The sequence below is a fragment of the Convolutriloba macropyga genome, chromosome 3, assembly GCF_964194025.1.
Source record: "Convolutriloba macropyga chromosome 3, txConMacr16.3, whole genome shotgun sequence".
Classification (NCBI taxonomy): domain Eukaryota; kingdom Metazoa; phylum Xenacoelomorpha; order Acoela; family Convolutidae; genus Convolutriloba; species Convolutriloba macropyga.
This window is the reverse complement of record NC_134470.1, coordinates 31599185-31671273: the sequence shown is the minus strand read 5'-3', so window position 1 is coordinate 31671273 and position 72089 is coordinate 31599185. Positions and strand designations below refer to the sequence as shown.

At 34.9% G+C, this 72089-nt stretch overlaps 4 protein-coding genes across 5 annotated transcripts in view; all 4 read right to left on the bottom strand.

Moving 5' to 3' along the window:
* Positions 1–14073: 14073 nt before the first annotated feature.
* Positions 14074–23611, bottom strand: LOC142337007 (putative UDP-glucosyltransferase YojK). The gene is made up of 6 exons (XM_075386019.1): positions 23303–23611; positions 22701–22944; positions 22183–22348; positions 20332–20578; positions 15744–15968; positions 14074–14810 (listed from the first exon to the last, which is right to left on the bottom strand). The coding sequence occupies exons 1-6, from the start codon at positions 23499–23501 to the stop codon at positions 14236–14238; spliced, it is 1656 nt and encodes a 551-aa protein (XP_075242134.1). The 5' UTR covers positions 23502–23611; the 3' UTR covers positions 14074–14235.
* Positions 23612–34525: 10914 nt separating this feature from the next.
* LOC142337005 (UDP-glucuronosyltransferase 2B14-like) lies at positions 34526–49362 on the bottom strand. 2 transcript variants are annotated; one of them, XM_075386015.1, is made up of 4 exons: positions 49103–49362; positions 48041–48287; positions 38853–39077; positions 34526–35311 (listed from the first exon to the last, which is right to left on the bottom strand). In XM_075386015.1, the coding sequence occupies exons 1-4, from the start codon at positions 49271–49273 to the stop codon at positions 34749–34751; spliced, it is 1206 nt and encodes a 401-aa protein (XP_075242130.1). In that variant the 5' UTR covers positions 49274–49362; the 3' UTR covers positions 34526–34748. The 2 variants fall into 2 exon arrangements, with proteins under 2 accessions (XP_075242130.1, XP_075242132.1); XM_075386017.1 differs by lacking the exon at positions 38853–39077.
* A 2769-nt stretch (positions 49363–52131) lies between these two features.
* Positions 52132–55610, bottom strand: LOC142337006 (uncharacterized). The gene is made up of 3 exons (XM_075386018.1): positions 55276–55610; positions 52918–53076; positions 52132–52281 (listed from the first exon to the last, which is right to left on the bottom strand). Exons 1-3 carry the CDS (start codon positions 55517–55519, stop codon positions 52133–52135), a joined length of 552 nt encoding a protein of 183 aa, XP_075242133.1. The 5' UTR covers positions 55520–55610; the 3' UTR covers position 52132.
* Positions 55611–63155: 7545 nt separating this feature from the next.
* LOC142337004 (UDP-glucuronosyltransferase 2B23-like) overlaps positions 63156–72089 on the bottom strand; it is an 18738-nt gene continuing 9804 nt past the window's right edge. Inside the window, exons 4-6 of the mRNA XM_075386014.1 lie at positions 69671–69917; positions 64671–64895; positions 63156–64041 (exon numbers count right to left, since the gene is read on the bottom strand). Coding sequence (XP_075242129.1) covers positions 63467–64041; positions 64671–64895; positions 69671–69917 — 1047 coding nt within the window. The 3' untranslated portion in view covers positions 63156–63466. The remainder of the gene's footprint in view (positions 64042–64670; positions 64896–69670; positions 69918–72089) is intronic.

Sequence of the window (72089 nt, the reverse complement as noted above, 5' to 3'; positions counted from 1 at the left end):
TTCGCATACGAAAACAGGTTGGTCCAACAAATTTGAAGAGATTGATACCAATACAGGTACATGAGTACCAATCCATGATGTTGTCGCTGTGTTATTGATATCCACTGAATGAACACATATTGCTTCGAAGTCGAAGACGGCTAAATTTTTGAAGAGAGTATCATCTACTGGATAAGCTATTGAGAAGTTGTCCAGCTTCTCAAACAATGTTTCTCGCAAAGAATAAACACCTCGCGGATAGACATTTTTCACTCGTTCTTTACAAGTTTTCAAGTGGCGATTGAAGTTTCCGGAATGGTTGAAAAAGACATCACAGCTGGGACAACAAAACTTCTCGAAGAATTTGTTGATATCATTAACATAACAAATATATGGTTGTTATAACGAAGCAATTTGATGTTTTTATCATATCTTTCAACGCTTCGTCGAAAAAGTTCACCAATAATTTCACCATCTTCAATGTCAAAATCTTAGAGGAAAATATTTTGTTTTATCAGATCTTCAATTATAGGAATTTGATCAAAGGAAACACCTGCAAAATGTTCGGGGTCGCAACCACTTGCAAAAACAAAATTGTGAAATATTTTAGTTGCATTTGGTTCAACATCTATTGATCCGAATAAATGAATTGCAATTGCACGGAATAAACACAAACTATCGTTATACGGTTCATCGTGTCCGTTCGAAACGAGACAATTAACCTCAGGGTTCCTTAACAATGGTTCTGGAAGAGGAGTATCAGTGCAACCCATAGGTATATTTGTAAGAAGCGCTGCAAAAACGGTAACATTTGTGATTACTGTGAATTTCTCGATTTTGTTCTGAAGGACTAATAAGTCGTTTCTATTGCTTAGAAGAAAAGCTTTATCCAGGAGTAAGTTATTTTCATGCGGATAATAATATCGGTAATCGTTTGTCTCTACATTTCGCAAAATAAACCCCAATGCTAGGTTAACTTTTGCAGCACATTTCAAATTTGTGAAAACTTAATCAATTTTTTCATTGATCTTTTTGAGGTCCAAATCTGATAAACTGAAGTTGAAAAATTTTTGTCTACCATGCTCAGAATGCATATCCTCAAGTAAATGTTGACAGGCTGCCAGTTCTTCGTTCAATGACTCGCTATCGTTATCAACTTTCTCCATAATCTGAGGAACACGGTTTGTGCTTGAGGACCCAATTTTTGTGCTGGCTTGATGTGCCTTTTTGCGATGCAGTTGAAGTGAGTAGAAACTTGGGAACTGTTTCTGACAGACAACACACTTGTTAAGTGTTTTAAGAACTTTTGTTCCGTGAGCCTTCGCAATATGGTATGACAATTCTGCAGCATTTTTGTCGCAAAATTACAATTCCTTTTCTTACAGTAAAGCGTCCCCATCATACATGTCTTCCTGTGGCAAGCAATATGAGCCTTTACAACAGATTTTCCACAATTTTCACAGTTGACGGGTAGGTTTTGATCTTTTGCAGGTATTTTGTAATAATTGGGTACGTTTAACTATGGAATGAACAAATAGATGTTTTATTTTTATCGAAAAGTATTGACAACTGAGTCTTAGAATATGAATAAACAAATGTCTCTCAAGTTCTGCAGAAAATCAAAGTGTATACATGAATACATGCAAGCAATAAAGTTGAAATATTTATTTATGTTACTAAAAATAGATTTTAATTCGAGTCGTCAACCAATCGCAGCAAAGTTTGCAGAACTTTGGGAAATTGCGACAGCCTTTATTCATGTACAGAACTTCAACAACCCTGATTAGTTTTCTTAAAGTCTAGACAAAATTTATTAGGTTTGTTTACTTAATATCCCGGTTTGTTTACTTAATGTCTAGACAGAATTTGTTTACAAGCAATAAAAATAACAATGTAAAGAATTTTCGTCTTCGACCTTGAAATTTTGTTTACACCATGTTATCAACTCAAACCCAATAATTCATAGAGGTATATCACTATTTACTCACTCAGTTTAGTCTCTTACAATGGTTGAAGCTATGTACGAAAACAGTCCTGAATACTTCAAAAAATTTCAAAAAAGATTCAAATACACTATTTGCGACACAGATTCAAAACCTCAAGATTCTGGAATAGAAAATTATGCATACGGTTATCAATCGTCTTCGACTGTTATCGATGGTTGTTCGTTTGGTTCCAATCATTGGCATCTCATTTTTGAAGATACAGGTCCCGAAGATAAAATTGTTTTTTCTTCGTATGCTCCTGCGACGATACCTTGCCTTGTGACTTGTTTTAAAATCCTTATTTTGCCTACGGAGAAAAATTTTGTTACTCATGGTGCTATTGTCTCTCGCTTACATGTTGCTGTGGAGTACTTGTCAAAAATTAATCAAGTTTCAACCAACAAAAATAAAAAACAACTTCCTCTGCCTAGCCCTGTGAAAAGACTCTCAACCATTACTACTACCATACGTGCTTCTACTATCCCTGATGTGACTGTAGAAGCACGTATGGTAGTAGTAATGTTTTTGTCAACTAATGCTTGGTGAACATTCTTCTTCTCTCTATCAGATATGGATATAATTTTAAGTGGGCAGGGAATTTTTGTACGTGAGACTTCAGACTATTTAATAAACTTTCAGTTCTGTAAAAATTCTACTGTCTAAAATAGTGCTGTGATAGAACAATTAATTCAATTTCACTCCAAATGTTTAAAAATGCCAACAATTGCAATTCATTTACATCAGGTACAAATGGAAACTTACTGCTATAGAAATAATGAGCAATTTAGATGCAAAATAAACCACACAGTTGCGAGTCTGCTGATTGCAGGGGAGACAGAATATCTCTTCTGTGCTCCATAATATCCATCGTCATATGTAAATCAGTACATTGCTGTAAGCGGGAGAAAATGTCTTTATAGGCAGTCAGAGGAAGTGCTAACGGATCTGCAAAGTATAATACGGGGTGTGCGTAGCGTTTTGCAAGCATCACCCAATGTGAACCAATAGAATCAGCTCGCGATGCATTCACAATTATAAAACTGTTAACTGGTAAATTTAAGGGAGAATTGTCAGCCGCATAAACACCTCGAAATTTAAATTTGAGATGTTTGCACTTTTGAACATGAATATAAATTTGGTCTTCATCCATTAGTAAGCATCCATAGGTAGAACATTTTTGGATACGTTTCTTGCAGAGTCAATGTACACAGTAGACAATTTTTCTCCCAGGAAAAAATTTCAATGTTGTTTGGCAAACCAGTATCAAATATCAGTTCAACCGATAATGATGAGTTTGTTAGTTCGGGATGAATAGAATCGTGCGTCGCCTCTTGCGTGCTAGTTAAGTCAAAGACCATTATAAAGTGATGCGCAAAATCACTTAGGGGTATTCCATGACCGTTTTCAACATAAGCTAGGGCACTCATTGAATTGTAATACAGGCGCTTGTTATCATTTGTTAACATTGGAGTGCCAGCTGTTGCGAACCCGTTTCGATAGACCGTAATTTCACTCGAATCAAACTTTTGATAGTGGTAGCGATTGAAATTGTTAGTTCCAATGAATGCATTGCTCCTGCACAATGCAACAGTCAGCCGCCTTATTGGTTCTTTTGTGAAAATATCTTCATATTTCCAACTGCGTTGACCTGCTGTTGCGAGGAATGTTTTTGTTATTACTTCATTGTAGCGATACATTGCCGGAGTTTTTAGGAGTGTTTTTTCAATGGCTCCTACAACATTGTCTGACACTGTCATCTTTCTAACAAATAAGTTTGCTTCATCGATTTTAAGATTGTAATCTTTTGCCGCTGTCTCACTAATGGTAACAAAATCATCTTGCGATCTTCGGAAAGAAAGTCTTAAGGTAACACCACTTACTAAATGTTTTTCACAGGAAAAGAAATCAACAGCGAGCTTTCCATTTAAAGTAATTTGTTCCGATTCTCTCACAGCTACCTGCCTTGCATCCCTTGAAGCTGCAGCTATACCAGCGGGGTTCGGCTCATACTCGTAACCTTGACACTTTAACCAAGTTTCCTTTGCATCGGCTCCATGTGAAAATTCTGTTTCAATAAAACTTTTATGAGCATAGTGTCCATTAGCTGAGGAAATTTTTATTCCATTTGCAGAAACAGTACAGTCGGCGAACAGTGAATGAAGAACATTGTTGACAAAATATGCAGCATCGGTTGCGGTTGCATCGCCGGCGGTATATCGCAAATCAGTTCCATCAGCATTTTGTATTCGACATTTTACTTCCAAATAAATTTTCTGCAAATCTATGAAATTGTTGCGATCACCTACAACTTCGAATTCGAGCGATGATCCCGAGGGAGAATAAAGTGGTCCAGTTTTTTGCTCAAATGATTGATCGAAGGTGACTAGCAAAGGTGGTTTTTCAAATAAATCCAAGGAACTGCGAGTGGCTTCGGAAGGTATTACAATATTAGTTCGCATTTTTGACTCAAGAGCAAAAATACAGTCGACTTCTTCTTGGCTGTGGTTTTCGAGAAATGTATTTCTTAGTGGAACGTTTTTTTTTAGGTTCGAGGTTTAGTATATTGTTGTCTTCGACGTTTAATAACTTGCCGGCCTCGTGTTATGCGTGAATGGAGAGAACGACCAAATTGTTTTCGGGCTGTTTTTTGCAACCGTGCTTTTCAACGCCTGCTTTGCCAACTTTCGTTTCGTTGCTACTTCAGCCAACTCAGGTGCACCCTGCACTAAAAGTTCTCGGCCAATTCTTTTGGCAGCGGGCCATATAATTCTTCTTGCCAATGGTAAAGCAACTCTTCCAATACCTGCTGCGAGGGCTCCAAAGCCACTTCCTCTTTGACGATTATGACCGGAGAAATGTGGCATTGACTGTGATGCTTGGTTGCTGTAGTAAGCTTCCATTTCACTTGATTTTTTGAAACTTTAGGCCTACTATCACTTTTCCTGTACCATTAAATGGAATAAAATTTCCGGCTTCGTTCCTCAACTCCACTTTAATGTTCTGAATATATTTAGAAAGTATGGGCTTGTAATCGAGAATTGTAAATGTCTTGTGATGAATGGGTGTAACAGTGTTTATGCTGCCGTTTTTTAAACGCCTTTCGGTCTCAATGATTTTAATTACAGGAGCTCTCACGTCTCCAATAATTTGATATTCTATAACGTCTATGTAGACAAATATTAATTGTGAGCCACAGGTTATATCAACTGGAAAATCACTTTGGTGTCTATTGAGAGTTTTGTGTGATTTGTATCCAATATGAATGTATCCATCATGCGAGTTGTCTTTTATACCCTTGAAGCCGAGAACACTTGGAACTTCTTCGTTTTCAAATGAAAAACCCTCATTCGCTCCGAATTGTAAAACCAGTTTATGAGTAATTTTGTCAAAAGTAAAATCAAATTGTCTAAACTGAGTAATTCGACTGAGTTCATCCATTAGTTGGTCCAAGCTACTGTAAATGCCTTTGCGAATTTTTCTGAGGTGTCCACTGCGATTATTTGAGGCGCCGAGTTCCACTCCCGAATTTTTATAAACGACAAACCCGTTTGAATTGACGTTGTTGATGTTTGATGGGAAGGATATTGAAGATAAAGCTACTTGCCATTCTCCATCCAAAATAAGTGGTTGAGATAACTGGTTACGAAATTTTGCCATTGTGTTTTCACCAAAAACTTCCATTGATGCGTTGATATTAGGTCGATTGTGAATTCTTTGGCGGGATTCATTTTTTTCGTCTGCAGTAACTAACACGTTTACTTGGACTAATTCCGGTTCATAAAACTTACCTTCAATTATAACGTTGTTTGCATCTATAAGATTGTACGTTGGTGGACACACGTTAGCAATTTTGAATATCGTAAAAACTTCGTCTGTATAATTTTGTTTATAATCTTTTCTGAATTTTTCGTCGTGCTTTGCAATCCTAACAAGGTCTCCTTTTTCGTATTTTGGTTTGTATTTTGTTGAGTTGATTGCTAATGATATTAAAATTGGTTCATGTTTTTTGAAAACTTTATTAGGTGCTAAATGGGTTACCCGGTTAACACGACTGTTTATATTATTTACATACTGGGGTAAATCTTCAATATATGTCCAAGTCCACTTTTCTTCCAAATATTTTTAAATGATGTTTTTAAGCGATCGAATGTTCCTCTCTGCAAATGCTGACTTGGTTTCGCTTTCTGTTGTATATAAATGAATTCCTTTCTTTTCACAAAATTTTTTGAAATCTCCTTTGAACTCTGATCCCTTGTCTGTCCATACTTTTTCTGGTTGTTTCTTCTTGATCATTTTTTAGAACGCTTCAACAGCATCTTTTGAATATAAAGCTTTCATTGGTTGAACTCGTAAGTAACGTGATAAAACATCCACAGCCACTAACAAATATTTTACACCGTTGTTGTGTTGGGCAACTTTATCCATATACGCAACATCGACAGACCAGATTTCATTTATTCTATATGCAACAGCTTTCAGTCGGGGAAAACTTTTCCTGAATTGTCTGTATTTTGTGTACGGGGCTTTCGACTGAAGATAGCGAACAATTTTGCCTCTGGTGAAACCGCTAACCTCCTTCAAGTTAGCAATGCTACCAAATGCAGCACTGCCTTTAGTGTAAAATTTGTCTAACTGATTAACTTGATAGGAAGTAATTCTCCCAGGGGCTGGTTGGTTTGATTTCTTTTTCTGCCTCTTCAAAGTTTCTCTGGTCTCTGTCAGAAGCTTTTGTTTTCTTTCGCTGGGATTTTGAAGCAACTTCTTTGTCCGACTCATATTCCAAAAATTGCAGTCTCTCTTCAGATGATAAATTTAGAAACTTTTTGGCGTATGTGTTACAAGTCAAATGCGACCCAATATCGAGATGCGTTAATACACGTTGTTCGAAAGATAGTTTGCAAGTGGTTTGCTGTAAATTGTAAAGAAAATTAGCTGCAAGAACTTCTGTATTTGTACCATTAATAAGCAATCTCTTTGATGAGTCCAAGGACACAGAATCTGATTCCTCTATTATGTCCAGTATTGTATTCGCTTTTTCAAACTTTATCCCCTTCAAGATTCTAATATCATTCAGCACTCCTTTTTTGATAGTCGATGTGTTGTCTGTCGTAAATGATTTCGCCATAGACTCGTTTATTGTACTTCTATCATCCACTGAAGCGTCAGTTTGTTGTTCTGTATCCTGTTGCGAGGCAGAAGGAGCTGATGGTGACTTGTTTCTCTGGAGAAGCGATATCTGCTTGGCTGGATTGTGAATATTTTTGTTGCTGAGTAATTGAGAGACATGAGGTTGTTCTCTTGTATACATCTGTTTAGGTATTAACACAAACTCTTCAGTGTGCATTTTGTTCTATATATTCAATGCAGGGTAATGCTATGAGTTGAATGAGATTGTTGCCCGAGGGAGATTGAATTATTTTTAACCGTTCAGTTTTCCCTACTTTCCTGTTTGAAAGTTGACGCAGAGTTTTTCAAATTTTTTTAGTTCTTTTCTATTGACTGGAACAACATCAGAGAGTACGTTCATCACACAATCACTCAGAAACCAAATGAAGTCGCCGTCTTTAAGTAACTCGGATTCAATTTTGGAGTTCTTGTTTGTGCTATTTGCCCATTGCTTGAGCATAAGCAAATGTTTCTTTTTCATTCGTAATTGGTGTAACAACGGCTTCCTCCGAAGGAATGTAAAAAATTGAAGGATTAGGTCCAATAATATGTGACGCAAATTGTAAACCCTGACTGGTTTTTGGATCAAGATCAATAATAAAATGTCCAAAGGGCTCCGCAGCTGCTAGTTTGTATGCTTTTTTTATCAGTTGGAGACAATTCAACTGTTTTCCAAGATATTCAATTTGTTGAATGTCACGAAGCGACTTGAATAATAATATGTGTGTTGTATTCAGATCAATGGTTCTGGACCATTTGCTTTGATGGAACAAATTATGCTTGACGTATATAACATGTAATTTGCGATGACGTCCTGAGGTAGCTATTTTTACAAATTCTTTATCGTTGAAGATTTCTTCACATGAATCATCATAGATAAGCAGACAATGCGATAGATTTTTTGTTATATCAAAGCCTGAGTATTTTAAAAACTCAATCCCTGGTATAACTTGTTGCATATCTTAGAAAAGTGGTTGGAACTATTTGTAAAAATAATAAATTTTCTCAAAACGTGGAAAAAGGGTCGTATCTTTTAGCATTCGAAACAAGAGTTCTGTTTTACCACAACCACTTGGTCCTACAATTGACATGAATACCCTGTCATGTGTAAGAATAATTTTGTTCATAATTTGGGATTAGGTAAAATGTAACCAACTAACCTCGATAAGAGAGCAATCCAGATTGATTTCTCTTCACAGCTTTCTGATAATAGAAAGAGCATAGAAAAGCAAAGAATGATCATTAACACAATGATACTAACTTGAAAAAAAATATTACTTCGGACCTTGGCACTGTTGAATTTAAACAACAACGCCATGGGGGCCTCTCTTTGTTGTTCACATCAAAGACTAAATTACTGATACCGGCGTCAGCCTCGTCTCTTTGATTCATTGGAGAAAAATAATTAATTGAAAAGTGAATTGAAACAAGAATGATACAAAATGTTAAATTTTTGAATTATTCTCTGGGCAACTGTTTCATGTACCAGAACTCAAACAAATTGAAACCTTTAATATGACTTTTTATCTCTAGTTTATAACAAACGGTTGATGAGTCATTTTCCTCGAACTATGGTTGACTGAAGACTTTTTCAATTTCGGGGTGCTTCAAGACATATAACCGCAACTCATTCGGCATCTCATTAAGTGATAGCTCACGTTCTGGTGGTGTTTTTTTCAATCTAAATTGAGGAACTTTTTTGTCCGCCCATTGCTTCCAACGTGGGATTCGCTGCTCTTTGGGGGACTGCATAGGCTTCTGGTTTGTTTTGTTCATAGCCATAATTGAACTGATTCCGATGTTCTCGAGCTCTCTGTTTATTTTTTACGTACAGCTGGAAGTGATAGAAATTATCTATCACGGGCAAGAAAGCCCTAAAGCTGTCTAGTTCGTTGGGAGAAAGAGTAATGGATGCAAAATAACGGTTTGCTGCTGCGCTATAAAGCGAGTTGTAACGCGGTTGTTGTGCTGTGTTTGGTTTATTGTTGAGATAGTTCGCTCGGTTCTGTTGATCACTTGAAAAATTATTCTGTATTGGTGGAGAGGGATCCTAAACTCTGTTGAATATTACAATCGCTTGATCGTCAAGTGGAGTCAAGCAAGTGAATATCTTCAAGTTATCTGACAGATAAGTTGTTAATGTTGCCGTGTCTTCTCTGTACATCACTTTGTGTCCACTCTGAGAATATTCTTGCTTTACGTTCCGCGCAGTGATTTGATAATTGATCGTTTGTTGAACGAAAGTTTGAATGATGATAACAGGAGGGAACTTGTTCTTCTGATATTATCTCTGAGGTTCGGGGACAATTTAGATCCTCCAGATTATAAACAGCTTTTTGTAAAAGCTTACTGAGGAGCTCACACTTTTCAATGCCTTTGGCAAAAAAGTTTTTCCGTGTGAATCGGAAACTGAAACTCAGACAGATTGTTTTCAAATCACAGTAAGGTATATCACCTTCGTCCCAATCAAGACCGTGTAGGTTATTGGTCAGCCAAATAACAGTTTGTCTATCGTGTGCGGGTAAATCAGCGAATTTGAAAGCGGCGGTGTGCGGGTAAAGCGGCGGTTTGAAAAATATTGTATCGTTGTAACTCGAACACAAACTGAGTTCTTTTATAATGAATCCAAGTGACTTGAATTTGAAACCTTCGAGATCGAGCACAATTATATTTGTGGTTTTGCTGCCAAAATTTTCTAGCATTCCAATTCACGAAACAATTGTGAATGAAAAATTTCCACTGATAGAATGAATAATATTCCTGTCAGGTGTCCAAAAAGACAATTGTTTACTGGTGAGTAACGGAAAGCGTAAACATATTCAGGGCCTTTGTTTCGGCAATCTTTAATAAATCCAGCGGCGTCATGCAAAGCAGCATGAAGTTGTAGCACTTTGCTCCGTTTCAATAAAGGATCTAGTCTTGAATTATGAATTCCAATGAAACCACCATAGGGTCTAAATTTAGGTGCTATTTGTCCGTCAACTTCTGGATCTAACAAAGAACAAGCAGCTACGAAATATAATTGTCGATGAGATATGTCTGTATAATTTATGTCACCTCTCAGTGATAAAACTTTCTCATGAATGAGCTTGATGTCTTTTGTTCCTATTGTGTTCATTATTTACTGTTTACTGAACATGAGCGTTTAGAGTTTTTGTTTATAAATCTTTCAATTCTGATTGGTTGTCAACCTGAATCATAAATCAAGCACTTCTATTGGTCAATTTATTTTGGAAAGTGTTGTGACCTTGAACATGTTTGGACATGATCTGATGACTCTCCAATAATTATATTCATTAATGATTTATACATCTACTAACAGGTTAGTTGTTTTACTGTTGTTTTCACCAATTTATGTATGCATTTATGGACATAAGTGATTATGACCAAGTTGTGTACATACTTAGGTGAAAACTTGTTTCTCTTGTACAACTCTGGTTTTTTTTATCATTGTGTATGTATGTATATGTATGTATGTATGGATGTATGTATGTATGTATGTATGTATGTATGTATGTATGTATGTATGTATGTATGTATGTATGTATGTATTTATTTATTTATGTATGTGTGTATGTATGTATGCGATTTTCAACACGAAATCATAAAATTAAGAATTTCGTGTTTTCAACATGGAAATCTTAAGAATTCCTCGATTTTCATCACGGAAATCTTTTGAACTCCGCTATTTTCAATACGAAAATCTTAAATTTTACACTGATTAAACCCTAAAAAACGCAAAAAAACGCAAACCCGTTTTTCGAAAATTTTTACAAGTTCTGAGCCCCCTAAAGGGTAAAAATTTCAATTTTTGAAAAAAATTTTTTGACAACTTTTTTACTCAAAAAACATGTTTCACCCAATTTCACATTGATTAAAGCCGGAAAAACGCAAAAAAATTTTTTAACCCCATTTTTCAAAAAATTTTTGCAAGTGTCGACGCCCATTAGCGGTAAATTCTCAAATATCAAAAACTGCATCTGAATACTTTTGTCATACAATAAACATGTAATCGCAATGCTAGCAATAGCAGTGCTTAATATATATCACTGTTCTAAACAAACAAACAGACCTCGCAGCAAACAATTAGTGATAACAAAAACTGGGTCAAGCTTGAAAACAAATTGAACAAAGTTAAAATCAGCCGAAAGTTAAAAGAGAAGAAAATTTTGAAAAAAAAATCGAGGACTGACTAGGGGTACAACGGGGGGGGGGGGGGGAAGTGACTAGAACCTCAACGCGGGGGGGGGGGACGGACAATTACTGCAGCGTGGCAATCTACAACGGGGTGGGACATTTTGAGGTGGCCATCTACAACGGGGTGGGACAATTTGAAATAATTTTTTCGAACCATTTTTCAAAAAATTTTACAAGTGTTTGTCCACCCTCATATGAGGGACAAAAAAAATTTTTCAAAAATTGCATTTTGGCGAAAAAAATTAGGGGGGACATTTAATTCAGATTTTCAAAATTTTCAAGTGTCCCACCCCGGTGTTGTTGGGCCGAGAAAATCAGGCTTCCAAAAGTGTCCGTCCCCCCCGGTGAGGTTCTAGTCACTTTTTTATACTACTGAAGCCTATGGTTTTTTAAGAGCTCTATTTTTAAACCTCCAATAAAATATCACTTTAGTTTAGTGTTACAATATTTATTGACCAGCTCTGTGCAACGAGCTGTTCTTTCCTCCAGTACTCCAGTAGGATCAGTGGAATCATTGCATAGTACTGATACTGCACAATGCCCAGTTTTAGTCACCTAGTAATTGTCGGATCTTTTCTGCTAGCGCCCCCCCCCCCCTGCTTACTTAGGCACCCCCATTTATAAATATTTAAACATAATATTAAAGCTAAGTAATCTTATACGTGAACATATATGAACAATTTGCATTTACTAAAAGCTAGCACAGCTATGGTTTGAAAGTATTACGTATTCAACCAAAATTTGTTGCATATGACGTAAGCATTCATAAAAATTTCTGTATTAGATCATTTTTGTGTTATCGGCTACAATAAGGGCGTGATTTTTCAAAATTTTTCAGGAAACAATTCTAAAAGTGCCTTCAATTTACTAGACACTCTTTATTCAATGAAATGCAAATATCGCTCTTACAATTTGGGGGGGATGCAAATTTTACGGCTATATAGGGCTGGGGGCGCTAGCAGAAAAGATTCTAATTGTCTACAATATAAAGTTGTAAAAAATTTTCAACTCTTGTAGACTCTGGTTTCCATTCACTGAGTTCCCAGGAAATAGTTTTCTGTGGGTTAGGTTTCATCACAATTTTTGGTTTTCTAATTACATTTGTATCAGAAATGCAAAACGTGAACAATCGGAAAAGCGATATGAACAAAGTGAACAGTTTTATAAGGCACGTCTTTCCCGGGTCCAGGTTTGGCGGTGAATTTTCGTAAGAAATGCGGTGAAATGCGGTGAAAAAAAATTTTTTACCGCGTATTTATTACATCTTTTCGCTGTGAATGCGTTGAATTGCGTTTAATTTTTTATTTTCATCGCGTTCTAAGTATTCCTACAAAAAAGAAGCCTCCGTACAGGGCTCAAACCTCTTACCTCCTGCATGTCTCCAACTTCTTAGTCCACTGCGTCAACTGTTTGTTCTTGTTTCCTATTTCTTGTGAACTTGAACCAGATTCATTTAGTGTTGGAAAGCCAATGTGGTGAATTTTTGTAAGAAATGCAGTGAACTTCGCGGTGAATTTTTGTAAGAAATGCGGTGAAATGCGGTGAATTATTTGATTCACCGCATTCACCGCTTTCACCGCATTTCTTACATTAATTTACCCCGAAAGTCTTTGCGGTGAAATTTTTAAGAAATGCGGTGAAATATTTTTTCATCGCAATCACCGCTTTTCTTAAAAAAAATCACCGCATTTCTTACATAAATTCACCCAAAGACCTCGACCCGGGTTTTAATAGGCACAATCTGATAAGCCTTTATTTCCGTTTACGTATGAACACTCAAATATCACTTACAAAATTGTGCAAGTTTCTCAAAAAATACTGCATGTCAAGACTCAGATGATGGGTTCATTTTCATAATCCGACAATTCTTCTTGTTCTATGAACAGAACTTGTGTTAAAGGAATCATATATTATATTATCCCAGTTTAAGTCTGAAAATCAAAGACGAATGTTCATACTTTGAAATTAGGGTACCTACTTGGACCACAACTTTTTGGTAGCATGAATTACTGTTTTTCTTTCCATTACAAAAATCTGATTTTTGCATGCATCAATTGTCAGGCAAGTTGTCAATGTCACAGACCAAAAGACCCTCTGACGAAGTTGGAAATAATAATAATTGGCAAAGAAACAGTTGATTCGATACTTCTAAATAGATGGAACGTATTTTTTCATCATAATCTTCGGAGGAGAGGGGGTAGTGCATATTTTCTTCTGTGATGACAGATTTCGATTAAAAAATTTTGTACAATATTTATGTCGTACTTGAAGAAAAGCAGAGAAAAATAAATTGCATATTGTTATATCGGTTCACAGAAATTATCAAGAAATAATGTGCTCGAAAAATTGTGTCAGAAAATTTAGAAGTTTTTACTGGTAAAGTACTGTAGTTGTATATGAAAATTATTAACGATTTGGGGTTTTTATTCACCAAATAAGTACGTACCAAATTCCAAAGATAAATCATGGATTGGCAAGTGTAAATTCGATTGCAAATCAATACTGAATCATAGACTATTCACTACGCCAACTTTTTACTCGTCAGACTTTTTACTCGACCCTTCCTCCGCGTTTGGAAAATAATTTGGAGTTTTTAATCCCCGGTAGTTTTTGATCATCCATAATTGGTATTTTCACACCTCCATATCGGTACACAAATAGCTCTATCTGTTGTTAGGTTATAAAAGCTATTATTAGTGGAAGAAAAGCATTTGTTTGTTCACGCGCGGTAATAAAAATTCTGCTGACGGAAACAGTCCCAATGATTTAGTCCTTATTTAGATTTGAAGTTTGGTACGGCCTTTGTCTCACCTCTGTTCAGCCTTATAGTTATAACCAACTCTGTAGCTGAATTTAGTAGAAGAGATTCACATAAACATAGCCGTAACTCGTTCAAATTGATTATTATCTAATCTGTTTTAGATGATTTTTTCTTCAGAACTTTAGCAAGTTGTGATGGTCGCTTTCGGCACAGTCGACAGCAGACAAAAACTAATCCAATAAACATCAAAGCGATTAAAACTATGATGCTTGCACAGACTGCAATGACGTCATAGAGAGCTACTCCGTGTACATCTTCAGAAGCCATTGTTCTGTTAACAACAATTTTTCCCTCCGCCATTTGTTCAATAACTTCAACAGCCTTCTTGTTCCCACCAAGTTTGTACTGCGCATCTCTGATCAGTTGGAGTCTAGCTACCATTTCTGAATAACTCGGCTCTGATAACATTTCGTCTAAAATTGGCTCTAATTCCTGGTAAGTGAACTTCTTAAGCAGTTTTGCCACTTTTTCAGCTATAAGTACATTCGAAATAACTGGTTGGTCCGCAAATCCAGGGAATGTGATCATTGGCTTCACTGCGTTCACGCTGTCATACATTGAGTTTGCACCGCAATGGGTGACAAACATTTTCACTTTCGGGTGCTGAAGAATTTTGCCCTGAGGAAGGTATTGTCCCAGGAAAAGACGTTTGCTGACGAAAGCTGAAATGTATCCGAAATTGAAGGTAACTTCAATTTATATATATTAATTTAATGTTGTCCTTTAAATGAAGAACGTTGTACTCGTACAGATTAAAATTTTTTTGAGCATAATGATTTTTAGAGAGTTATCATGATTTCAATCATTGCGAGATAACTGTTTAATGTTTGTCCCTTCAAATCGATTTTTCGTTATTTATTTGTAAAGCTAATGATTAATTTTTCTAGTCGAATTAATAATCTTTTGCAAAAGTGGTAACCTGTAACGTATTTTTACAAAATGCATGCATTTTGCGTGCATTTTGCATGCTTTTCTGACATGGTCAGGCAGTTTCATCATTTTCGAAAGTTTCACTGTACTGCTTTTGTTATAAAATTAACCTGAAAAATCTGAATAGTTGTTCTGGCTTTTTTTAAACATAATGATCTACTTTTTCGATGCGAATAAGCTGTTCGGTATTGGTTTTAGAAGTTGATTTTCATATACGCAAGCTCAGTACTGAAACACTCTGGGTTGTAAGAAGATGAGTGAAGTTGAAATCAAAACTAAAAACATAAAAAATGGCAAAGTTTATCATAATCAGATTTTTAAAATTTTTTGTAGCCTATGCCCATATTAATGAAAAGGGATGTTGGCTAAAAATTCGACTATATATGCAAATTAGGTTTTTTCTCTGCAGATAAAATTTTTTTTGGTTCACAAGAAATAAAGAGAGAAAACAACAATCTAGCAAGAGTCAGATTTGTTAAATTTTATTTTTCAGTTCAGAGTTTGCAAAATTTGCACAAATTTTGAGCGTAATATAAATTTGTAAAACTCTTTTGCAAATGTACATAATTTTACACAATTTGTAGATCGTTTCCCAATTTTTTATAAACTTTATCTAGGGTTTCAACTGGGGTAAGTGTAAATTTTTTGCAACGAAGCACACTCACCTGTATCTGAGATCTCTAAATCTACCAGCACTTGTTTTTTCACAGCCCATATGAAGTAGAACTTGTCCTGAGATGTCAGTTGGTCAAAAAGAAGTTTCGATTCCTCTTTGCTTGTCACAAAGATTGTTCCCAGACTGATGAACACAACTGGGCCATCTGCTTTTTCCAACCAATTTGAGAGCTCTGTTGTTAACGGGGGGTACATAAAGTCGTCGGGGACAAAACCTTAAATAGTTTTTTTCCGAGAAAAATACTGCAATCAGGTTTGTTCCACATGTTTTAGTTTTCCACCAAATTTTAATGCAAATGGAAGAACAGTTACCGTTAGATAATGAGCTATGTTCAATCATAAGTTGAAGAGAGATGGATTGTGTCCGAATGAATCAAACCCCATCAGAAAATAATTTAATTCTCTACATCACGGGGTTGTTTGTTGGCCGATTGAATCAATGTTTAAAATCGAATGAATCACTTGCAAGATCTACCTAAAAATGAGCCCCCAATCTTCACATCTTAAGATAATGATATTGCACATGAACGTTAAAAACCACTTTACAACACTTTCAATGTACTAGCGTTGCATACACGTTGTGTTCTGTATTATTTGGTGTATGATAATTGTAATACGCTTCAAACTCAAGTGATATAGTAGAGAAAGTTGGTTAGATATCGCAACTGTTAAATCCAGAGGCCAAGATCGAGAACGAATTCCATAAAAGACAACAGTTGTAAAAATAACAGCAGTTCAAAAATATATAATTTTAAATATAAGCATGGGGATTCTGCTCTATTTCAACATGTATGTATCCATGCATGTATGTATGTATATATATGTATTTATATATGAGCTGCTTTCAGCTATATTCTTTCAAGTTAAGAAAAAGATATTGAATGATGACGAGAAATGCTTCTCTAAATTTTGAGCCGGTAATCTTTATAATTGCTTATAATATTTGCCCGCGCCGCTTAATCGTTGTCTGCAATTTGTTCAACATCAGCTATTTCATTGAGCCAAAGAGTGATTAACATTATAGAAACGCGCAGCAGAAGGTTTAACTTTCCGCAAAAGCGTTGGTAAAACGTATAAAATAATCACTTTGTTCTGTTTGAAACTGAGTGCTCTCAGTATCAATACAAATAGCGCTGGGCATTGGGCTCTAAACGAATAAAAAAATCCACGCTCTGCAGCTTTGAAATGAGAAATAGTGATGTTTTTTTCTGGAGAAACGATTTTTTCGTCGGTTATGAATTTCATAAAGTCTTTGATAAAAGTGTTAAATGATAACGAAATGGCAAAGTTTTTTCTGCATTTTTTAATTTGTCCTAGTGTTAAATCTGGCAACATATATCTGGCAAGTTCTATCTGCTGTTTGAATGTTGTATAGTTTTATGCAAATTCTTTTAATGTCCTGGGCAGATCATTGTAGACCATCTGGTCTTGTTATCTGTTCTCTTCGTGTTACAATTTCTATAGTGCCCGTCAGTCCTTCTTATCTATCTAATTTTGTTTTAAATTCTGTAAATTTCTTAGCTAATTTAAATTTCAATCATACATGAAGAAATAAATTATTTCTTTCTTTCTTATTTAAAACACTGGCTCATTCAATCAAATCAATTGAGGTCAAAACTTTAAAATGTGTGATTCAAATCATGCAAAAAAGTGGTGCTCTATAAAAAAGTTTAAGTGATCACATGAAATCTAAGAGAAAATCAACCGCAGTTTCTAGTTGAAAAGCAGCTAGAATGTCTGTTGTAGCTGATAAAAACCGGACAGACAGTCTACGGATTTTTCAATTCAAAGGATTCGAGCGATGAGAGATAAAAACGTATTTAAGAATATTACAAGTGAAAAGGTTACAACGACGCGACCAACAAGCTGTTATTACAGACGGCAGTTTTTGATTCTCATTTTGGCCGTTATTTTGTCTGATCACGGATCAATTCAATGCTGGTCACCATTCTGCACCAAAAGCCAAAAAAACTAGAGTTGAATCCTATCTTATTTGATAGAATTTATTATTAGAATTACTTACCATTATACTAAACGAACTTTTTGGAAACTTACTAACTATATCATAATGTATTTTAGTTTTTTGAAGACGTAATTACTATACTCGTTTTTGATTGGCTAATAATCTCTCGCTTACATTTATTTACTCGGTAATACTATCAAAATCATGATTCGATGAAACCTGTTTTATAACTTGACCATCAGGGGTGTCGCAATGCCGGCATATCATTTAAATTTCAATTTGTGGCAAATTAACGTGAAACTGACAATGCGCTTGGACACTTGGAAATCTGCAACATGCTTTTGTTCCGACTCCATCCTGCCCGGAGAATATGTTGAGCTGATAGTTTTAACGATTAGTGTTAATTAAAAGTTCAACGATCTTTTCCCGATCTTTAAACAATTATTATAACGTTTTATAGCTTTAAGTTAAATTCTATTACTGAAAAATGCCGCATGAATACGTTTACTCGTTAAGAGTCTTCTCAGAAATTTTTTTTTTTTAAAAATCACTTTTTTTAGCGAAAAACAGGTGTCGAAGCTATTAAAACCATAGTTGACTAACTAAAAAGGATATCTCCAATTGCGTCTCCTTTCGAAAACAAAACGGGATATGTGACTTGTGAGACTAAGTAACAATTAGGTAAAAAGAACAGAAGATGAAAAAATAAAAAAAACCTTTAACATTTCTCGAAAAACATATCTTTGAAGACCAGAACACCATCAGCTAACAACTAAAGTCAATAAATAGGCTCACATTTTTCTCCAGAACAAGAATTCATACCCTCAAGAACTCTTTTTTTTTCAGAAATTCTTATGTGATTACAAGAAGAAAGGCAATTAAAGACAAAAGTGAAATAAATTCCATTAAATTTTTCTCGAGAAAGGTGTTGAAGTCGTTAAAACCACAACCTATTCCTTAAAAAATTACAAGTTCAATTGAGCCTATTTTTTTCACCAGTAAAACGAGAATTTTGGTGAAACTAGTAGTTTTACAGCCAGAAAACATTTACTTAAAACGCAAAGTCGCCATAAAGATTAAAATTCAATTAAGCAGATGCATTCAGAAAAAAGGCAGCCAAGGATTGCAATCCAGATACTTTTGGATTTTAAATTTCCACGATCAGACCAAACCTAGCCTTACCATTACTCCTCCCATATAGAGGACATGCGATGGTTCCCAGTTTAATGGATATAGATAATTCGACAGAAAAGTACATATATCAAAGAAAAATGCTATTTGTATAATTAATTGAGATATATTCGCCAAAAACCGGCAAAATTTTCCAATCCAGAAATCTTTAAGAGAGAGTGGGGAGGTAAATCAGCCCTCTTCTGAGTTGGGACAAATCGTTTCAGCAATTTTTAGGTGTACACTTCCGGAAAAACTGAGTAAAATTGACTAAAGAACCGTATTTGTTGCAATTTTTGATGAAGAAAGGCTGATTTTTTGAAATAAGTAGCAAAAATTTCAGCCAAAAATTGTATAAATAATTCCATCGTTATTCCTCTGTCTTCAAACACAAACCAAGAGTACTTTTTTAAAACAAACTTAACATTTTTTTGCAAAACTGACAAAATTTTTTTCCAAAAATTCTAAAAATGTAAATAAAAACAACGGAAATCAGTCTGTTATTCACAAACTTTAAAGCTCAATAACTCCTATTAAGAAAACAATATCAAAGGAATCTTTTTATTTCCATATTATACGCTGGCCGGGCTTTCTAATGATCTCACTCCCAGCTCTCTACGATGAATATATCGATCGGCCAAAATTGACTGAACAAAAAGAACCCATTTCAGTATATATATATAGTTCCTCCCCCCATTAAAGTGGGTAGAAACAAAAACAACTATTTTAAAAAGAAGCTGTCAAAAAAGCAGAATCTTGCATGAATTTTTTTGGCATTCTCTGAATTTTCTTATCATTAATTGCAATCATGAAAGAGTCTTCCGAGATGTTGCAAAATAACATTCGGTATTAGAATAAGGCCGTTAAGCGTTGTTTTTATTCGAGTTTTTTAGCGAGTTTTTTTCACTATTGTAGGGCACAGCTGTTACACAATTAAATGTGCCCTAGATTTCATGATCGGTTCCAAGTTGTGCAATAGTTTATCAAAATTTTATTTCTTTAATGCGTTTACACTATAAAAGAGCTTTTTGGGGCCTACACTGAGATCTAAAAATTAAATACCTGAACACCGAGGGGCAAACTACACTATATACAGGAAATGTATCGTAGTTTGCAACGAACTGACTTCGAATAGTCGTTTCACGGGGTAACTTCAAAAGGCAAAAAAAATCCGCTCAAGCAATGTGATTTCTATGAATCGAACGAAAGCCAATTAATGAGTTTTCTAAGAGTTCACATCAGTCAAATAAGATTTGTTATCATTTAAACTCTAATCGTTTTTTTAACCATCAAATCCATGGTGTGCGATTAAAAAAGATGATAATATTTTTTGCAGCTAGGAAAAGTTAACAAACGCCTACAATATGTAGCGTTAATAGTATTCTACATCAACTAGCACTCGAACGGAACCTAATTATACAATTTGAATTTCTTCCAGAACCAACCTATTGACTGGACATTTTCGAATTGTTGTCCCCTCTTCATAGAAATAGGAGGTGCCCCGTGACTCAACAGAACCGAGTGTCTGTGTATGTAACTGGAGGGGAATCTCCCATAGTCATATAACACATCTTCCCATCCTTCGTTATTGTGGATCTGTTGAAGACTCTTATACAAGGGATATGAAATGGCTGCTTCCAATAAACCATCAAAGAGGGCACTTCCAATGACCGAGCGTAAACTTGGCTTGTCCTGAAATGTTTTAAAATCTCCTCAAATTTAATATCAATTATACTTTTTTTGAATGTCATTCAAAAGTAAATCAAATTTTGCCAAGAATTATTAATATTGAAGATTCTTAATTATATCAAATACGTTTCTTAAGAAAAAAAACTAGAAATAACGTCGTTTTGTCAAAAGGTAATAACTGATACAGACGGATCAGTTTTTTAACAGGTGCATCATTTTTGAAGTCCAAAAAAATCAAAGTGTCGATTACTGAAAAATTCATTGGCGTTGATTTTAAACTATAAAATAAGTATCAGCATAAATTTTGAAATCCGAAATTTGTAAATTAAACTAAAAACTTTTTCAAGGTTACAAATTGACTTAATTTAAACTCAACCATCGTTATTCTGTAACACTAAAGCAATCTTAGCTTCGGCATGATTGAAACTTTTTCAAAAAACCTTTTTATATCATTCTTCTTTGTCATTTAGAAATCATTCGAAAATATTTTCTGTTGCTCTTGCTTTGTTTTGGTTTTTTCTGATATTTTTTATTGGAGAGGTTTGCTTGATTCCAATATCGCCAGTTGTTCCCTTCTGCAAATTTTCGCACCTCAAACATTACCGCCCATTTAAAAAATTCTGTCCCAAAAGCAGGTCTTGAAAGATTGTCTTTTGTTAACTTCAATATCGTCAATTGAGTGATTAGCAGTTGCACTGGTTGTATGTCAGATTTCATTAAAAAATCTCTTGACCTTTCATTTTTTCTCATTTAATATACGCTGATTGGCCATTTGATCTGTCGGTTTATCCGTCGTATAGTTGAACTGTTTGTGAAAATGATTAACCAGAATGCACTAATTTTTAGATATGAGACTACTAAGGGTCATATCAACATTAATCGTGCTTCAAGTGGTATTTGATGACGTATAATTTTCTTTATCGTATGGCCGCCCTTTTGTTTAGAGAAATTTATTTAGTTGATTTTGAATCCTAAAATTTGAATAAATCATAATTCCTAAGTATCTGCAGTGTTCTTTCGTTTTTATTTGCTCTCCTTCGATACTAACTTTACCAAAACAATCATTTTTTCTCAAAAAAGATTGGATTGGTTCAGTATTAATTGCCAGCTTGATTTGTTCGAGTTACTCAACCGCGTTTGCTAAAATGCAGAGAAACAGGTTTCACTGCAATAGTGTTTCTGTTTTTGATTTTAAAAATGTATCATCCACAAACTGAATAATTTAAAATCTGAATCCAACTTCTTATAATCAATCTATTGTTTCATCTCAACATTTTGATTCTAAAGCGCGTGGGCACGATCAATCAATCACTTCATTTAAATCTTTTTTTGAAGATTTTTATTGCAGTTATCAGTGTTAAGCAAAATGGCCAGTTAATAATTTTCGGACTCGATGTCAAATAAGCCTGATAGAGAGTTGGCTCAGGCTGAAAAGAAAGCGGGGCGCATTTTTTGATTTTTTTTGGTATCGTTTCCATTTGACTTCCTATAGATTATCACATCATTGTTCCGACTCAAACATTATTTCACATGATCACTTTGTTTTTTATGATATTTAACAATTTTTAATAAGCTTATTTTTTTGGCGAAAACTTGAAAAGACCAACACTTGGGTTCTCTCGAGCCAAATCACTTCTTTCCAAAAATGGACGCTCGGTTCTCGCAGTTGGAAACATCGGTCCAATGATTTGTGAGACAGTCGGAATATTGTGTTTCCGACCAGCCACAACGACTCCACAGAGCAACTCGTCCCCAAAAAGAACATCGAATTTCTGCCGAACAAGATCTGTTCCAACTGACATGCATGATTTCGTCTTTTTGTTAGTTTTGTTTTTGGGTTTCTAAAGTGTTTCAAAAATGAGAATTTTTTGTTAAAGAAATTGGAAATAGATAGGGGTAGATATCCAATATGGTTACAAAACGCACTTAAATCGACTGCAAAGATTTAAAATTTTTGATTTAATTAAAAAATATATCACTCTCTGTCAAACCCAACAACCGGTATGTTCTTGTAAGAGGAAAAAAATCTTTTAAAATTTCTTCTGACAGCAAGTTTTGTGATATTTCAACCTCAGACCAAATGAAAAACAAATAAGCAAGTGATCTATCAATAGAAACAGATCCCGTTGGCGATTTTGCAATGAAATCATCAAGTTGATCGAACATCCCAATTGTAAAGTTGACTCGAAACGCTTCGTCCATTAGCGGAATAACTTCGATGATGCTACTCGAGGCACTAAAGTCATGAGATAGCACCATCTCGTGATAGGCAACAATGTTAGGCATCGATTTAGTAACTAAATCCTTGCAGGAGTCGATAGCAATCACGGTCACCTTGTGGTCCTTGTCTGTTAGTGCTCTCACAGTTGCTGAAATATTCCTATATCGATAAAGCATCATGATATCTTAAGCGCAAGATTCTGATTATACGGTGCAAATTACTTCGTGACGAATTACTAAATAATTCGAAAAAACTTTTGCAACCACATCATACATCATTAAGGAGAATATATATATATATATATATATATATATATATATATATATATATAAATGTATGTATGTAATAATATTAATAGTTGTCTTGCAAGATTAATCGTATCATCTTGCAAAAGTCTTTCAATACTAAATGTTATTTCGCTCGATTTTTTGCAAGTAAGCAACGATAATGGAACCATTAATTGCAAACATTTTAAATGGCAAAGTCTCGAAAACAGTAGTGACTACCTGAAGCTGGGTTTATATGTCCCCTTAAACAGAGGGTAACCACCAATACATTGTACACTTTCTGGTCACCGATAGGAACATCTTCGGCAGGTATAGTTTTGGGTTGCTTCTCAGTTTGGGAATCAATTTTATGTGCATCATTTTCAATTAACTGAGCAAGTAACAAAAACAAAACCAAAAATTTTACGATTGAAGCCATATGCGATATAATAGCTAACTTTCAATTTGAAACTGTATACCAATGGTTTTACTGCTGGCATCTATAAACTAAAGTTCATCGAATGAACAAGTATAGAGTAATTTGCATTTGATATTTACAAAGGTTGCATAATGTTACACCAGGTTAAGTGAGGTATTTAAATCGAGATAAAACATTTCAAATATTATTTCGATCTGCAATAACTTCACATCTTGATGAGTGAATCCAGGCCGTATTCCAATACATATTGCACCAATGACCAACACTCCCGGGTCGAGGTGTCACCGCTAAAAATCGCTAAAAGATGTAAGATTTGCGGTGAATTTGAGTAAAAGTGTAAGATTTGCGTTCAATGCGATGAATGCGGTGAAAAAAAACTTTTAAGCGGTGAAAAATTTTTTTTCAGCGCTTAAGCGGTGAAAGAAAATTTTTCACCGCTACAAGCAGGATGCGGTGAAAAAAAAAATTTTCACCGCTACCACCAGAATGCGGTGAAAAAAAATTTTTCACCGCTACCAGCAGAATGCGGTGAAAAAAAATTTTTCACCGCTAAAATCGCAAATCTTTACGCAAAAATTTACCGCGCTAATTTCAACGCTTATCTTATATTCACAGGAAATATCATTAAAGTAAGTGACAGATGGCGCATTGGATTACGAAGTTGGGCACACGCATGAGGTAGAGGTTCGAACCCTTGTACGGCAGTTTCTTTTTTGTAAGAATTCCGGTGAATGCGGTGAAAAAAAAATTTTTCACCGCAAAATTCAACGCTATTCTTACAAAAATTCACCGCTTTCAGCGCATTCAACGCTAAAAGTTGCGGGCGCTTTGCGGTGAAAAAAGTTTTTTTTCACCGCTATTCACCGCTAATCTTACATTATTTTTTGTCAAAACCTCGACCCGGGCTGAAGTGCATAGAAAGACGAGCATTTTAGCTGTTTCTAGGAAATTGAATTCACTCACCCTCTTACAGGTTATACCGGCACTCGTCGCTCCCGCTAGAATTTCTTTAACAGTTTCTATTACCATTTCATCTTATTGCAGGACTTTAATTCGAAATTTTTAAAAATCAGGAATGTTTCTAAAAAGTGAACGATTTACAGGTGGATGGTAACCCTTTTGCTATCTCAAGCATATCTCAACTGCAATAAAAACCGTAAGCATATCTAAACCGCAATAAAAAACACTTCAAAAGTATAACCAAATGTTTAAGCAGAAAAGTTTATAGAAAAGAATGTGAGGAAATAAAGACCAAACTTCTCTGCTAGTCGCAAAATTCTCATGCTAATTTCAACATTTTTTTCTCTGAATATAAAAATTTTATTGGTACCCCGACATCCTTCCTTATTCTTTTATTAACGGTTAAAATGTGTCGATTCTTTTCCTCTGAGTCCGTTTTTGACCAATGCTTAGTACTTCTTTAGCCAAGAGGAAAGGTGTGTGATTGATAGTTCAATCCCCTGCCGCCGTGAAGCTCTCTGCGTGAGGATGAGCTCTTACTTAACCATAGCTTCAAGTTGACCGTAGCCTGACCACTCTTGGCTGCAATGTTGGTACCATGCGAAAATTTCAGACGCAAAAAAAGTGGCCATAGTAACCAAAATAGAGCATTCAAGCTCACTAAATGATTAGTCTGAGATGTGGGAAATAATAGAAAAAAGAAAGCTGAGAACAGGCTACTGTTAATGCAGACTAAAAGCCTAATGCTGCTCCGCTTCGATTACGCAGAATTATATTATTCTTATTTTCTTTTAATTTTGAACGAGTTTGGCAGACTTTGCAAAAAAGTCTGAAATGTTCGTGAAGATCAAAGATTTTCACTGATCATCATGATGAATTGGAAATCATATTCCAATCAGCAAAAGTTTTCAAATTTAACATTTTGCATGTCCTCGTGTTGTTCATGTGTTGTCTGCGTGTTGTTCATACATGCTGTTCGGGGCTCGGAATATTTTACAATTATGATCTGCTCACTTTTTTTCGATTATTCATAACAATTAGAGGACAAATCGGAATTTTCAATTGTTTCCGGCCGAGTATTTATAGCAGAAATTGTTTAGCTCCGGACAAATTACTCTTACAGCGGAACGATAAATTGGCGAGAAAAAATAATTTTATCTTTGAGAGATTTTTTTTGTCCTGCCATATACCTTTTGTTTCAACAGTTTTTTATTTTTCATAAATGCTCTTCAGAATGATAAAAGTTCTTTTAATGCAATATAGCTGCACCGTTTTGAAAGCTGGAACAGCAGTAAAAGAATTACTCACACCTTCGTGTCATGACATCTCAACTGAAACATATCATCCACAGTTCTGATACATTGTATAACTAAAAGAAAAATTACACTAAGACCAACCTTGTAATATTCAGTGTAATTACACAATGTTTACGAAATGAGCATGAAGTTTTATAGCCTGTTCGTTGACAACAAATTTGAGAAAACTGAAAAAGGCACTCAGTAGATAAGAATGGTACCCTACAATGCACACAACAGACCGCGACATTACTCCAAAAAGTTTTGCGCCATTATACCTTAGGTATCCAGAAGGTCAAGGGCACGAAAAATCTGCGGATGGAACCCAGGTTGAGTTCCAGACCCAAATTTTCCTCTGATCACACTTTCCAGACTGAGAGAGTCTCTGATCAGAGTTTCCAGACCCAAAGAGTTCTGATCAGAGAATCTCTAGACCGTGGTTCAGACTAAATTTCAGACCATCGCCCAGACGATAATCAAACTATGATCAGACTTTTCAGACCCAAGTGACCTCTGATCAGAGACTAGAGTTAAACAAGCACGAAACTATAGGTATTGTTATAATTTATGCATTTCATAAAAACTGATGTCTCCAGAAGAAAATGTGGTCAAGTAAATTCAAAGTCGAAAGTGTTTTTTGAAATGAAGGTTTTTTCAGAAATTTATAAAAAGAAACCTCCCGGGTTGAACACCATAGACCCTTCTTAGATACCATATCAAAGACCATATATGGTTTCTTGGATAGCATATCTGAGAACAAAAATGTTTGTTCATACCATAAAACGATGATGATCAAATCGACGCTGAGGAGTCGGGCGTAAATGGTTTCTTAGAAAACATATCCAAGACCATTTATGATTTCTTGAATACCGTAGCAAGATTATACATCTTGGATATGGCTTTTAAGAAGCACCAACCCGGGCTTTAAATGCCATTGAAATAAATTGCAAGCACCATAGATCAACTAAGACAGCTTATGAGAAACGTATGGATCTACAGTTGCTATTTTTATATTAAAGGGACAAGCAACTTGATAGCGGTTGGATTCTTTTATTTTGAGTGTTCTCTGTTTTTCTGATCAAAGGCAAGAAACTCGAAATGAGTCTCTTGTCAGAACAGATATTTTTTCTTGGCTCGCAACAGTAAGTAACACCAGATAAGGCTCGCAACTCAGATAAGTAACGCCAACTTTTTATTTGAAAAAAATGCAAAAAAAGCTGAAATTGACTTCTGCTCAGTCTTCCTGCGCTCGTAGCCGCCTCTGATCAGACTCAACTTCGCTCAAAGTGGTTATGATCAGACCCAAGTGCGACCGAAAACCCCTATGATCAGACTTTCCAGGCCAGAGTGACCTCTGATCAGACCATCTCCAGACCATGGTTCAGACTGTAGTGCGCTCAAACCTCCGTCCAGACCTTGTAATATCGGTCTGGGAACACACGGGTGTGCGCTCCAGTCGGTCTGATCAGAGTAGAATTTGGGTCTGGACCTAAAACTGGGAAGGCATTCCGTGTATCGTCTGGGAGTTCACATGTCTGACGGTATGAATGACAACAAGTGTGAAGTAAACGCAAAGGTGCCGGTGGAGGTGAAACGCAAATCCAACAATGGACCCGACTGGTCTGGCGAGGAGTCCAACCCGGGTCGAGGTTTTGTCAAAAAATAATGTAAGATTAGCGGTGAATAGCGGTGAAAAAAAATTTTTTTCACCGCAAAGCGCCCGCATCTTTTAGCGTTGAATGCGCTGAAAGCTGTGAATTTTTGTAAGAATTGCGTTGAATTTTGCGGTGAAAAATTTTTTTTCACCGCATTCACCGGAATTCTTACAAAAAAGAAACTGCCGTACAAGGGTTCGAACCTCAACCTCAAGCGTGTCACCAACTTCGTAATCCACTGCGCAATCTGTCACTTACTTCAATGATATTTCCTGTGAATATAAGACAAGCGTTGAAATTAGCGCGGTGAATATTTGTAAGATATGCGATTTTAGCGGTGAAATTTTTTTTTCAACGCATTCTGCTGGTAGCGGTGAAAATTTTTTTTTTCACCACATTCTGCTGGTAGCGGTGAAAAATTTTTTTTCACCGCATCCTGCTTGTAGCTGTGAAAAATTTTCTTTCACCGCTTAAGCGCTGAAAAAAAACTTTTCACCGCTTAAAAGTTTTTTTTCACCGCATTCATCGCATTGAACGCAAATCTTACACTTTTACTCAAATTCACCGCAAATCTTACATCTTTTAGCGATTTTTAGTGGTGACACCTCGACCCGGGAACTGCAAAATTTACAATCTCAAGGCTATCTCTGCTGACAAGGATAAATAAAATCGCATCAACCTCGAGTGTTGCGCAATCCTACTTAGAACAACAACGACTGGAGCACTTTGATCATGGACAGTCTGCAAACGCCAGAAGTGATTGTAATTGACTTAACGGGATTTCTGCTAATGGTTATCCATGATTGCCTGCATCACAATCATGGTGTGCGTGGACAGACAACAGACCAGCCGGGTACAATGAAATGCGGACCAAAAGAGTGTACCATTATGGGAATGTGACCAATGGGTCAAGACACCAACAGCCTGGTACTACCAACTCTGTACCAACTATTACACTGAGTCTGTACAATTATGGCGACGGGTGAAAGTCGGCATAGAAGTTTGTTCATTCCTTATTAGTGAACAAACTGCAGAATTGAATAACACATGGCCAATAATTAGTTCAATTATCTTTTGTTCCATGAGTTATTATCATTTGCTCCATCTATAATGCATAATGACTATCTGTGATCATTCATTCATTCATTTCTTCACAGATCTATCCTTTCCATTTGAGTGCTTGAGTTGCGCATGTAAAATTCAACGCACCAGAGAGATAGAGATTGACATATTGCACAAAGTTATGCTCAGATAAGTAACAGGTCGCATTTGGTTATGCTCATTTCAAAGACAGCCAGTAATTACTATAATTGATGCACCGAGCATCAGATTTTTCATGCTCAGACAAAAAGAAGTGAATGAGTCACCAAGCTGTGAACTCTAAATTTTAAGAGCAAACTACATAAAATTTAGGTAATTTTACCTTAAAAAACATCCTAACTCACCTTAACTCTTCAGGTAGATTTGCCTTTCCTTAAATCACCTTAACTAACCCTAACTTTACCTGAACTTTATCTGAAAAGTTAAGGCCTCACTTCCTTATAAAAACCTTAAATTTTACGCAGCACACTTGCCTTAAAATTACCTTAATTGATTGCCTTAACATTACCTTAAAAATTTCTCTAAATTTGCCTTAACTTAGCCAAAAATTTACCTTAAAATTAGGGTAAGTTTGGTAAACATTTAACATAAGTTTGGTTAAAGATAGGGAAAATTTACCACTACAGTGAAAATAATTATTTAAGGTAATTTTCAGGGAAGTTGTGGTAACATTAAGGTCTTTGTTAAGGTAGTGAGGCCTTAACTTTTCAGGTAACGTTCAGGTAAAGTGGAGGTAAAAACTGCTGGAGTTAAGGCAAATAAAGGTAAGTTCAGGTAGAGTGCACGTAGGGCAATTCTACCCTAACCGGTTAAAGTTCAAAAATTTAGGGTAAATTACCTTAAAATGGCAAAAGTTAAGTTAGAAAAATTTAAGGTAAAACTAACTTAAAAGGGCAAAAGTGAAGAAAAATGCAAAAATGTCGGAATTATTTCCTCCAGTCAATTTATGGTTATCATTAAAGAATCATTACCTATTTTGCTGGAACTTTGTGTTTTTTCACTTTCAACTCTATACTGACAATTGGTTTTTGTGGTACTTGCTACCTACAAATGATTCAAATTGAAAGGAGTCACAGGAAGGTCTCGCTGGCAGAAAAAAAGTGGAGTGAAACATTATACATCAAAAACTGGAAAGCACTGGATGGTTTTTTAAAACCCTTTTAATTGCTTGTTAAACTATTCACACTTGGTATTAATAGAATGAATCATTGAAACGACCAGTGATTATGTTTCGTCGAAACGGATAATTCAAATATGTTATCGACCTTAAATTTATGAAACTTTCCGGTAGGCCCGTGAGAAACATTGATTTGGGTCAAAAAATTTGGACACAATTTCTTAATTAATTTTTACCCCAGTGTTATCTTCAGTAGGTCTGCCCTTCTGCTATAGAACGGCTTTTTAAAGGAAGAGAAGACTGACAAAATGGACCAATTATCATTTTCACCTTGAAATAAGTTCTTGTCTTCGGATCAAGTTTTTTTGAATCGTCTGTTTCATCTGTTTCTATGACTCAAAGAGGAGTATTGGAGGCGTATTTAAGTTTGTTGTACAGGGCCAATTTTTTGTATTAATTTTACTGCAGAACGTTACAAAAGAAAGTTAAAGTAACTGAAGGTAATCTTACCGTAACAAAGTTAACATAAATTTTTACCAGAACTCAGCAAACTTTACCTTAACTTTATCTTATCAATGGTTTACTTTATTTCCGTTAACGTAAAATTACCTTAACTTTATTTGGTGCGTGGGACATAAATAGTGTGATGCTCCGAACAAATTACAATACGTTTTTTTGCATGAATCAGCAAAGAAACGCAATGCGTGAGAGCTCAAGATAGCTTTCTATCTGAGGTAAAATTCATTAAATCTGATGTTTTTCATGGCCATTTCTATTACATTTGCTTCACAAAGTTGTCGTTGGTCTTCGATGTTTGACCTATATATCTTTCCATTTCTCCTCCTATCACTAAGCCTCATTAATGACAAATCCCATCGCCTTCCGTGAGTCAAACAACAATTATTTCAACGTTTTTTTGCCAAATTTTTGTTAATTTATACTTGATAGTTAATGGTTTTTAAAATTTGACACGATTGGCCATAACAGACTTCTAGCTAATTTTTCAGATTAATGTTAATTGCTGTTCATTGCCTTTCCACTTAGTAATATGATAGCATAATGACAGGTCCAATGTCAGCTTTATTTTAATCAATTGGAAACTATTTAGCAGTTTTATTTGAGAATTCGGTGTCTTTGAAATAGGTTTCGTTCAAAAGATTATTTGTGAAACTAAAAAAATTGCCACTAATTGTTATCTTTGATTGTTTGTACATTTTTGGCATTAATTGGAGCTGGAAAACTTTTCCAACGTTAAAATGGAGGCAGTTGAGAATTTGATAATATAACGGTCTATTGAACTGTGCTGCTACATTTAATGACTTTAACACCATTAATTAAAAAAGTTGTAATGTTTCTTTGTTATCTTTGCTTTTGTGTATATTTTGTTATCAATTTAAAAACAATCAAGGCATTTATTTTAATTAAATAACCCGTTACTTTTTTATTTCATTACTGGAGTTGTGATTCAAAAAATGGCCTGCTATGTGTTTGTACTCCGCTTTGTTTTTCGGTAACACTTTTTATTTTATGAAAAAATGACTTTGAAGCAAGCCTTGATACTGACATCACTAATTGCTTTATTCGATTAGACAAAATTAGTTTTACGAAGCCGTTTCTCATGATACTGAATACAGATAAGGTCGAACAATCAAATTTAAAAAGAGAATAAACCGATAAAGTACATCCTTAAATCATTTGCATTAGGTTACCAAAGTCCAAAAGAGTGAATGCTGAATGGTAACAAAAAAAGTGTGAATTTTGTACAACTGTTTGATCAAAAGAATACTTGAAGAATTGGAACCTCTTATGACACTATGAGAAAAAACGCTTTCAATTTGAATTTCAATTTCATGTTTTGATTCAATAGCAATGGCCAGTGGCGGCTCTTTTGTGGAAACCTGTCTGCTCTGTTAAATAAACTGACTTTGAGGAAAAAATCCGATAAGGGAGAAGTGCACATTGAATTAAATTCCGATTGTCAAGTTAAAGCACTTGAAATAGAGTGAGTATGAAAAGTAAAAAAAGTGAAAAAGTAAAAGTGAAAATAGTTTATGCAAATTTTTATTTACTATAGTAACGGGAAAATTCTATTAAATTAACATCTGATGATTGCTTTGATTTCAGAGATTTTACGTTTTCAAGTTTCGATAAATTGTTTGGCAAACAAGCGATCACACATTTCCGATAATTTGCGTTCGATATGTTCGATTTTGGTCAGCTTTCACTCGGTTTCCTTTGACGCTTTGGGACCCTTTTTCAAATTTTCAAGCAAATCATAACATTGTTTCAAAGACTCTGCCAAAAAAATTTAACCGAATTTTCCTAAAATTGGCTTTCAGTTTGATTTTTTGTGTGTCAAATTTGATATTAAAAAAGAACAAAAAGATGTTGGCGAGAAATATTGTAACATTACTGTTTGAACCCAAAATATCTACAAAAACTTTTACTATTTTCAACACAAAATCTTCAATAAATCCACCAAATAACAAGTTTTATCTTAAAAAATTTGTTTTTGATAGTACTTTATCGCGCAACAAGATGAGGCACCAGTTTGTCGGCTTTTATGACGTAACCGTCCAACCAACTATCTCCAGAACCCCGGCTTCAGTGTTAATTTCGTGTCCAGACAAAACTGTCCCAGACAAAATAGTCCAATGAAAGCTGACAAAATAGTCCCAGACAAAATAATCCCAAATAAATATCGAAACAATTGTAAGAAAAATCTACAAACAATTAACAAACATAATCTATGAGTTAATTTTCTGAATGTAATTTTCTAATTGATATGAACGAGGGCTACATCAAAAAATTGTTCCAGAATACATAATTTGGCTAAGATTAATTTGTAATCAGTTTAATACTTGTTCAATGAAGTACAATTATATGAAAAACTTATGTGGTTCCTGTGTTAATTGGTGTACACATGTTTAACTCTACGTTTAGTTGGGACTATTTTGTCTGGGACTGTTTTTTTGGGGAATATTTTGCTATTCGGGACTGTTTTGTCCGGGACTGTTTTGTCTGTTCACCGTTAACTTTCACACCCCAACCTTAGTAATTTGGCTTTTCTGTTGGGCTTATATACAAACTACTGGTTGTTAATTTGTATATCTTATGTAACTACTCTTTTTAATCCAGTTGTTTTTGGATTAGCTTTCCCCTTCTCCAACAAATTTGTACCATGCATCTCATACACCAACTCAACTAAGGCGTTACACAACACAACATGAACGGAGTTAGTCATTATCTCAACCCTACTAAATGTAGTAGCCGATCACTGTACCGCAAACAGAGATTAACGCAAATATTTAGGGCTCAGATGACTAGAACCAGCTGTCTCCAGAAACAACTCTTGAGTGTTAAATTTTACACGACAGCCCCAGTAATTTGTCAATTATGCGCTTATACACCAGCTGGTTGTTGCTACACTAGTATCGTCAACTTTTCAGAACCCCAATGATTGTGGAATTTTTATCGTGTAAGATCTGACAAATTTCTGACAAAACCATCTTGCTAATAGCCTGTAAGGGGATACATCTTCTTATCAGATCTGATAAGACGTTTATCAGATCTTATACGATAAAAATTCCTCTTATAAGATCTTACACTATAAAAATTCCTCTTATAAGATCTTACACGATAAAAATTTCTCTTATAAGATCTTACACGATAAAAATTCCTCTTATAAGATCTTACACGATAAAAATTCCTCTTATAAGATCTTACACGATAAAAATTCCTCTTATAAGATCTTACATGATAAAAATTCCGTCTTATCAGATCTTACACGATAAAAATTTCCTTTCATATAAATTCCTGAAGTATGGTATATTCTTCATATTGAAGACAATTGAGAGTTGCTCTCAAGCAGTAGCCGAAAAACTACAGCATGCAACACTTAAGTGTCAGAGCAACAAAGAGAAAAGTATCTTATACTGTATTTTAAGACTTATAAGATATTGTAAAAAAATTTTATTTGAGTGACAGGGGCTTTCTCCGAATCGGTGATTATCGAACAAAGCTGAAATTTTTTTAAAGACCAAAACTATCTTGGACTGCTAAGTTTAGCCATAGTACCCAGTTAAGACTCACAATGAAACTGCCGCCAAAACAGAATCAAAGAGCATTTTCATGTTTCATAATTGGTTAGCTGACCGATTATTTTTTTATTTTCATAGGACCTTGACTACGTTATACGGTTATAATGAAACAATTAAAACATGTCATATCAGATCTTACATGATAAAAATTCCGTCTTATCAGATCTTACACGATAAAAATTCTGATAAGAGGAATGTTTATCTTATAAGATGTCTTATCAGATCTTACACGATGAAAATTCCTCTTACCAGAATTTTTATCGTGTAAGATCTGATAAGAGGAATTTTTATCGTGTAAGATCTGATTAGATCTTACACGATAAAAATTCTTAGTCAGCATCTTATCAGATCTTACACGATAAAAATTCCAGAATCACTGGGGAAGCAGCTTGATTGAAAATATTTAGTTGTCCGTTTTTGAGAACATTTCATCCTGTCATTAGTGTTTTTAATATTTATTCACCCAAATAGAAAGAGTTGCCAATTTTTTTTTCAAGCATCAAATTAAATAAATAACACAAACTTCAAACCTAAATAAATGTTTTTATTTCCATAAATTTGTGAGCAAGCTTTGTTGGCAAATTTTTGACAAAACACTTTCTTTTAACAAATAGTTATTGACCCTTGCCCAAAAAAGCACGACATTTTAAAGTAAGTCATGAGATATAATTTAGCATGTCAGAGGACTTAAGGAAAACATTTCGTCACATTCCATCTTTTTTTATTTAAACGAGAATTATTTCACTTATGTACTTTAAAAAATTCAGCAAGAATCATAAAATAGAAGGATTTGGGATAAATTTTCAGAAATTTATTTTTGAATGTTTCCAAATTGAACTAATTCTAGCTGAAATGAACTTTAGATAATTTTACAGAATTTTGATAATACATATTACCAGATCATCCACTAACTAAAAGCGACAAAACAAACTGATATAACTGGTGGAGTTGTAGATTTGCAGTATAGTTTCAAGAAATAAAATTTAACATCACGGTTAACTCGTTCTCAGTCCTGATTACTAGTCTTTTTTCTGAAGCTTCTCAATAGAACGAATTGGTCTGCTAAGAAAGAGTCGGAAACAAAAAATAATCAAGCCAATCAAAGCAAAAACTATGAAAGCTATCAAGCTTGCACAGACTGCTATGACGTCATAAAGAGCAATTCCGAATACATCTTCCGAAGCCATTGTTCGATTCACCAGAATCATCCCTTCCGCCATTTGTTCGATTACTTCAACAGCTCTTTTGTTTCCACCAAGCCGAACTTGGTAGTTTTTGATTTCTTCAAGTCTAGTCACCATTTCAGAATAGTTTGGCTCTGCCAGCATTCCGTCTAAAATTGGCTCCAATTCCAGATAAGTAAACTGCTTGAGAAGTTTTGCCACTTTTTCAGCAATAAGTGTATTTGAAAGAATAGGTTGGTCAGCAAATCCGGGATACGTGATCATAGGCTTCACTCCGTTTACGCTGTCCAGCATTGAATTGGCGCCACAGTGTGTGACAAATATTTTGACTTTCTGATGTTGAAGAATTTTGCCTTGAGGAAGATATTGGCCGAGAAAGAGACGTTTGCTGATGAATGCTGAAACGATATAATGACGAAAGGTTGGATTTGATGTGAAGGTGGGAGTTAAGTTAATGCACTGAGTTTTCATAGTTAAACTTTAGTGTGTATTATTGTCATAACAATTATTTCGTACCAAAAGAAACAAAAAAACTTCTCAAAAAATAGGCTCTAAACTTCCTAAAGGCCGTGAAATACGTAAATATTAATTTGCAAATTGTATTTCAAAAGAACCAATTAGTAAAAAGAGAAATTTTCTTGCAATTTTTTAACAATCATGGCGGCGTTTGTTTTTTTCTTTTCAGTGCACAAAATGCATCGTAGAGAACCGTTATGGGTGAGAACATAAATGATCGTTAAGAGAATCTATTTGCATCGTATTTTTCCCTAATCACCAATCCATCCTAGACTGTAGTAATTTGCTAAAGAGTTGCTACCCTGAATAAATTAGAGTTAATTTTTTTTATTACTTAACGTTATTATTTTAAATTTGTTTATATAAAATTTTTACATCTAACTGATAAAAAGCTTTCTAAATTCTAACTGAAATTTTGGGCTGGGTCTTTTAAGAAGAGAACTTATTTAATTTTCCGTATTGTATGAAATTTTTGCCTATTTAGTTTTTAAAGAATTTAAATTCGCGAATAGGTGGTGAATTTGGACATTTGACTTTTAAATTCGAATGCTTCGAAAAAAAATAATAAAAAAACACAAAGCTTAAAGATTACGTTTCATATAGGTGCCTAACCGTTAGGTACATCACTACAGTTCGAGTTTTTTTTAGCTAACCAATTCGAAGGCCTTCAAGTGTTATAGATACGAAGTTATAAATTTGTAGCAATTATACCTGTTAATTCGAACTAAAATATTTGAAAAAACAAAACGTGAAACAAGAATAAATTTAGGAGAGCTTGCAGTTGCTGCGAATATGACATTTGCTTGTCAAGAAGAACATAGAAAGTGTTGAGCAGCTTTGATGAGTTACCAACGAAATTTGAATGGTTGAATTCTGTGTTCTCAAACAATTTAGTAATTTGATAATTCTAATCTACTCAAAAATTTTTGTTTTTAACAGCCTCCATTACAACAGATTTTTTATTGACTGTCAAATGGTTCAAAAAACACCACAATTGAACGCAGACTTCAAAAATGCAATCTAGTCAGAAAATTCAGCTGAAAAGCTTGTTCTATAATTTTTGGTATTGATGTAAAACTTATCCCTAAGGTGCATATCAAACTTTCATCGCTGGTTCGTTGAGCCGTTCAATTTTTCCTCAAATAATGTGCTAGAAAAACGCCATTCGTCGAATAAAAGTACGAAAGAACTCATTAAGCACTCAATGTAATAGTTTTGTATCAAAATGACCGAATCATTTGTTTGGACAAAAAATGATTAACTCTATGTTTTTTTTTAATAAAAGTGAAAACGCCTAGTAAATAACTCGTCACCTGAAAACAACCAAATGAAGTAAAATTTATAAAAACAGTTTTGAGAAAACCGTACGTGACTAGAGCGGCTTCCCATTTCTTATAAAAATTAGTCTCTCCCTCTCTCTCTATCTCTCTCTCTCTCTTTTTACAGTTCAAAGGATCGGATTGTTTTTCTGCGTTGCCCCTTTTTAAAAATTTGCTCTCACTTTTTTTCAACTTTTTAATGTCGACGAGAAGTCACATTAAAATGACCTTTTTTGTGAGGCTAGGGTTTTAAAAAGAGCGAAATAGCCAATGAAATTAAAGCGTGTTCTCTTTCAGACTATTTTTTAATATGGAGTGAGTATTGGTTGTTTGAAAAAGTTTAGTTTTCTGAGTCTGATTTTTTTTCATGTGCGGTGAAGTGGTTTCTGTTTTCAGTGTTTTTTCTATAATTCAGCCTATTCGGAATTGATTGAACACCTATACAGGCAGCAAGTGCTTTTTATCTCGTTGAACTATTTCTTTTCAATAAATATTTATATTTTCTTTTTAATTGTTAGCCCTTTAATTCTTTTTGATTCCTTTACTTATAGTCTTGTTAATGGCATATCTTTGGTTTCTTTTGGAAAAAACGAATCGAAACAATTGTTTTAGTTCAGAGCTAAACGTCTCTTAGCTTTTATCAACTTTTGTTTTCAAAAGTTAGCAAAAATTTTTCCGTACATATTGTCCAGTTGTTTACTCTATTAGTTTCATTGAGGAAAATTTGTATTGGTTGGAAATGGGGAATAGTTGGACCTAATTTGTGGTTCACGTTTTTAATCTTTGGCAGTGAAACTATTTAGTTTTCACTTTTCTAATTTTAAGCATTTTGATGTTTTAGTTCCATTGTTAAGACGTCTTGTCTGTTGCTACAGAGAGATAAATATATTCATTTTGTCGATTGATTTCATATAATAGGGTCCTTAGTGCAGCCTAATTTTCTTGTTGAAAATCATCAAATTTTAGACATCAATTGTCGATGTCTTAGATATCAAATGTTTTTGAAATGTTTTTTGAAGTTAGCCTTTTGTTGTTCGTTTAGCAATTTTCTCACTTAGTGTAATCCAAAAAAAAATAACTCCAATGTATGCTATGCTGTGATTGTTGATTTCTCACTCAATAAATTCAAGTGTTTTCTAAGCTTTGACGCCAATTATTTTTAAAAAGATATTGACTTGCAAATTATAAAGCGCTTGTTTTTCTTGATTTTAACTTTGTTTTATTGTGATTTTGCCAAATTTTTCTGCATGGTTTACGCATTCAAGAGATGTGCGTGTCTTTAAAAGAAATAAAATTTGCTGTTATCGTCAACCTTTTTTTTACTTTAGTCCTCTGAAGAATAAATTTCAAGTTCTTTTTGAATACTTTGATGTAGCTGAAAAAATGTTCAGTTTATCATTTGTTTCGTTTCGTTAGATTTTTATTCAAGACCTGCACTGCTATGTCTTTCTTTTAATACTATAGATTGACGTGAATGTTTTATTGTTAGCTTCAGCATTCCCAGTAATTTACCCCGCTGTCCCAGCTTCTTATCTACAGAAAATATTCTTAATTTTTGTGGAATCTGGCAATTTCTTGTTTTTATTTATTTTTATTGTCTGAAGACTTTGTTTAATTTGGTATTAATTTATTCAAACATTTGAATTTGTTCTGATCTTGCCATGGTTCACATTATTTTGTCAAAAGTTTACTCAAAACGCTGTTTTAGTTTAAATAGAAATAAAGTTTTTTATGCTTAAAAATGTATCTCTATTTGTCAATAAAACTTTTATTTTTCGCCTTTTTTTTAGTTTACTCCAGGTAGTTTTTCTTTTCCACTTTATGTTTTTTTTTGCATTGGGAAAAAACATAGGCACAGTTACATGTATGTTAAGTTTTGTGAGATAATAGGAATGAAAGTAAGATTCATGTAAATGAATGCATGAATTTGCAGGAGGTTTTGCACAATTATTCCTTAATTCAAAACAAAAAATGACCCCATATAAATACGCTGAACTGATGAGCACATGCTTTTAGAAACAGGCCTCTGATGCAGCTTCTAACAACTTTGGTAATAAAAATGCCAATATTTTTTTGTCTTCAATGAAAGAAAGTGAAAACTCACGAGGTTCCAAGATTTCTAGATCTTCCAACGCAGATTTTTTCACAGCCCATATAAAGTAGAACTTGTCCTGGAAAGTCAGTTGTTCAAACAGCAGTTTGGATTCTTCTTTGCTTGTGACAGTAATTGTTCCCAGACTGATGAATACGACTGGTCCATCTGCTTTTTCTAACCAATCAGACAGCTCCGCTGAGAGGGGAGGATACATGAAGTCATCAGGAACAAAACCTAAATTTAAGATTAAGGCGCCATTTTCATTAAAAATTGCAGAAAAATAGACCCACATTGTGCTATGAATTCAAATAATATAGAATTAAATATGTTATAGGATCACGAAAAGTTCAATTAACTAAAAAATTTTTGGTACTACCTGTACTCATTTTTTTTACTGTATAATTTTGACAAAAAAAATCAAACGAGCGGTAGATAAAAAAGTCGAAACAAATAGAATCGAGACTATAGGACACTAGGAGCACAGCACCTTGGTACTGTCTCAACATATTACAATATATTAGAACGCAAAGCCCGGGTTGAAGTTTCTTTGATTTCATACAAGGATCATATATGATTTCGTACTGTCCATACTCGATTTCTTAGTACGATCCTAGTATGAAAACCAAAGAAATCATATATGATCCTTGTATGAAATCCAAGTTTTCATACATGACCCTAGCATAAAATCCAAGAAATCACAGACGAACAATTCAAGAAAAGCATTCAAGAAAAGCAAGAAAGTTACGCTCAAGAACGCTTAAAAAAGTGTGAGATCCTTGCATGAGATCAAAGAAATCATATATGATCTTTGTATGAAACCAAAGAAATCACATATGACCTTAGTATGAAACCAAAGAAATTTACAATCCTAACAAAAATCGATTTTGTTCTATACTAGGTAACCGCCGACTAGCCAAAACTAAGCAGAAATCGAACATTGGCGCACACCTTGCAAAAATTACGACCTCAACTAAAAAAACAAGAGAAAAATCTATATGAAGATACTTCTCAGTTTCTGAGGACTCTATGGAGCACAAATATGTGGGCATACTCTGCTGTTTTGGTGTTCCGAATTTTGGTTGACACCAATTTGACCCATAAATGCGATTATTTTGAAATTTGACCATGAATATCTTGGATCAAGCAGATATAAGGCAGATTTATTTGTTTAATTGGTGAGTACCAGCTCTGTACAGCTTTATTTGAATTCCACTTCGTGATTTTTAGTTCAATGCAATGATCGGTTTTGTTCTGTATGGTCATTGTATGAGTACTAAGAAATCATACAAATCATATATGACCTAGTATGATTACAAAGAATTTTTTTTTCCTTTTTTTGGTTTTTTTTACCCACAGGAGTGCCATATATGGTTTTATTTGTTGCTTGTGAAACCCACTACTTTTTTTATTGTTCGAGGCATTATTTGAAAATTTTTGAATGATCCTTGTATGAGTAATAAGAAATCATACAAATCATATATGACCTAGTATGATTACATAGAAAAAAAATTTTTTTCTACCCTTTATGCATCTTTGATTGTTATTTTTTTCGTATCATTAACCACGAGCATAGCGATTGCAGCCTTTTGAGAGTAGGTTTTATTTTTTTTATGATCCTTGTATGACTACCAAGAAATCATACAAATCATATATGACCTAGTACGGTTACTAAGAATCATATATGACCTAGTACGATATCCAAGAAAGTTGTATGATCGATGACACGGGAGTGAGTTCTGAATTCTTGTGTCTTAGGTGTTGCTTTGTTTTGACCTTTACGAGAAATTAAACAGCAAATCAGAATTTTAACCAATTTAAGATTGAAAAGATCTGTTTCTACCCTCGCCAGGACTGTTAGTAATCTTCCAGCAAACAGCTTGTTAATCTTGCAAACTCTTTCAATAACTGCATGATTGACATCCAAATTTCATTCATTCTACAGATAATACAGGAAACCTTAAAGTTTATAGATGTTTTACTGTATGAATTTACTTAATTTTTTCTATGACAGTTTGATATCTATTACTTCTTCCGAAAAAACCATCATCGATTTTTATGGTGAAATTTTCTTTTTCTAGTAAATGAAATAAGCAGGAGTACATTGGTTTTTATTCACAATTATGTAGAATTTTGATCCACTTGAATCTCTGAATTCTTTTATTACAACTTCTTCTCAAATCAATAACTGATTCAACTTTCAAATTTCAGCTACAAATTTCTGACCAACGCTTGCGAAATATTTTTATTATAGTTATCGAGGTTTCTCACATGATTTGATGGTTTTTTTTTCAGGATTGTTGTCAAATTTATAGGTTTTTATTCTAATGTTGGATGACAATCTTTCAAGAATCTTTATTACTTGGACTACGACAAGATTATAGCAAGAAAATCTTGCAAGATTATCTAGCAATATTCGAGCAAGCTGTTGCAAGACTTTGCAAGAATAAAATCAACCGGGCCTCAAATTCTCGAAAACATCAGAAACTGTTGACATCAGAAACTTTTTTTCTGAAACTGTTGACATTTGTGTGTGACTGTTTGAGGCTGCACAAAAAAATTAATAATAAAAATAACATTTCATGCATAACTTCCATACATTTCCTTCTTGAAAAAGAGACCGAAAGTATCTAATAAGCAGCAACCGAAACGCATAAAATTAAACTGAGAGGCACAAACATGCTAAAGCTATTTTATCTCAAATAATTAATTATTTGCTTATTTTTGAGAAATCACACTCTTTTTGATATTCTGTTAAGCTCTTAAAATACATTTATAAATTAAAAAAAACTGTTTATATATTTTTCAAGTTCCAGCTTTGGTGTTTTATTTAATTGATAAAGTAACCGTTTCTTAATTTTTCCGACTGCTTAAAACAGTTTTCCAGGAAACGAATTACCTAGCAAAATAAGGTGTGCTAACACAAGAAATAACTCAGTCACGGTTTTTCGACAATTAAAAAAATTATGTCGTGGTCGATAACACGGGTCAAAAAATTCAATAAGTTGAATTTTAAACTAAATTTTGAACTGAAAATATACAAAAATTAGATTGTATTTATAGTAGTTATCTATGCGAAATTATACAGAAAAAATTTAGATTAGCTAAAAATATTTTACATTATTGGCATGTGAAAATATCTTAACTCCGAATCCCGGAGGTGATTTTCTATATTCATCGACATTTCATGAGAACCACATATGGCTTGGGTAGAATCGGGTTCATTAGTTGGAGGTCAGTGGATGTTAGACTCAGATTTCTGTTGGTGGGAGAATTTACTTCTGACATATGATTGATAGGTCAATAAGATAAAAATAGCGCCTAAACAGAATTAGAATTGAGTTTAGTTTTGTGGCCATTACTTATCGACAAAGCAGTAAATCTCTTCAGGTAAGTTTTTCTTTCGTTCTTTGAAAATTTAAAAAAGAAAACTTCTAAGTTTTTTGATGTTTCTTTGAAACATTCACATCCTCCCTCCTGTTTTAAGCAAGTTTGTGGGTATAGATTCTCCAAATCTGTCGGGTTGTTTTTTGTTTCTTGTTAATGCTCGTGAAGGCTCTGAGGTTTCGGGTTGTTGGTGCTCTGCAGATGATGTGGCTGCAGAGGCTTCATCTTGAAGTGAAGGGCCCATATCTGTGTTCTGAAGTTGTTGTTCTGATTGAGATATGGTCTCCTCTACTGCTGATTAATTTTTCACTTTGTCCTCTCGTCTATTCTCGCAATTTGGTTGTTGCTCACTAGAATAGTCCGTGCTGAGTTTTCGGGCTGTATAAAAGATGTGTTCAAGCCTTGCCTGATTATTAAGGTAGCAGGAACTGTTTTTGTCTTTTCTTTGGCCTTGAATAGAATGGGTTCGCACTAGTCAAAATCTGCTATTGCCGGTAGTCTCACTCTGCGTCCCCACAAGAATTCAACTGGAGTTTTTCCCCTCGTCTTTGAAGTGTTGCAATTTGTCATCAGTGCCCTTTGCAGGAATGCTCCAAATGACACATTAAGATTGGGACTCAACGCTTGAAGTGCCCGCTTCACTGTCTGAACTGCTCTTTCAGCTAGTTCTTTAGCTCTTGGATGATAGACGGATGATTCCATTTTCTTAATTCCCACTGATTCACACCATTGTTTATGGTCACCACATACAAATTCAAGACCATTATGATATACTAAAAATGTTGGTATTCCGAATCTTGCAAAGATTTGACTAAGATACATTTTAACTGTTTCTGATGTGCTATTTCCCCCGGGGAAAGCTTATATCCAACCATAACCCGCGTCAACAATTACTAAGATATTGCCTTGGTCCTTCACTTAACCCCAGTCCATAAGGAGCCGTTTCCAAACGTCGGCTTCTGGCCACGTAGAGACTGTTTTTCCCAGGCTAGGCCTGTTCATTTGACAATTCTTACATTTACTAGCAAAGTGTTGAACGTCTGGGTAATGCCAGGCCACCATGCTATCATTCTGACTGATGCCTCAGTTGCATTCTTCCCGGGATGTGTCTCATGCGCTTTTGCCAAAACCAAGTGTCGTAGTTTGGGTGGAATGAAAGGAACAACACCTCTGAAAATGATTCCATTATGTAAAGTAAGTGCATCTTTCTGTTGTTCGAATCCTTTTTCCGCTTCTGAACATTGTTCCCAATTCTCGCTTTTGATTCCTTTCATTATGTCCTGGAAGAGTCTGTTTGTTCCAAGTTCAGTTTTGATTTTTGATTGGGTCACCAAAACATTGTTCCCAATTCTCGCTTTTGATTCCTTTCATTATGTCCTGGAAGAGTCTGTTTGTTCCAAGTTCAGTTTTGATTTTTGATTGAATCACCAAATCATTCTGGGCGAAGTAGATGTTATTGATTGCGAAGCACACTCGATCGTTGTCCGATTCGTCTTCGTCAAAATCCATTCTACTCAAAGCATCGGCATGGGGTATCTGCTCTCCTGGTGTGTACTTCAACTCATAGTCGAAACCCATTAGAGCTATTGCCCATCTTGTGATTCTCACTGATGCTGTCTCCGGGATCTCCTTGTCTTGTGCAGAGTGATATTTGAGTGGTTTGTGGTCAGTCGGTAGGGTAAATCGTCTTCCAAGAAAGAATTGCTTATGTCTTGTGACCACAAACACAATTGCCAGTGCTTCCCGCACTATGTTCAAGTAGTTTTGCTCCGCTGGAGTCAATTTTTCGATACATATATGACTCGATGTCCTTCTTGCGAAAGAACACCGCCAATGGCATTTTCAGAGGCGTCAGTAGTAACTGTTGATTCTTTTTGTAGACTATATGGCTGTACTAGTGGGTTAGCACATAGTTCATTTTTTATGTCTTCAAAGGCTTTTTGTTGCTTTTTGCTCCATGAGAAATTGCTATTTCTCATGTTATTTAAGATTAGCATTCTTGTTGCAAAATCAGGAATCATTCTTCCGTAAAAATTAGCTAGCCCAACAAACGATTCGCGTTGTTTGTTGTTAGTTGGTGCTTTTGCATTTTTAATTTTTCAAGATGTTTGGGATCTGGTGCTATTCCCTCCTTTGAATTGGAGTATCCCAAAAAGCTAACGCTATCGAGTGGTTTTGAGTTAGATTTTTTCTCATTAATAGTAAAATTTTTATCAGTTCTAGTTGTTTTTGCGTGAGCCTGCTTCCGTTCCACTCAACTTCACAAGCAAGTGATCCCAGAAGCGTTAATTGATGAACATCATAAGAGTACGTGATGTCTTATCTTACCATCCAACTGAGGTTTACCAAGCTCAGTCCATATTTTCGATGATATCACTGTGCTATCTGAACCTGTGTCTACCTGCATTTTTAATTTGCAGTTATTTATTGAGATATTTTCCTATGTCACAGACATGCTAAAGTTTTGTTGTTTAGTATAAAACATTCCCATCTCCGATGCTGGAGATGCTTGCTCTGAAGAAACATTTTCTTCTTCGCAAAAATCATTCTGCTTATTCTGAATTTAGTTGGGGTTTGCTTCTACGCATTTTTGAGAAGTGCACCACCTTTTCACAGGTGTTGCATTTTTTACTTAGCGCTGGACAGGGTCTACTAGAGTGTGGCCTACCTCCACACCTAGAGCACATGTTGCTTTTATTAGCCGTAATTTTTTCATTTGGTTTTCGAAAGGTGTTTTTGAAGTTGACCCCAACTTCTTCTTTCACAGTAAAGGGCTTTCTTTTTACCTAATGAAGAACTTGCAAAAACCATTAATTGACTTCTGAAATGTAAGCTCTCGGTTATTTCAGTAACCGAAATTGCTGGTTTTGCTTGAATACCGTCTAGTAGTCTAAGTTTTGCTTCAGGGTCCCTCAAACCTGAGATAAACTTTATTTTTTACCAACTCCTCTTCGGGGTTGGCCGCAATTTTCAGTATTTCGAAGTCACAGCAATAATATTTTTCAGGTAAGCTCTTCTTTCGTTCTTTGAAACTTTAAAAAAGAAAACTTCTAAGTTTCTTGATGTTTCTTTGAAACCATCACAAATTAACAGTTATTTTTCTATTTTACAAATATTTAAATGTCGATCATGTTTTTGTTCTCTTGCAGTACAGATGAAAAACCAAGGAGCACCTGTCAAACGTGAAAGTTTGTTAAGGTGATCAATTTTGTCTTAGGGCACATTTTGTGTTTTTTTAATAAATTTCCTCTGATTAATTTGTTTTTTCTTTTAAATTGTTCGAGTGCTTTCGTTTGCTTTTGTCAAGTGTTGTCACCAACTATTTTTTTGTAATTTTTCTCAAAATTTTTGTTGAATGTTTCTGGTATCGAAAACTTTCTTGGTGGTATTTAAATTCCTGCTGATTCCTCTTTCTCTTGCTTTTATTAGCCGTAATTTTTTCATTTGGTTTTCGAAAGGTCTTTTTGAAGTTGAACCCAACTTCTTCTTTCACAGTAAAGAGCTTTTTACCTAATGAAGAACTTGCAAAAACCATTGCTTGACTTCTGAACTGTAAGCTCTTGGTTATTTCAGTAGCCGACATTGCTGGTTTTGCTTAAATACCGTCTAGTAGTCTAAGTTTTGCATCAGAGTCCCTCAAACCTGAGATAAACTTTATTTTTTACCCACTCCTCTTCGGGGTTGGCCGCTGTTTTCAGTATTTTGAAGTCACAATAGCGTGCTTCTTCTCTAAGACGTGCTATGAAGTCGTCGTCAGACTCCCCTACGCCTTGTATTACGGACAGAAATTTAGCCCTTTCTGCCGTTACTACTCTCTCTTTAGGAGAAATATAATTTTGAATTGCCAATCTGATGTCTTTATACGGAGTGTCTATCAAATTCCTAGGACTCTTTAAGCTCCAAAGTTTTATAATTGCATCTTGCCGAAGCATACTAAGAAAGAGATTGGTTACTTGTAGGTCCTGTACAGTACCATCGGTGTTGACCTTGTCCTCTTTCTTCTCTGCTCAAAATTTCGCAACAAAAGACAAAATCAACGCAGTAGCTGATTCTGCATTCTGTAGATCCAAAATTTGTCTTTTTGTAGCTGGTCTGGACACCATTGTCGTGGTCGATAACACGGGTCAAAGAATTCAATAAGTTGAATTTTAAATTAAATTTGAACTAAAAATATACAAAAATTAGCTTGTGTTTATAGTAGTTATCTATGCGAAAAAATACAGAGAAAAATTAGATTAGCTAAAAACATTTTAAATGATTGGCATTTGAATAGATCTTAACTCCGAATCCCAGAGGTGATTTTCTATTTTCATCAACCTTTCATGAGAATCATATATGGCTTGGGTACAATCGAGTTCATTAGTTGGAGGTCGGTGGATGTTAGAATCAGATTTCTGTTGGTGGGAGAATTTACTTATGACATATGATTGATAGGTCAAAAAAACAAAAATAGCGCCAAAACAGAATTAGAATTGAGTTTAGTTTTGTGGCCATTAATTATCGACACAGCAATAAATCTCTTCAGGTAAGTTCTTCTTTCGTTCTTTGAAACTTTAAAAAAGAAAACTTCTAAGTTTCTTGATGTTTCTTTGAAACCATCACAAATTAACAGTTTTTTTTTCCATTTTACAAATATTTAAATGTCGATCATGTTTTTGTTCTCTTGCAGTACAGATGAAAAGCCAGGGAGCACCTTTCAAACGTGAAAATTTGTTAAGGTGATCAATTTTGATTTTAGGGCACATTTTATGTTTTTTTTTAGATTTCCTCTGAATAATTTGTTTTTTCTTTTAAATTGTTCGAGTGCTTTCGGTTGCTTTTGTCAAATGTTGTCACCAACTATTTTTTTGTAATTTTTCTCAAAACTTTCGTTGAATGTTTCTGGTATGGAAAACTTTCTTGGTGGTATTTAAATACCTGCTGATTCCTCTTTCTCTTGCCCTTTCCTCTTTCATTTTGGCTTAGCTGTATTTGATATTTATTTGATATAAAAATACACATAGAACTAAATTTTGAAAGTGCGAAACAGGTCAAGAAATTGGGACCAAAAGTTCTCAAAATTTTCGATACGGCCATTTTTTCCTTTTTTTTTAAAAAAAAATAATTTACCCCGATTGGCTACTTTGCTTTAAAAGTTAGCTTTTCAAAAAAGATTGTCGAAAGATTAATATTTTGCTTAAGCTGCTTGAACGTTTTTTTTAAATCAATTTGCTATCAACTGGGACCAATTAAGACTAAATTTTATCCATTTAGACAATCTCACAGTGATGTTGTATGTCAAGCTAATATTGTAATCAGAGCTGGCTTAAAGAAATTGCGGAGAAACGATGCATAGAGGTGATTTTTTGATGATCAAATCCTCTGTTTTTTTCTCGTCTTTAAATTTTGACAATGTTATCATACAGTCGTAAATGACCTTGCATGATTGGCTGAAAACAAAGAAACTTTCCCAAATTTGGAGGGAAGCCACTGAAAAATGTTGGAACGTTATTGCTGCTTGTTTTATCTGATTTCCATATGTATTTTATTTTCACTTTACAATTTTTGATTTGAAGAAATCATACTTTCATAAATGACCTTGCATAAAAAAAACCAGGAAAAGTTATAATAGTGAAATTTAGAACTGAATTCAGTTGCCTTTGGAAATTTGTATAGGCCTTATATGGTTATCCGGAAATCATAAATCAAATATGACTTTGTATGAGTACCGGAACCATATTTGACCAAGTATGATTAACGGGATTGTTGTATAATCGGCGACGCAGATAGTTAATGTTCATATGCACAATTGCAATGGCCTTTATTTTACAAACCAATGGACTGGACATTTTCGTAATGCTGTCCCCTCTTCTTTGACACAGGAGGTGCTCCATGGCTCAAAAGTACAGAGTGTCTGTGAATGTAACTGAAGGGGAATTTCCCGTAGTCATATGAGAGATCTTCCCACCCTTGTTCACTGTGGATCTGTTTGAGGGTGTTGTAGAAGGGGTACGAAATGGCGGCCTCCATAAAAGCATCGAAGAGAGTGCTGCAGATTACCGACATTAAGCTCGGCCCCTTCTGAAACAATTTGCAAAGACTAGATGCCAATATTGATAAAAACTACCAGGTCGAATCTCTACAAATCACTCGGGGAATTGAAAATTGCATTTTGATAAGATACCTGCTAAAACATGCATGATCTTGCCAACATCTTGACATGGCACTTGCTATCAAACTTGTAAAAACTTGGAAGAGCTTTATATATGGAATCAAGAAACAAAATCTTTTTGCGATCAACAAGAAAGATGAACCTAGATGTTACCAAGTTTTAAACTGATTTAGCAGGGCCAACTGCCAAGACTTTTTAACTCAAAGAAAAAACCTGTTACGATAATGCACAAGCTTGTCAAATGCACTGGAAGAGATGTCACGATCAAGCAGGTTATGTCACGGTGTATCAAGTTTACATACAACGGCACTCTGTAATAAGCCATAATACAAATGCTCTATCTGTACAGAATTACCGGGGGGGGGGGGGTGATTGGCGAATCTCAAAGGAAAGAAATTGGCATCTTTCCTAATAGTCAAGCCGTGCCAAAATATAGCTCAATTTCTATGTATTTTGTTCAAAATTGGCTTTAGCCTCTCCTTGATTGATTTTTTTTTCTGAGCAATTGATTCATGCTTTTGAACAGAAAAAAAACGGATCTTTTCCGTTCGAGCCCCCAAGTTTTGCAGGAGCTTATTATTTCCCCCCTCAATAGAACATATAATATTTTTATACAATGATTTACAATATTATGGCACGTGCTTTCTAACGGGGGGATGCTTAAGTTTTTGGGGGGGGGGGGGGTCACAAACGGGAAAGATAAAAAACAACGAATAGAACTTGCTTCAGCGTCTTCTCGTGCAAGGTCACTTCTTTCCAGAAAAGGAGGTTGGAGTCTGGCGGTAGGGGAAAGTGGCCCAATGCTCTGAGATATTGTAGGAATATTGTGTTTTCTGCCTGCCAAAACCACACCCGTAACAATTTCGTCTCCAAAAAGGACGTCGAATCTCTGCATTTATGGCTTTGTTTCACAAATATTTAGTTTTTCCTAAATCACATATATTAAAATGCTCTGAACAATTTACTAACAATAAAAATGATCTATTATTTATTCACGTGTCGCGAGCGCCGATTGCTTTCCATTGAAGTGCCAAATAAATTGGATTGAATTAAGACAAGACTGAATATGAAAAAAATCAACAACAGAAACCAGATTGATTTGCTTTGATGATTTATTATTATTTCATGGAAACCAAAGCAAGCCGATAGGCAAACAAGCCGAAAATTAAAAAAGAGGTCGACTAAGCCAAAAATTCCAAGAAAGATCAAGCAAGCCCAAATTGTCAGAAGAAGGTCATGAAACCGAATTGTCAAAAAAGCTTACCTAAGCCGAACTATTGAAAGCCAAAAAAGAAAGCCGAACTATATTTAGTTTCAAAGTCATCGTCAAATTCCGCTTACATTCTGGCAGTACCTATTGGTATCAATAGTCTCCACTTCACGTAAGTTTTTCAGTCGTTTCATGTTTTTGTTTAAATCCTTGTACTTTTTTCGCTGATATTTTAGTTCTTCACCGCGATTGATAAGTCACAAAAGCTGTTTTTGCGTCTTTTCCGTAATTGTAATTTCTGCAAAAACTACCTAAATAGAAAGTGTCGTTCGGCCAATTTGTTTTTTTAAAATAAATGTTCCAAGACCATGAACTCTTTTGTAAGCGTTCCACATTTTAATAGGCGTGGTAACTCAAAGAAATCGTTTTTTTTCGGTTATAAGGATACAATACAGATTTGGTTTTAAAATCAAACATTTTTGCTGAAAATAGAATCTATGTTTTGCATAAACTTCGGATAGAATTGTTTTCAGGTTCTTGATATTATTTGTAAAACCGAACTGCTTTGCTATGCTTGAGTCAGAGCAAGAAGTGATTTTTTGATACAAACACTTGGAAAAATGGAAACAGCAACAAAGTTGAGTAGAATGAAGCAAATAGTGGCACACTGCCAACAAAAATCCAATTTCGAAATCTGGCAATGCTTGTTTTGTTAATTTGAGTCTTTTTAAAGTTTTGCTCTAGGAACTTAGCTTACGAAACCAGTAGTAAAACACCTTAATTATTTTTTCCAGCAGAAAAGGCCCAAACAAATAGAAAATTGTGGTAATCAAACGAGGCAAAAAATATTAAACTGAGCTAATGCTTTTTGGACCATTTTCAAGGTCACATTGCATATAATGAAGCAAATTATCGGCATAGTTTTAAATATCCCGAAAACATAAAATACCGGATCTCTGGCTTAACAAAAGGCTCTCCGGCTTGAGCTTTATTCAATGCCCTTCAAAATTAACTAGGTCAATTTTATTCGAAGTGGGGCAATAATCTTTTTATCGCGTTTTGCATTGATCCACGAGGATGTTTGAACGAAGGAAATTTTTCTGCCGTTGTTGTTTCAATTTATGTTCGTAAACTTCCTGCATTATTTTTTGTTCGTCTCACTCTCCGATAAAAACTTCTTTTCTGAATGTACTGTTTCAATTTGATCATCAGGAGCGAAATGCTTATGTTCCGGATTAGAATATTTACAAAGCTTTCAAAGTCCTTTTGAACGTGCCATTAGACTTTTGTAATTATTGTTAACGCACTCAAAAAAATGCCTTTTGGAAGGGAATTTTGTTAATTTTAGTTTAAAAAAATTTCCAAAAGCAATTTTTTCCATTATATTTGCCCGGATTAAATGTAATTTTGCTCATTTTGTAATTGAAACTACGATAACAGCAATTAAAAGCAAAGAGGGTGGTAAATTTACGGTAAGGAGAAGTTTCATAATAGCCTATTTGTTATAAGCGTTATGGAATGGATTACGCAATCGTTTTAAGTAAAACTCGTCTTAATTTTATGTCGGCTTTTTTTTATGTCAGCTTGCTTTGCGTTTGTCCCAAGAACTGTCGATTAGCAATAGCACTTTTTAGGAAGTTAACAAAAGTTTCTATTGAATTGAAGTTTACGCCGCGCTTTTTGTCAATGTTACTCAGCTGCCCAGTTACTCTGTCAATGTTCTTTTGCAAGGAACTCAATAACTAAAAATGTTGATAGTTTACAGCTGGTGCCGCCTTCGCTGTTTAGCTCCTCAAGAAAGAGTAGTTGGAGAAATTACGATTAGCAGAGATCAGAAAATTATTGCTATAAAAATTGACACTATTATCCATTTGAGGACCAGTGGAAACCAGAAAAAAAGTGCCCTTAACGCTCTAATTTTTTCCACTAATTTCTATCATTCACTTAAAACATAGATCCAGTGTAAAACATCGGTATCGTCAATTTCAGTAAGACTTTATTAGCCAAATTTCTGTTCGTTATGTGCATGGGGCTCTTAGGTAAACATGTTAGTAGAAAAAGGTATGATAACAATAGTGAGTAGCCCATTCACTCAGAGAAGACTTGCAACCTGTTCAGTTAGAGGCGCTTTTCTAGAATTCTTTGCTGCTCGAAAACTTTGATTTTTTAAAAGAAAATGATTAAATTTTATTTTCTGCTCTCGTTTTAATAACCGAATTTAGTGACCAAAACGTGTAGGAGTTCCTATAGCTTATGAGAGCTCACCAAACTGCTTTTTTTAAGTTATCTAAGTATTTTTGTTTTCAGATTAACTTGCAAATTCTGTTAATTTGCGTAATCACGGAAATCGGACTTGGAACAAAATTTCAAACAGAGTTGGTGAAAAAAGAACGAATTGCTTTTTAGTCGAATTAATTGAAAACCACAATTTCGATTGAAGAGACAAAAACGCTGAAACACAAGAGCATTTTGTTAAGTAGTTATTCACGAAGTATGATTTTCTTTCAACGTTACGATCCCGTAGTACTGCCTAATTAGTTTTTGTCAACAAGGGACCGTTTGCTGACTAGTTACAGAGTAATAATTTAGAAACAGATCCCGTCCCGTTGATGATCTCGTTATGAAATCATCCAGCTGCCCGAAGAGCTTGACTGTCAAGTTGCCACGTAATGCCTCGTCCATTAGTGATATCACTGCAATCATGGGTCGGGAAATGAAACGAAAATGATGAATGAAGGCAAACTGTGTTTTTGTTTTTTTTTTTTGTTCGTAGTTGTCGAAAAGTGATTCGAAATGACGCAAGAAAGGATCAAAATTTGATTGTTAGGATGCAAAATTGATGAAAATGTAAGCGGAGATGTTGGAAATTAAATTGAAAAAGTGCGAGCTGTGATTAGATCAGAAAAAAATATGAAAAACTAACAAACTTTATTTGTGAAAGTTGGCGTTTAAAATGCGCTGAATATTGTGTAAAAAGTACCCCAAGTTTAAAAAATCAGCACACTCAGCTCATTTCGTACATATTTCGGTTCTTACGCAAATACGCCATATCGGATATCACCCTCTTCGTGTAGCTCTCTTGGAGGCAAATTTGATTGCTGACCTTTCCTTTACCCGCACTGCCTATATAACGTTGCACATTTTCTGTGCCAGTTTGCCTTACAACTAATCCTTTTTCAATTTTTGTAATTTTTGACCAAATTTCAGTCAATATTTACTTTTTCTCCTGGTTATTACATGCAATTTTTCAGATCTTTATCAATCGGATCAAAACCCGATTTTTGTAATCATTTTTCATTTTAAAGTTCTTGTTGATTAAAAATCGCGACCCATGATCTGTTGATTAGAAGGCGAGGTGAAGTCGAACGTGAGAACCATTTCGTGGTATCCGGCTATATTGGGCATCAGTTTCTCAATCAGCTCCCGACATGAGTCCAATGCGATCACTGTTACTCTATGTCCCTTTTCTGTCAGCGCTCTCACTGTTGCTAAACAAGTCAATTCAACATGCTCAATAGCAGTCTGATATGAAGAACGACTGACTACGAAAAGTTGACCTCCCCTAGTTCAAAACTAATGCCAAATCTGCAAACATTTGCAAATTTTTGCTCAATAATGCCAAACTTGTTAAAAGTTTGCAAATAATCTCTTCGCAAGGTCAAATTTGCGAAATTTTGCAAATTAATGTTAACTTTGCAAAAGTGGATCTTTTCTGCTAGCGCCCCCCCAGCCTTATATAGCCATTAAATTTGCATCCCCCAAAATCTAAGTTTTCGCGAATTGTAATAGCGATATTTGCATTTCATTGAAACAAGGGTGTCTAAGTAGATTGAAGACTTATAGAATAAATTCCTTAAAAAATTTCAATTAAGACCTTATTGTAGCCGATAACACCAAAAATGATCTAATACAGAAATTTGTTTTGATGCTTACGTTATATGCAACAAATTTTGATTGACTACGTAATACTTTCAAACTAAAGTTGTGCTAGTTTTTAGTAAGTGCATATTGTTGATATATGTTCACGTATAAGACTACTTAGCTTTATCAAGATTTAAACATTTATAAATGGGGGTGCCTAACTAAACGGGGAGGGCCCTAACAGAAAAGATCCGCAAAAGTTTGCAAACGATGGGCCGAGTTCGTTCCGCTCTGCTTAATTTATCAATATGGGTAAATTTCATAACCATTTCTCAGAGATTGCTTAATTTAATTGAAAAATGTTGAAAGTACACCTTGTAAACGATTTGTGTGGTAAAATCACCCTACAAAGCCAACTGCGAACTATAAGAGACACAAATATCCAGACCTGTTTGCAAATATTTGTAAAGTTAATGCATTATTTTACAAAATAGGCAAATTTCTTTATAAATAATTGCAAATTTGACATTAAGTTAAAACTAGGGCCTGGGAGGAAAATTACAACGTCAAGTGTGATGAAAGCATTGCAAAAAGATAAATCAATTTAGCTAGCGTTAGTTTTTCCATGTAACGATTAAAGAAGTTTTCAATCGGGTGCAGTTGAAACTATTTTAAGTCAATCTTTGGTGTTCGGAATCTCAGTTTGTAACATTCCACCAATTTGTTTTGCTTATGAAATTGGAGATTCCAAAGGTTGGAGCATCTGAAATTCGGATTTTTGAAATTATATTTATTGCAATGAAGTGGATTTAAGGGCTTCAACTAAGGATTTTAACATCCTATAAATCGAACAAATCTAGGCGTGTACGAAACCATTTTCAACCTAATTTGATTTTATTTTTTCATTCATAGCCCTTTATTCATTGTCCCTAACCCCTGCCTAGTCTGATTACTAATTTTTTGTTGCATGCATCACCTCGTAAGATGCTAAAAAGAATTTTTTGAATTCATATAAGTATATCTTGCCATCAGATGACCAGATATTTTCCGGATTTGTGGCCGAACTCAGACTTCATATTCATGGACTAGTGCCCCAGAAGTAGCCTTTTTTGGAATTCATCCTAATAGAGCAGGACACAGGGCAGAGCACCTCTGTTGTTTCTCTTGTCACTGTCCGCAATTACCCGAGCAGCTGTTCGCTTGCTCTTAACACAATAGACAGCTGAGAAACATGTTTTTTTCGGACCTTTTTCAAACCAAGCTCAAAATTTTAGTCCCAAAGATTCTCAGACAAATTTTGTATTTATGAAAAGAGAAGTTTTCAAAGTCTTCAAAGAGTGACATCTTTAAAAAAATGCTACTATCAAAATGTCACAAATTTTAAAAGAAATCAGTGAAACTTCAATGCATCAGATTTCATTCAATACATCTGTACGGAACTTGAATTTGAGATGAAAAATGCAAATATCTTTCCAATGAGAGAAAAAAGTTTTGGTCCCCCGACCGCTGAGTCACGAGATAATTGTAAAAAACGGACTTGTAGGCTAGTTGACGGTCAAGTGCAAAAAGCGGGAAAAGTTGGAAAACTGACAGCCGTTATTTTGTTTCTAGTCCACAATTCTATGACTTGTCCACAATTCTAGGCGAGAGCGAATCAGGAAAGAATTCTGATGAGGAAAAAAACCTCATCATGTCGCCTATAAGTGCTTCGGTCCATACTTCGTTTCCTGGGCGTTATAAAAGGATACGGACAATTGTCTTACGCTGTGCAAGAAAGTAAATGAGCATAATCAAACAATACAAATACTGTAGATAAAAATACTGACCTCCAGCTGGGTTTAAATGTCCTCTTAAGCACAGTGTAACCACTAACACATCATAGAATTTCTGATCAGTGATAACGGGATGTTCATTTTTCACTGTTTGAGGTGTGTTAACTTTGTCATCGGAGTTACCCGTGTATGTATCTTTTTCAACAACGGATTCCTCTCTTTTGGCTTCGATGCAGCAACAAATGACTACAAGTAGAACTATCAATACAATTGAGCGCCACATGACAAAAAATTGCATAACAAAATTGGAAATGAGGTTGATTTCGAAACACTCACACCGCTAAGTTTCATCAATAGTAATACAAGTATAAACTGGTACTAACTATCAATTCAACTTCGAACAATTGGCAAATATAAGAATATTTCATTTGGCGAAATTTGCTCAGGTACTTCTAATATTTAAATGGTACGAGGGTAATTCGAATGCCTGACATTCTTCAAAACTGCTCTCAGCTATTGCTTTAAATTGAAACGTTCGAATATAAATCTCCATGTAAAAGAATTCGTGCAAGTGGCCAGCGACCTTTCAATAGAAAGTTTGGACATTTCACCTTAACTAAAAAGGATTCAATTTATCCTGAAAGAGTCATAACTCTCATCAAATTTTCCAGAATACTTGGTGCGGCTAAATCCACATCTTGTTGTTTAGTTGTCTGAATTTTGACTTTTCTGGTGAAACTTTTCTGAATATTTTGGAAAGATTGATGAGAGTACTGATTTTTAGGAGAAATTGAATCCTTTTTAGTTAAGGTGAAATATCCAAACCTTCTATTGAAAGGTAATAGGCCACTTGCACACGTTCTTTGACATGCAGATCTATGTTCGAACGATTCGAAAGATATGTAAATTTATTATGTAAAAGATATGTTTCTTGAAGATCTACAGATACAAATACGATTGAAATGTTCAAAGATTAGCTCTGGGAACGAGCTCAAAGCATGGATGCCGGAAACAAACTTATGGTTCAGTGTGAGTAAACGCATTTTTTTTGTTTAGCAAATCATGAAGTATTATTTATTTCATTTACAAAGGAATACAAAGGCAATGACGTTATGTTGTTCAGTAAACTTACCGTTTTCCTCATTACTTTCAATGCCAATTCTTTACTACGCCCTCGAATTTTTGTGCCAATTTGGTTTATTTTTCACAGTTTTTACTGCCTAATTTAAGTGTCCTTCCATTACCTATTTAACATTTTCAACCATTTTTTAATTGGTTGAACGAACACTTGGCGGCATTACGCCTCAGAGGTATACCCAAATAGTCACGGGCAAATTTACCCGATCTGAGTATCTCTTGTTCTTTTTTCCGATGTTAATACATTGAAAATGCAACAATTTTGCGAAAAAACGATATTTTAGCAAAAACAAGCAAAATTGATGGTAATCGCGCAACCCGTGTTTGAAAGAGTGCCTAAATGTTAACCGCGAATTAGAGATAAAAGCTTGTATCCTATGCTACGTATCACGAGTCTGCTCCACTTATGTATCTTTTTTAAGCATGCAAGGTAACTCTATTTTGCAGTGAATGTACACAATTTGTGCACTTAATGTATCTATAATCCGCAATTAAGTCTAATTTAATGCGCGTTTACTGATTGATAGCAATTAACTGATTAAAAGTGGTTCACAAGTTAGTAATATACCACATTGGGCTAACATTTAACACAATGTTTTTCATTTGATATGATAGGTCGGGAAATAGAAAAGGAAATATCACCAAAAACCTTTTCAGGAAAATTTCGGTGAATATGACATATAAATCATTTTGTGAAAAACACCAGTTTCTTTTCAGGGTAATGGAAAATGAAATTAGCACCACCTGATATTTTTGATCGTCACTTCACCATTTCTTCATGATTTTTCAGGCTTTTATTAGTATTAAAGCATTAATGTTTTGAGATGATTTCATTAAAACCTGAAAAAAGATTAATTTCAGTTTCAAGTTTTATGCTCTAAGGTTGAATTGGTTTTTTCATAGAAAAACCGAGAATTTAGTTAAATTTATATTTTTCTATACAATCACATGTGAATTGATTACTGTTTACTTTTTTGTCGCTAAATTTGATTTAACGAGTGACTGGCATTTAACTTAGCAACCAAATTTTCAAATTGAGTTTGTTCAATTTTTTGCCTATATTTACTAAGTTTACAGGTGTCTAGTTTTTTGTCTGAGAAATCCCTCAATTCTGTGTCGTTTTTGGATGTCTATTATTTTTTTCTGAAAAACACTTCTACTGCTCGACCACCATTTGCGTCTCCGTATATAATTACAGGGGTCTTCTAATTGTTGAATGAACAATTTGTTGCACCTAATTACTGGTTTATAGGTGTATACTATTTTTCTTGCATCTATTTTATAGGTTTACAGGTGTCCAAAAATTTTCACTAACAAAATCCTCTTTTCCACTCTCTTTCTCACTCCCCATAAATAAATCTAAAAAATATCAAGCTCAGAAGCAGGTATTTACAAATGCAATTTTTCAATTGCAGACTTTCAACATTAACAGTTGAACACAAACACTAAAATGTCAGTTTTATTTAACAAACCAGTATTGAGATTTAATAAAAACTTAAAAAAATCTTTGTTTGCTCATGAGTTGTCATTCCCCTTGTGATGTCTTGAACATTCAGTCCTGGTGGTGTATCTGCTGCAATGGTACTGGAAAGAGCAAGGATGTATATCGCATATGAGATGACTTCCACTAAAAATCATCAAAACTAAAATGCTTAAAAATATATAACTTGTGGCGTCATTAATTCTAACTTAAAATCACTCTAAAAGCTTCAAATCGTTTCTGCAAGCACAATAAAACAAGCCTCAAATTACTTTTGCATTCTCAAAAACGTGATCCTAATTAGGCTCAATTGCGAATCAGAGATGAAATTGTTACGAAAAATAGACACGTAAAATTAGCGAAGGCGTGCTCAAGACATGTCACCTAGTTTAAAATTTTAAAGTATCTCAAAAATGTTTCGCAAAAAGTTTAGCAAAAATGGCGTAGCCTCTTTTGTGCGAAATGAGAAACAAAGCTTGTCTCCTAGTTTTGTTCATTTATGTATCTGTTTTTCGCACGATTTTTACTAAGGCGGAAATTTTGGGGTATACCACTGTGTGGTAATGAGTTTTGGTAATTTTTTGTTGCGGCACATTTTTGTCATCACAATTTCGCATACAATTTTTGTTATTCTTTTGTTAATTTAGGACTATTTTTTGTCTTCGGCTGGGAGAAGAAGATCATTTTAACTTAGAAAAGAAACAAGGAGGCTCGGTAATGTGCGATCGCACACAAGATTCCGACCCCGCTCATCCACAATTTTGGCCTAATTGTCTACCAAAAGAGGAACAGATAAAAAAACCCAAATTTTTACCCCCTCAGTTAATTTTCATACATAGCCAGCAGATTACCGGAATAGTTGCGTTGCGAGTTAAAGAATGGACTTGCGTGCCGTATAAAACAGAAAAAACCGATACAGAGCTAAATTGAAAAAAAGATCGACTCCGCTCAAAAAGCTATGTAAAAAACATTTAGAGATAAATTGATAAAGCTCGTTGAAATTCTTTCCACAGAATACTTTTATTAGGGAGCTTTACTGCCCATTTGATTTCCCTTGACCTTAATTCAATTGAAATTAAACTTAAGTTTTAAAGTGCAAAAGTCATTTCATTGAGTCAGGTAAGTCAAGTTTTTCCAGGGAGATTGAGAAGTTACGTCACGCGCGCAAACACTGTTAGTGAGAGGAAGAAATCATTCAGAAAGTTTGACGTGTGAGCAAATGTAAAACGAAAGAGAGCGTCAGACGGCGAAACAAAAAAACCAAGAGCACCGCAATACAGCTCTGCTCAGCTTACAGCTTAGCAGCTATAAAAAAGATTGGTGCATGAATGAAAAGGTAGCCTCCAAAGCGAAAAACTCAGTGGAATAAAAAAAGGTGAAGCATTAGAATGATGAGATATGCCAATATTAAGAATGCGGGTCAAGACGAACAGCAAAATCAAACAACAACAACAACAACAACAACAACAACAACAACAACAACAAACATTTATTACATCAAAATATTTCTGTCCATTTGAAAAACAAAACTTGATAACAAAGTCAAAATAATTTCACATAAAACTGAAGCTCAATACAATAAACGGCAAAAGATATGGGACATGCCAATAGTAAGGCTTGGTAACAGTTGGACGAAAGAGAACAAAATCAGTTAAAATCATTTGAAAACAAAATGAAAATTTCGATTATTTTATTAAAAAAACAATTAGTTACAAAGTAATGAAAGACATAAGAAATTAAATAAATTGTCCCACAGGTTTACAATTTCCAATTCTTCTAAATAAAGAATTAAGCACTACTGTCGGTTTTCAATTTTTTATGCGGTTACAAAAAGAACAACAAAGAGACAAACAAAAAATAATTTAAAACTTAGCAAACGCTTTCGAAGCCGTAAAGCCATGTTTTCGCCCTCAAAATATGTTTGATTTCAACCTCGGCGAACACCGATAAGGTATTTTGTGACCTCTCAATAATGAAACTAGCTATTAAGTAGACAAAAAGGCAAAATTATTTAATACTTGTTTTTGAAAACTATTTTTCCAAAGAGATGAAAGCCATTAATTACAAAATGAAATCGTTAATAGGTTTGTCTATTCTTCCAAGGGAAGTTCTTGAGACCTGCAATTTTCCAGAAAATGTCTTACGTCTACAAAAAGAACGTCAAAAACGATTAAAATCAAAAAATAACTTACATTTTTTGTGGAAAACCCGTGTCAAAGTCAGTAAAGTCCTAGCGAATCCGTTAAAAACATTAGTTTTTGTGACACCAATCTTTTTTTTACAGCTTCCTTTGACAACAATAATGTCATATTTGGCCGGAAATTAACATGGCTAGTTAACAAACAGAAAATAAAAAGAACAAAAATGTGTATTTAAAAAGTGTTTTTTTACTTTGGAAAGCAATTGCTTTCAAAGTGATGATGAGATCAGCTATCTACAAATCTCGGAATATCGGCTCATTTATTTTTCCATGAAAGGCTAATGAAACAGTGTCATTGTGCGAAAAATTTCATACTGCTAAAAAGACAAAGTAAAAAGTTAAAAACTTCAATTAAATTCTTCGAGAAAGTAGTGTCGAAGCCATTAAAACTATAATCTATATATTTAAGGATTATAAGATTATCAATTGTGTTTTTTTAAACGCCATTAATGTGATATATGAACTGTAAGTAACGCGACAATGTGACAAATTTAAAAAATTTGAAAAATGGGCAAATACCTAAAAAGGAAAAGAAAATTTCGAATCTAGTATTATCAACGCAAGAAAACCGTAACATCAGGCGTAAAACCGCAAACAAGACAAGATTTGAATTCTGTAGAAAGAGGAATCATTTTTTTCATTGCTGACACCAATCTACAAGTTGACAAAATTAAGAGAAAAATGGTGGCAAAGTTCAATAAGCCATGATTTATTCAAAAACCAAATAATTTTAAAAGTCAAACGACCATAAGCTTTAAAGTAATAAACTAAACAAACTAATTGGGATCCAACTAGGAAGTCATTTGGATCTATCAATACTGAGCTTTGATTGAACCTTTCTTTTATTTAATTCATATAAAAAAGACAGAATTTTTATTAATAAAAAGACCGACTGATTACAATCCGAATTTTTTTTGGATTTTAACAGTCCAAGATTGGTCCAAAACTAGCTCTGCTAATGCTGTTCGTCCATTAAGAACACTTTTTTTAAGAGTTTTATACATATAAATATTTTGTTAGTAAAAAAATCAAACTAAATGCCGCGTTTTCGATAATCAGTTAGCAAAAACGGCAAAGTTTTAATTACAGAGCACTAGCTTCGGAAGTTGAAGTAGAAATAGCCCCCTTTTGAGTCTACAAAGAATGTGATAGTGGGGTTTGGATGTGTACATCCTGCAAATTTAATCAAATAGGACTAAAGAAACTTATTGCGTGCTGTTTTTGATGAAGAACTTTGAATTTTGAAATATTTAGCTAGAATTTTTGACAAAAAAATAAATAAAAATAGCCGAGAATATTTTTTTGTCTTTAAAATCAGAAAACACTTTCTTATAAAATTTTAACAAATTTTAGCAAAATTGGAGAACTTTAAGTCGAAAGTTGGCGGAAATTCCGGAAGATGTGAATAAAATCACCGGAATTCACTCTATTTTCTGAAAAGTTTAAACCTCGATAACTCCCTGTAAAAATCGAAAATCAAAAAAAAAATCTTTTTAATTCCGTATTCTACACTCGACAAGCTTTCTAATGATACCAGTCTCAACTCTCTACGGTGAATATATCGATCGGCCAAAAATGACTGAACAAAAACAAACCCTTTTTGAGTATATAGCTCCTCCCCCCTCAAGAGGGTCGGAAAAATTAAGGCGTATTGAAAAGCATATTTTCAAAGTTTCTTGCAAAATCCTTTAAGATTTTAACCTGAATCTTGAAAACTCTACTGTTTATCATCCTGTAAATTTTTTAAGAAATTGTTGGATCGGTACAATCATTCTTATTTTTTACACGTGTTGGTTTTGTTTAACGAATAGTAATAAGGAAAGGTAATAATATTGCACTAAAAACCAGACATGATTAATAAAATAATCTGAATCTTTTTATTATAGTTTTCCAAAGTCAGAAAAAACCAATATTTTACTATATTTTCAATACAAGACCAAGCGTTCAGAGTAGATGCAACTATTTTTTTGCGACCGTTCACATATTATTAAGCAATTCACTGAATATTGTGAATCACTGCAGAACAATTGGCCGAGAGAATCGATAAATATTGATCGAAACAATTCTATTGCAAGCCATGTACGGAATTCAGTTATTATTAGCAAACGTTCACTTAGTGTGGTAAAATCATTGATAATTAGCGAAAAATAGTGAAACACCCCATTCTCAATGTTTTAAGATAACAATTGATGTTTTCAGAGTGTTCAGAGTAACTGAGAGTTTTCAGATATTCGTTTCTACAATTTTTTGGCACTCATCTTTAAGACGATGAATATCCATGATGACATGCAAGACCATATGAGAGTTAAAAATTTAATAAACCACAATTTGTATGCACTTAGGGGCACTCTTGTTTTTCCAATTCATTATGAACATCATTCGGAGGTAAAAGGAACAAATATTCCACTTTAATTGGTAAGGGCACTGGCTCCCAATGTTTGTTTTTTTTTGGCTACTGTTTCCAAGATTACGCTTCTTAGTTGTTTTTAAAGGTAGCGTTCTTGGACAAGGTGATTATCCCAATGTTAAGTTCAATAAAACTGGATTGAGACGTGAAAACATAACCGACTAACGACGTACGAATTGCTGTCAAAGGACTGGCAAGTGCGCTGGTTTCCGGTCGAACGATGCGCAGGAGGTGGAATTTTTTTTTGGGGGGGATTGATGTGTGTGATGTGTGTGTGTGTGTGTGTGTGTGTGTGTGTGTGTGTTGTGTGGGGCGGGGGATCGAACTCTAAGCGCTGCCCTTCACATCATGAATTAAAGTTTCCAAAGGAGTTTCGGTGAATCGCATGTGTCTAACAAGCCGAAAGGCTCTAAGAGAACTTGAGAACTTAATGCCCTCAAAGCGTTACCTGTTTATCCCATTTTTGAGGATGAAAAGTCAAAAGGGCCTGAAGAAAAATTGATCAAGCCATAAATAGCATGAAAAGACCACAGGACTACTATAATCTCTATAAACTTAGTTTGAGAGCAGTCAAAAACCATTTCTATAGAAAAAAATGACAAGCTCCACAAAAACCAACAGTGTGTTCTACGAGAATAGCCATAACGTTTTCTGGAACATAGTTCCCAGATTGCTATGCGTGATGAATTCTTGAGAAAAGTTGCAAAAAACCTGAGACTAAAAATAAACTCTTGGATAAAATGATAGAATAGAATCAGATAGAACAGAAACTTATTTTGGAACAAGCAGCACTGTTTTATTTTGTTATCACAAGCTATATTTTATTGTGTTATTACAACGCTTAGGTCAACTGTATCTGGTTGTTGATTCTGTAATTTGAACAGACTGTTTCCTTTCTCATTGGTGTTCATGTTCAAATAGCATTCTATAAACAAAATAAAGAAGCAATCCATTTAATCAGACATAAGAAGAAAAAGTCCAGTGTCTTTCTAGCTAATGTGAGTTATCACTAATAATTCTATTAGTCCTGCTTAGCTTGTTTTTTCTTGAGTTTTTCAGCTGAAGGAGGTGGTCTAAAGCGGAAGAGTCGGCAACAACACAAAATTATACCGACAACCACAAGCATTACGAAAGCTAGCAAGCTTACACAGACTGCTATGACGTCATAAAGAGCAATTCCGAATACATCTTCAGAAGCCATTGTTCGATTTACCACAATCTTCCCTTCCGCCATTTGTTCAATTACTTCAACAGCTCTTTTGAACCCACCAATTCTAACGTGGCCATTTTTGATTATTTGTAGCCTAGCCACCATTTCCGAATAATTTGGCTCTGCCAGCATTTCATCCAAAAGTGGCTCCAATTCTAGATAAGTAAACTGCTTGAGAAGTTTTGCCACTTTTTCGGCAATAAGAGTGTTTGAGATAATAGGCTGGTCTGCAAATCCAGGGTATGTGATCATCGGTTTCACTCCATTCACACTGTCATACATTGAGTTTGCACCGCAATGGGTGACAAATATTTTCACTTTCGGGTGCTGTAGAATTTTACCCTGGGGGAGGTATTGTCCGAGGAACAGACGTTTGCTTATGAAAGCTGAAAAGATGAAAAAGGTCCCCAAACTTGGAAATAAAAATGCATGTTTTTTTTTCTTTTCGCGATAGATATTTTCCCCCATCAGTGCCGCTAAGTTCTTGAAATAACAGTTCTTTATATTCACATTCACGTAATGAAACCAGTTGAGCTTAATATTTTTTTCATCGATAACGGTTAAGTACTTAAACAATATGAAAAATATTAAGCTCAAGTGGATTCATTTCTTGCATGTTTTGGTTAACACGAAACATTTTGGTTTAGAAGGCGCGAGAAATATTCAATTCCTTGATTGCAATTATATTTTTATTTCCACCTGTTTGAAATTTTTGCGGATTGCTGTGGTCGCAACGAGTTCAGCCAACTGAAAATGAAAAAGGACTAATTTGGTCGTGGTCAACTTGATTTACTTGTATTTGAATATATTCATGAATGTAAATTAAAATCTGAGGTTTTTAAGAGGGTAATAATTTTTATGCAAAATGCAAGCCCTGTTGTCGTTATATTCTACATGAAATCCATCAGCACAATTCTAATGCTCGGAATGTTAATTGGAACAAAAAATATTGACATCTTAAGATTTACAACTTATTACAAAAACTTATCGATTCTGTAATGTGGCGATTACTTACGCGGATCTGATAGATTGAGATCATTCAAAACAGTTTGTTTCACAGCCCATATGAAGTAGAATTTATCCTGAAAGGTCAGTTGTTCGAACAGAAGTTTCGATTCCTCTTTGCTTGTGACAGTAATTGTTCCCAAACTTATGAACACTACTGGCCCATCTGCTTTTTGCAGCCAGTCAGAGAGCTCTTTCGTCAATGGGGGATAAATGACGTCGTCTGGGACAAAACCTAAACATGGCTGAAGATTTTAGTACTAAAAATAGAAATGTCTTTGATGATGCACAAATTCCTATGCAACATAACCGCCTCTGTACGAAACCAGAAAATTTCACCGTCAAGTAAAAATACAGTGCCCTTGAAAACTTGAACTTAAACGACTGTCGTTGGAAGAATTGTTCTCAACCGCAAAAAAGCGGGAGAGGACAACTATAGTTTGCTTTGGTCGGGGAATAACCTTTCACTTATGGGTTGCAAATGATGTTATTAAAACTCTACTAAAAATAGAAATGACCAAATTGCGACTTGAAGATTCCTACAGTATAGACCGGAGACGCAACCATGCCCACCCAGGTTTAGACCTCGACTTATGAAAAGACTTTATAATTCTAGTAGGGGGGTTCTTTATTGACTATAAATACACAGTCCAGAACTTAGGTAAAGTCAAGGTAAAGTCTTTTCATGAGTCCAGCTAAGTATTTTCGTAGCCAATTAATGTCGAGCACGGTCTTTTAATAGGTCGACCATGGTATTTTTATGAGTCGAGGATCGCATTTTGTGGGATTAATAACAGTTAACCTTTCTATAGTTCTTTTTGTAGTTGTGCAACTTCTACTAGCAACGCCAAACTAGCGTTACAACAGGCAGTCCAACTTCGAAAATCAAGTGGATTTCCGCCAAAGAATCTTAAGAAATAAGGAATTCTTAAGATAACACAAATTTGGCAACTAAGCAATATAGCCAATTTGTTTGGCTGAATTCAGCTAGTTAACAAACCTCTAACAATTAACATTTCATCATCCATGAATTTAGTTTGCGATTTATTTAGTTCATTTGGTTCTAAAAGTCGTTTTTTCAAATATATGTATAATAGCACAGTTCGTTTTTCTGGAAAATATGAGAAACATCGAAAAAATTGTACGGTAAAACCCGTTGACTACGTTATAAGCAAAGACCAATTTGCAGAGCAAATGTAATTTTTTGGGTCCAGCATGAACACTTTAGGTCGAGGTAAAGTCGAATATCATATTTGGGTTGAGCTAAAGTCCAGCATAAAAAATTTTGGTCAAGCCAAAGTCTAGCTGAACGATTAGGTCCAGCTAAATTCTTTTCCTGCGCTGTTACAGTCCAGCATGGTCTTTTCATACCATTTTTTCGTCGAGCATGGTCTTTTCATTCGAGGCCTAAACCTGGGCAGCTCTGTTACAAAAGAGTATAAAGTGACAACAACCAAAAGTAGATTTGCTAATATTACTCTCAAAAATATATAGAGAATTAGACAGATTTTTCTCTCCTTTTTAATAGAGATTGAGAGGATGGTAAGTGGGAGATCGGTAATGGGAAGGGGTTGTTAGATAGCATATATTTGTTCATTAGAAAGAAAAAAAAACTACCCCGGCCGAGGTGCCAGACCAAAAGTCGATATGCACAGACCAAAATGAACGCACAAGGGGAGCGTCCTGCGTTCAAAATTACACGGCCTTGAAGCACGAATAAACGCACGAAAGTGTGGAAACACTCTTTTTGAACGCGAGAAAGTCTTGAGATAATGTTTTTGTCTCGGACGGTCTGGACATAAGCATGTTCCGTCTGAGACGGTCTGGACTTGTATTCGTTTCACGTGGAACCTCAGCCTGGGTAGCATTCAAAGACTTAAAGTCATTCATGTCCTTAACAAATGACCTTCAGCTTAAAAATGGTGAACCAAATAAAAACCAAAACACCTGTGGGAGCTGTAGAAACTAAAGCAAAGCGACTCGAACATTGTTTGAGTGCAAATTATCAGGAGAATCAATGAAACTTTTTTCATTCGGATATCCATAAATTTTTTACATCTGATTACCAGTTTCTATGATACAATTGTTTTCACTCTTAACAGATATAAAAATGCCATATGCAAGATGTTATAAAAACCAATAAGAACTTCCATTAAAAGGCAGTTGAAAAAACTAAATTATGACAGCTAATTGAACTTCGATGTTTGAAACAAGGAAACTTGTAACAGAAGAACTAACAAGATTTTATAGACTGCTAAGCAGTTATATTAGGCAATATTATTTACGGACAAAATTTTTGAGAACACAAACAAAGAAAAAACGATGTAAATTCCCGGGCTTATCAACCTGCGTGTTTGAGTGATGAATACGCGTAAGTTAATTTTTACTGTAAAAGATTGCTTAGATGCCACTTATTTACATCAAATAAGTTAGTCATTATGTGCCCATCATTTTGCCATTATTAAACAATCTTTTTGTTGATGATGTTTAAAATTGACAAAGTTTTTTCGGTATATTTGCATTCAGCCACTGTTTGAAAAGTTTCTTGCCCTCCTGCTGAGTTTACCTTTATTCGATGTATATTTTCTTGATCTGAATCGGCTGTTCAATTAGCAGTAGTGTAATGTCATATGATGTGAATATGCCTGTGGTGTCTTGCAGTATGATGTTAACATGCCTGTGGTGTGATGCAATATGGTGTGAAAATTCCTGTGTTGTGATGTAGTATATTGTGAATACCCCTGTGCTTTGATATAGTATGATGTGAACATGACTGTGGTGTGATGCAGTATGGTGTTAAAATACCTGTGTTGTGTTGTAGTGTAATGTGGATATCCCTGTACTGTGTTGTAGTATGATGTGAACATTCCTGTGATTGTGATGTGATGTAGTATGGTATGAATATCCGTGTGTTGTGATTTAGTATGGTGTGAAAATGCCCGTGGTGTGATGTAGTTTGGTGCCTATGTTGTGATGTAGTATCTTATTCACATTCTGCTCTGAAACAGGTGAAACACGGCGTATTTAAGGCTGACAATCAGAGCTGAATATAGTTTAAAGCAGAATGGTTTTAGGCTGAAAAGAGTCAAACAATAAGGTTAATTAGGCTGATAATTGCATAAATACAGTTATGAACAATTCAAAATCAGGATGAAATCAGAAGTACAATTGTACTCTGACAAAGATACTGATCAATGAATTTTTTGACATAAATGGAATCTGTACACGTGTAAAAAAGTCTATATACAGTTTCTGGATTTACAATGGTTCAGTACTGCTATGCTCTGGGTGCTCAACCCGGTTTATAACTTACAATTAGCAGCAACAAAGAAGAACATAGCAGGACAAGTCCTGACGTACAATTCAAAGAATTTTCATTGACTAAACAGAAAAACTAGACCTAGAATAGACTATAATTGAATTGAAAAAACCATTTTAAAAAAATCAGAACAAAAAAAATTAAGAAATAAACAGAAAATCAATGTCAAAATGCCGCATGTGAACAAAAAAACCACTAGCGAGAAATAAAAATTTAATTCAAACAAAAAAAAATTAGGCCTAGAATGAGCTGTGAATGGATTGGGAAAACCATTTAGAAAAAAATCCGATCCAAAAAATCGAAAAAAACAGTAAAAATCAGAGTGAAATTGCCGCATGTGAACAAAAAACCACCAGCGAGAAAGCGAAATTTTGTTCAAACACCGTTTTCTTACTCTACTTTAAAATTAGAGCGTAAAAAATTCACGCCGCAAAACCACTCGCTTTTTCGCTCCATTTCCTGTTTCGGCGTGACCAAAATCACCACTCCAATTTGACTTCAAAAATCATGAAAATGTGTGAACAGAGCTTAAAAAAAAGACAGCGCCCCAATACAATTCATATTCTTTGAATTGTAACAAGAAGAGGCTTAGCAGTCAAATGTCTTGGCTGCGAAAGAATATTATCGGACTTCTCTAATTGGGTAACAGAGCCGGCGCGGGCAACATTCTAAACTTTCCAATGATTTATGGTTAATGAACTATAGCCGGTTTTGGGTTCCCATTGATTTCGGTCGACTGACTATTAGCATAAAGCCTAAAATATTCAGTGATTTGTCAGCGCAATTTCATAGAAGTCAAATTCCCACCGACGGATTATCGAAGTATCATAAAAAGAAATCCCATCGATGATTCATAGTAGCATCACTGATTTCTTATTGGTTGATGACTGCAATTTCTTAGAAATTTTTTCCACGGCTAAAAACGTGTTTATTCCTGTTACACAGCGAGTTTCCAATTTATTAAAGCATATACTGGAATATTGGTAATTCAGGTACCTAAATCTGACCGTACCTCAGGTAAAATTTCCAAATCCTCGACGAATATTTAGGGATCTAGCCCATAATTGGGAGTTAAAAAGGAGCTCAACCACGCTGGGCAAGAGAACATGAGTATAAATCATAAACGTAAATTATCAGAAAATTTATAAGGAATCATGGATGAGTTATAGTTTGCTTCAGAACACTTAATAAGGAATCATAATTGTTTCTTTGAATTTTCGGATCTTTCCCATTATAACCCACCCCCCCCCCCCCCCCCCAGCTTAGTGGTCAGATAACCTTTAGCCCCCCCCCCCCCCCCCCAATCATGATAAATATACTATAATGGGGGCTATAATTTCGTGGAGGGATAACGAGAAAGACCCGAATTATCCATGGCCGTCGTGCAATAAAGCATAGTATGATCGATCCATCGCTGAGCTTCTATTTATATCACAATCCATCCATGGGGTTTTATGGGGCCCAGGTATTATTCGTACAACTGAATGCATTATTTTCTCTTAATTGAGTACTACAAACTTTGGCCGAGACCAGTTAATAAAAATTCATCTTCTCCAACTACCAATACTATTCTCCATATTTGGTCAACTTATATTTATAATGCTAAATTCATTGCTGAGGTTAATTCCTAAATTGGTATAAATTGCAACAAGGCCACAAATTGCTTAATGAAAATAATTAAAGCAACCAACCTATTGAATGCACATTTTGGTAATGGTGTCCTCTCTTCATAGACATAGGAGGAGCACCATGACTCAAGAGCACAGAGTGTCTGTGTATGTAACTGAAGGGGAATCTTCCATAATCAAAACACACATCTTCCCATCCCTCATCATTGTGGATCTGTTGTAGGCTCTTGTACAGAGGATACGAAATGAAGATCTCCATGAAACCGTCAAAGAGGGCGCTGCCAACGACTGACATTAGACTTGGTTTCTCCTGGAAAAAGCCATTTTAACTGGTACTTTGATAGAGACAGTAACAAATAGATAAATATTTGTCTAACCCGTACCTTACATCCAGAGTAGATTAGAACTGGAAAGGAGTAAATTGAGAGAACCATTCAGAGCTGGATCACAATCTGATCAAGTCACGTTTTACGCTTGACAGGGTAGCTCCAAAGTAGAAATATGCGGCTATCGTTGACAGTACAGATACTAAAGTAGCCCCAATCTGGACTATCGTTGACAGAGCGGGCTCAAAGCAAGCCTACTTTGAGATAACTTTTGACAGCGCTTGCTCAGAGCAAGATAATTCTGAGGCTATCCTGTTGGATTGGATCTACTGTGTGGTCAAAACTGTCAAGAGCAACTCCAGTGTAGATCTACTCTGGGCTCAAGTCTGTGAAGACTAGCCCCAGGGAAGACCTACTCTGGGAGAAACTCTGTCCAGCGTAAACCCAGAATTAACTAATCTCTTACACTGGAGGGCCTCTCATCCAGCTCTGATCAAATCTAGAGGATCTTTACAGGAATAGACCTGTCTATTTTTTACTTGGAATTCTAACTTGCAATTTGTTATACTGCTGCTCGTATACAACAAGCAAGAAATTTCCTTTGGAAATTACCTTATAACGCTACAAAAGTGAATCTGGTGAAGAACGCAATAGTTTCGATCAACTGCCACATTATAAACCTCTTCTGTCTCCCTTTTGAAGCAATATAGATTCATGGAGCATTTATGGAGGAGAAAAAGTAAGGATAGTGACCTACAGGGAAGTTTGACTACTTTTATGTAAAATATCTCAGCCATGATCAGGCACATGATTCTTGCAAAATAAGGGTCCGGTTCATACAATTTGCAAGATGAGCAATTATTGCAAATTTGTGAAGGAATTGAAAGATCTCACAACGTAAACCTTTAGTTCTAGACTCAATGTGACAACTATTTGATTACTAGCGTGATTTTCTCTATAAAAAAACATATTAAAACTTTAAGCACATATAGTATGCAGATAGCACCTTTGCAGCATTAGGTTTTTTAGTCTGATATGCATTCACAATGGCTTGTTTGCAATTGTTATTTTTAATTCTTCCCCACATTTCGTACAATTCATTTTCTTATCATGCATGCTCTTTTCTGGTGACTGTGGTCCTCTGATTCTAAAACATTCACGTGGTACTATCAGTGCAGCAAAAAATGCTCAGAATAAGGTCAACCTGAAGTTACGTTTCAGTGAGAGCTCATCGTCCCTCAGACAGCTTCAAGGAGGTAAGGGAACGAATTTTCGATCATTGTCGTTTTAATCACAGGCCTCAGTTCTCGGTTTTCACGACAAAACTTTTCAGGTGTTCCCTTTTTACAACTAATTTTTTCATACACTTGTAGCAATCGCGAGTGCAACGAAAAAACAACCTAATTTAAAACCAGTTTCAACTTAAAAAGTTAATCAAGACAACAGAAAAAAGATTTATGTCTTCACGAGCCTGCGTTAAAGTTTTTTGAATGGGCGTAATAAGGGTCTCAACTCTTTATATTAAATTGCAATCAAATCAAGTACATTTATTTAACTTTTTCTCTCATAGTTTATTTTTAAACTGTTTGACAACTCTTTGGAAATAAGAAACCTCCAGAACGGTAGGAAACGTCAGCTTAGACAATGAGTCATTTCTAAAACCATATGTTTTTTTTTCTTATTTTCAATTTTGAAATACATTTAATGCATTTTTTTTTCAATTTTCTCCTGATGTTCACCACAAAGTGGCACTCTCAATTTGAAAAGCCTAAATTAGATTCATTTGATATCTCTCAAAAATCAGCAAATAATTCTCAAAGATAAGCGCGTGTCTTTTTGACAGCACATCTTTCGTTGCTTGTTTGAAGAAAGTTGGCCATTGTCAGCCGTTAAAGCTATAAATGAGTAACCCAATTTGTATAAGTTAAGCTTCCCTAGACGAACTGCGACGGTTGTCTGCTAAGATTTTGCATGATTCTTGTGAAAAGCGGTTATCTGCTAAGATCTTGTAAGAGTCTTGCAAATAACGGTTATCTGCTAAGGCGCAAGATTGCAACGGTTATCTGGTAAGACACTTACAAGATCCTTACAAGATAGGCGTTTCATCATTTTTGGTTAAGGCACCCAAAACAGCCTGTGTTTTCCATTCTATAGGA

Coding starts and splice junctions, on each gene's coding strand:
- LOC142337006 (XM_075386018.1), bottom strand. CDS start 55,519: ATGCAATTTTTTGTCATGTGGCGCTCAATTGTATTGATAGTTCTACTT. Junction 53,077..55,275: donor ACATTTAAACCCAGCTGGAG/GTCAGTATTTTT, acceptor TGACTTGTTTAG/CAACAGTGAGAGCGCTGACA. Junction 52,282..52,917: donor TTCTAATCAACAGATCATGG/GTCGCGATTTTT, acceptor CCATGATTGCAG/TGATATCACTAATGGACGAG.
- LOC142337005 (XM_075386015.1), bottom strand. CDS start 49,273: ATGCAGAGATTCGACGTCCTTTTTGGAGACGAAATTGTTACGGGTGTG. Junction 39,078..48,040: donor CGAAAATGTCCAGTCCATTG/GTTTGTAAAATA, acceptor TCTTAAATTTAG/GTTTTGTTCCTGATGACTTC. Junction 35,312..38,852: donor TCTAGAAATCTTGGAACCTC/GTGAGTTTTCAC, acceptor ATATCGTTTCAG/CATTCATCAGCAAACGTCTC.
- LOC142337007 (XM_075386019.1), bottom strand. CDS start 23,501: ATGGCTTCAATCGTAAAATTTTTGGTTTTGTTTTTGTTACTTGCTCAG. Junction 22,349..22,700: donor TTCATTGCAAAATCGCCAAC/GGGATCTGTTTC, acceptor TCTTGTTCGGCA/GAAATTCGATGTTCTTTTTG. Junction 15,969..20,331: donor CGAAAATGTCCAGTCAATAG/GTTGGTTCTGGA, acceptor AAACTATTTAAG/GTTTTGTCCCCGACGACTTT.